Source organism: Argiope bruennichi, chromosome 9, assembly GCF_947563725.1.
Source record: "Argiope bruennichi chromosome 9, qqArgBrue1.1, whole genome shotgun sequence".
Classification (NCBI taxonomy): Eukaryota; Metazoa; Arthropoda; class Arachnida; order Araneae; family Araneidae; genus Argiope; species Argiope bruennichi.
Genome location: NC_079159.1, coordinates 2758481 through 2830569, shown reverse-complemented (window position 1 = coordinate 2830569; position 72089 = coordinate 2758481). Strand labels below are relative to the sequence as shown.

Below are 72089 nucleotides of genomic sequence, written 5' to 3'. Positions count from 1 at the left end.
TACAGTGGTGTCTGAGTAAGTTTAATTTAAAATTATATTGAAAGTGATACCTCAGTTTCCCTTAACTTCACATTATACAAACATTAATACAAAAATCCCATTCATCATTTTATATTATAAGTATAAAAAGAATTATATTTGTGAAAATATTATATAAAAAGTTTAATAATCAACAGTAATAACAAAATATTAACAAATAAACAGTATATTGCACAAAGTTATTTTGGCTAATTTTTCTGTAAAAACTGAAAATGAAGACAACCTATGATATATTTGCCTAAATTATTCTTAACTGCTAAGATTTCTGACTCAACAAAATTACTAAATTAGAAATAAAGTACTAAATTATTAAATATAATATCAATATTGATAAGATTTCACCCAAATGAAATATCAGTATAATTATGATTTCAAACCAAACACTTGTGAATGAATGTAACAAACGCAAGATTCAAAATACTCTTATAGTATTTGGCGGAAAAAATATGTAATATAAAAAATATTTGTATTTTGTAAAAAACAAGTATTTGGACACACTGATAATAGAGAGTAGCTTAATGTCCGTCAGAGGTGTAACAATTTCCCCTGAGGCATTTGCTACATTAGTCTAATCATCACGTGCCATTAATTATTAAGTGTATAAGAATCTTGGTATGTTACTTTTTTTCGTTCACAAGATCTGTATGCATAATCTTTAAATAATAAATATGAGCATTTTTCAAAAACTCAATATTTTAAACTAAGATTCATGATATTTTGAATAATAATATAAAAAGGTTATTTGCAATTATATTTTAATAGAAAAATGCAATTCAAAATAAAATCAAAAGTTCAAAATATAAATCTTGAATTTCATCCATTGAGCCAGGAAACACTAATCACTTATTAAGAAATATCAACAGGTAAATTTGAGCACTGATTAACCGGAACTTCTCTATAATGACAAGGAGCACAAAAACACCAGGGTATTGAGCCGGAGTGTAGGGTGAGATCACAGGTTACTAAAGCATCGTCATTCGTAGAATTTCAGCGACGTGGTCGGATCTGAAGATGCTATGCCATGGGAGGTAACCCGGCAGGGTCGGCAAGCAAGCGGCCAAGTCAGCACGGAACCATTTTCAGAGTAACGGCAAATCAAGGAGTCGTACCGTAACATCAAATTGCCTCTCATCCCGGGGATTTAATTCTTTTTAAATTTTTTCACAGAAAACTATCTTTGTCGACTAAATAATATGTAACATTATTTTGGTTGAAGCAGAATGCAGGTTGGACAGGCAGTGAAGAGACTGTATTTTTAATTTCGTTTTATTCTCTCCCGGGGGACAGGCATGATTATTTACAAGCAGAAACGCGGACAAGGCACGTACGCCACAGTGTACCACAAAAGCAGAAGTAAGTAAAGAGAAGGGCACGAAACAAATCATCACTAGTCTTATGTAACATGGGATTTCCGGCCACGTGTCAATTCAATACACGTGTTGACCTTTGTCAAGGGCTACGAAGGGATCACTTTCACTAGGCACGTGGAACTGATTGCGCATCATTTTTACAAAGCTTCAATTGAATTAATTAAACAGAAAGTGGAATTGGATCAGGATATAAGAGAATGAAATTATGGGCTAAATTAAGATAAAGCTTTGGAAATTAATTTGGTTTAAATTAAGAGTTTAAAATATTATTACATATATATATACAACATGGATCGGTGGAACATGGGTAACAATAACTCAAATGTCATAAATATTCCTAAGACAATCAAACTACAATGTTCCAAAATTTATACGAATTTTTATTTTTTTATTTGGGAAAAGGATGTCTTACTTAAAAAGAAATTCTTATTCTATCAAGATTAATGAAATAAATTTGATAAAATTGAATTAGACACTTTTATAAAAAAAAGTATATCTATCTATCAAATTTTAGTTGGTTGATAAAAATTGGATGGTCAATATAGTCATCTATTGAAACTTTTTTTGAAGATGACCAATCGTATTTTTCGTATTTTAAAAGATAGGGTATGATTCCTACAATTGTAGACCAATAAGAGAAACAGAATATTATTACCTATTATTTGTTAGTATCCCAATAATTACTTGCATATGCGAAAAGTAACTAGAAAACTCGATGACCAACAAAAATATTGTTATGAATTTATAATATTGTTACGAGATTTCCGGGGTTCATTTGGATAGTGGGAGTTATACGGTGTGGAGAACGCTCAATCAGCAGGCGGCAGTAGAAAAAAAAAAACGACGTTTATTTACACGAAGGCATACAGGACAGCACAAAGACGACAACTATATACAGCACAGAGAAGACAATTATCTTCAGCCGCGAGACGTGCAAACAGCAGCACACAACAAGACTCTACTGCAGAGTAGCGCACAGCTTAGTTCAGCCTAGCTTGACTCCGTCGCTGCTCTGTACAAATGACTGTAAAACGGTCTTTTTTGATGATGGAACCAACTATGCTGGGAAGCAGCATTACAAATTCGTAACAATATTGTTTTCATCCTCATTAAGTCTCTAGGTAAAAAAGAGATTTTTAGGTATTATAATGACCACTGGATGGGTGCCGAGTCAATGACGCTTGGTGCTTTGTCAAAAAAATGGAGGTCCTATAATATTCGAGAACCTTGACAATATCTTGGTAAGTTTTGAAGTTTTTCCTAAAAGATTTGATGTCTTGTCACAGAAGCTTTAAAAGCAGAAGCGCACGAAAAAGTCAAGAGAAGTGGGTAGGCGAGTAGATCCTATCTTAAAAGTATTGATCTGCAGTGAGTTCTCTCTGAGGGCTTGCTTAATAGCTTTTGATGTGTTATTGATTTCTACAGTAACACACTAGTTGCTTTGTGTTGTGCTGTTTTATGCACACTTATTCTGTGGTTTATTTTCGTGTTTTATCTACGCTTCGTGTCGAATGAAGCTTCGTTATCCTTATCGAGCCTGTGGGACTTTCCATTCTACACCCACTCGATGGATGTTTTCTTAATAATAAATTTGAATTATAATCATAAAAACATTACCAAGACTGATGGATAATTTTTTTGGTTCTTGATATTTTTTTATATTGTGATTTTATTATAAGTATTATTTTGTTCTTTTATTCTAATTAAAAGAATATTGTTACAAATCTGCAATGTTGCTTTCCAGCATGGTTAGTTCAATCACTGAAGAGATCGTTTTACCGTGAGCTCTGTTGGATACTGATCGGATGCCGAATCAGTGATCTCAGGACTTGGCTACATGCTTGGCGACCATTTGGCGACAAAATAGATGAATCTTCTTGTTTTTTGGCGGAAGAGGCAATAGGAACAGAAATATGCATGATTGTTCCAGAACTTTCTCAACCCGGCCCCGGGAACTATAAAAGTCCGGCAATCTAAGCTGAAGTCAGTCGTGTATAGAATCGTCGTGAGTTTTAGAGTCGCATAACGCAGCGATTCTCAACCTGTGGGGCGCGCCCCCCTAGGGGGGCCGAAGCACACTAGAAGGGGGGCGCGAGAATATCCAAGAGAGAATATGATTTTAAAAAATTGATTAACTGATCGAAAGGAAAGCACACATACGCATAGAAAGCAAAATACATTTCGACATATTTAATAACTTATTAAAGTAAAACAATTTATTAAATAAAAACTTAATTAATCAAAACATACAAAATTAAAAACAAATTTAATAATTATTAGTGACTTCCTTGGGCCTGTCTTGCAGAGCAAAGTTTTTCGAAGGAAGACTTAATATTAGAAATAGCCACTCTCAGTTCTGTTTATATATTTAGCCGAGATCTTTATTTTGTCTTCAAAGAAACCACAGCAGAAAATCCAGTTTCACAAAGGTAGGATGTTGAAAATGGTAATAGAATGCGAAATGCACTTGTTTTTAGTGCAGAAAAATCATCCTCTACTCCTTCCCAAAATTCAAATAGTGATTTATTACTAAATTGCCTTTTAGTTTCGCCACTTGTCGTGAAGTCTATGAATTTTTCTTACTCATCAATTGAGAGTCCTTCGGGAGTCTTATGAAGTGGATCCCTAACCCACTCGAAATTTTGTCAGTTTGTCGTCAGTTTGTCGTCAGCAAGAAAATATTTTTTTAAATTCTTTGTCAGCATGGCTAAATGATTTTCAATGGTTACAAAAACAACTTTCACATATTCTTCTTCAGAATTGTAAGTTTTAGTACAATCATTCACATTTGCAAATATTGTTAGTTTTTTTTTTTTTTTTTGCTTTAAATTTCTGCTCCACAATTGCAATTTTCTACAAAAAGCATTAACTTTATCACTCGTTTGCTCCTTGGAGTAGAAGATTCAAGTTATTTAATTTTTCGAATATATCGACCAAATAGCTCAATTTCATCACAAATAAAACATCGCGAAAATTCTCGGCCTCCGGTCTGTTTTCTTCTTCTAGGAAAATGGCGATTTCTTCTCTTAATTCATAAACATGTTGTAAAAATTTCCCGCGTGATAACGATCTTGCCTCGCAATAAAATAGTAAAGCTGAATGTACTGAACCCATGTCTTTACAAAGTGCGGAAAAGATTCTCGATTTCAGGGGTCTCCTTTTTATATAATTTACTACTGCTACAACCTTAGTTAACACAATATTCAGACCAGGACTCATTTCTTTCGAAGCCAAAGCTTCTCTGTGGATTAGGCAATGTGTCCAGACGCACAGAGGAGAGTTTTGTTTTACAAATGCTTGTATAGCTTGGAATCTTCCGGACATTGAACGAGCACCATCGATGCATATTCCGGCGCAGTTTTTCCATTCTATGTTTGCTTCATTCATGAAATCATTTAAAATAGCAAATAATGCGAGCGCTGTTGTTTTGAGTTCTATTGGTTTGCAGAAAAGTAGTTCTTTTACTACTGACATATTATCACAAAATCGGACATATGCAATTAAATGAGCATCTTTATTACTATCTATTGCTTCATCAAGCTATAATGAAAACAATTTGTCACGCAACTTCGAGAAAAGCTGACACTGTATCATATCATCGCTGTATCATTGTATCACGAACAACAGTATCATTTAAAAGAGGTATGGACTGCAATTGTTTTGAAAAATTATCTCCAAACACAGTTTCTAAAATCTCAATTGCTGCTGGCAAAATAAGCTCTCCACCAATGGTGTGAGGTTTTTCCACATCTGGCTATTTTATATGAAACTTTGTAAGATGCAATTAAAGCTTTTTTATTCACAGACAAAGTTTCTTTAAAAAATGATTTTTGCTTTTTATAAGATTTTAATTTTAATTCGAAGAATTCTCTGGGTTTGTTGACGTACTCACTATGAAGCGTTTCCAAATGTCGTTTAAGTTTATTAGGTTACATGCTGTCTGCAGACAACATTTTTGAGCAACTGATACATAGGGGTATTTCTTCTTCATTTTCTTCGGTTCTAGTAAATCTAAAATTTAAGTATTCTTCAGAATATTTTCTTGATTTTATTTTCGGAACCACGCTCGTCTGTGTACTTGTTGATGCTTGATTGTCGTCTAATGCTCGCTTACTTCCGCTTAAAAATTTATCCATGAGTCTGCATAAATCTGCTGCCTTGAATATTTAACATGGTGAATTGCAATTAACACGAAAACATATATAACATATACATTCACGATAGATTCGATAGCGATAAAAGGATCGACTTGAATGAGACTGGCTGGAATTGAAACTTATGTTATCGAACATTTTCTGTATTCATATGAGAAAATATTTGCTCTGCGCATGCTCGAGACGGCATCGGTCGTGTGGATCCCCTTCCACAAACATTTCTTATTTTTTTCTCTTTTGTTTAGTCATGCCTCTGTTTTATTTCTTTTATTATTCGAAAAAAATGTATTCACAGTTTCTAAACTTAGCTCACCCCGTCTAAGTTAACTTTCATTAACGAATTTTTCTACTTTCAGATTCTTTTAACGTTATCTCCCTGTTTGGCTTTCATTTCAAATATAATATTTAAATTTTCCCCGCTTTCATTCACTTCATCTGTTAACCGCCCGCATGGCAAAATGTCAAATGTGGTTTCTCGCCAACGTTGGCTCACTTTTACTCTTGTTTTGGCAGTTAGTTAAAAATAATTTTAAAAAAAGAATCCAAAATACTCAATATACATTATTGTTGTATACATTTTATTGTAGGCGAGGGGGGGCGATGAAAATTATGATTGAAAACTGGGCCGCGAATACTGAAAGGTGGAGAAACCCTGGCATAACGAGTCAGCAGCGAATTAGTTGGATTAGCCCAGGGAAGCGCAGGTGTTGAGTGGAGTTCGAGCCTTAATTGAATTGAGCTGTGTGCCGAGTCCTGGAATTTATTGTAGGAAGTCGTGTAGTAGTGAGTCGGCAATTAAATACAGCTAAAGCGAGGAGACCGTGGAGAATTGCAGGCGTTTGGAGAGACCGTGGAGTGTAGCTATTTAGATTCCCTGTTCCTACTGAATTCTGACTGGCCGCTTTATGTGTTGTGGTTGTTATTACTACCGATTAATACTTGTGGGCTACTGTTTGTTGTAGTATGATGCTGTGCGTTGCTTGTGTACGTCTCAAATGTGCCTTTGTTGCCTGCATATTCTTGTCTTTGTGTTAATAAAAGTCGTCGTTTGTTACTGATGCATGTTGATTATGTTTCTTCATCGACTAACAAATCGGAAGAACCCTGAATTCATAACAATATTTAGCAATTATTTATTGATGCCAAAAAAAGCTTAAATTACATTTTATACAACTCGTGTATTATTTGTCAGTTTTCAGTTTTGGTAAGTGCGGCAATAATATATCGTGCAATATATTAATTTCGATAATAATGCACCCAAGAATTTATTAAATATTTGTCATGTCTAAGACATTAAAATTAACTACTTTCAAATCTCTTTTTTGTAAGTATAGTATTAAGAAACGTTTTCGAAATAAGTTATTCGATGAATACATTTCAGCTAAAGCAATACAAATTGAAAAAATATGGGGTAGCATTCTACAGAAATTTTATTCAAAGTTTCTGAAACTTGTATGACAAATTTAAAGAAAATACGCCTACAAGTATTCATTTTTATTCTGAACCGCATGAGACAGTTTATCAATACGAACATCATTTTATCATGAAACAAATCATCATTATTGCACGGATTAAATATCAATAATTGGAATTTTTACTTGATTAATGCATTTTAGGTCAACATTGTTTTGAGATAGATTCCTGAGATTGCTATTATAACATGTACTCGAAATGGATAGCATCGACCTGTTATGCAACCAAATTACTTTGAGTTATTTCTATAAAAATATTGAAAATTACTTCCCCACTGTCAGCTTCAGACTTTTATTTAATGAGTTTTTAAATTTGAGGCTTTTTCTATCAATAACTTCGAAACTTTTATCATAAGAGAACTACCTCTTACCGATGACAAAATTAATAAAAACTTGTATTCAGTGAATTCTTTGTGATTTTTATTTTTATTTTTTTTATTTATTGCTTTGTGAGTGAGCATACAAATAAAAGCAGTTCATTTTCTCACTAAATTAAATGTTGCTTAGTTTAGTTATATTAGCGCCTCGTTTTTAAAGCAACACTAGGGCTGTTTTGGGACGGAACTAGTCATTTTGAACCGCAGGCAGACGACGAGGAGAACACTTGAGCTGACACCCCTTCTTCAAACTTCTACACCACACCAGCGATAGGACGTTTGACCCCGACGGATTTCACGTACACCAGACCCGCTTACTCGACGGTTTTTGATGAAATTGGATCTCAAACCAGAAACCCTCCGGTTTCGAAGCCGAGACATTACCACCAGGCCACCACGACCCTAAGATATTGCTCATGAAAATACACAATGCGAAATATGTTTCAATGTGTGGGATGAATAGTTTGAAAAATATTATAAAATGCTTATATTTCTGAATTTTTGCATGAAATAAATAGAAAAAAATACATATAAAACGAACCGATAGTAGTTTAAAAGCCAGAACTGTTTTGTAAATTGGAAAAAAAGAAAATGCTTTCATTGATTTACTTTTGGTTAAAAACCTGCATAAATCCCAAACCGTCTAGTTAAGAAGTTTATCAAATGACTTGTTCAAAACTTTGGATGTGAGAAACTTATTACCTGAACTAAAAAATAGGTAGTGATTTTATTTAATCTTTGAAAATGTAAGCTCGACTATAAATAACATGAAATGTTCTTTTTTTTGTGTGTGTGTGTGCATTGTGAAATATTGAAACGACTGTGAAATATTTTTAAACGAACAAGTTGCTTATTCTATTGTTCAGGAACAGCAAAATATATTGATAGGTCAACATACGCAATGTGAGTAGAATATGCTCTATATTTTAATTTAAGGGATTATTTTGTGAGAAGATTTTACCAAAATTTAGAAGTTTGATTTAGGCTGCAGTACCCCGTTCAACGTGCATTCTCTATGACCGTCAACCATTCACTTCACATGCAAATTGAACCTGGAAAAATCATGCTTTTGACATGGTTGGTTGTATTCTGGAGGCTCACGAATCGGACAGCCAAGAAATTTATTTGTTTTTGTTGAAGACGAAAAAACAAAAAAATATTGTCTACCCTAAAGCACTTGTATAATAAAGTAAAAGAAAAAAAAAGAATAAATATTATTTGTACTTCACCTTTATATGTCAAGTTTCAATGAATGTATTCATTATCGACAAGAAAATAAATATCCTTCTTTCTATCATTTTTAATTAAACGAGACAGCTATTTCAAATTCCAAACGATATTTCCAAAATTATTTCATCTACGGCAGCAATGTGCCGGGTACCAGCTAGCAAAATATAAAATGAGTGCAACTTCCCAAAGAAAAAGTTGCAACGAAATTCCAAAAACAGCTTTACAAAAACTCTGTTTAAAAATTAAGAACATTGAATGAAAAATAATTGATATTTTTGATAAAAATTGATTTTTTTAACTTGGTCGCACGCCTAAAACTAATAATTGTTCATAATATTTTCATTGATGAAAATGGCATCACACATGTTAAAAATAAATTTCAAGAAAATCGCTGTTATGCATTTTTTCTACTCTGATCATTTTCATGCGAATTCGACTATCCTAGAACGAAATCGTTCTCAGATATTTAAAGAAATGCTAGTCAAAAACACAGCTTGAAGATAAAATCGCGCCTTTTCGAATGCAGCTTTAAATCACTTTAAGCGACGAGGCTATTCTTAAAACACGATCCTTTAGATCCGGTGTAAATCTTTCACGAGAAACCATCCACTTCCCACAAAGTACGATATAATACATTTTATCTTGTCTTTGACTAGTTGCAGATCTCTGTTGAAATAAAGCATTTTTCTTTAGTCATATATTCTTTTAACTTATTGCATGTCATTTTCCTTCGTTTTTTTGCTTCCTTCTAATCCTATCGGGGACCTAATCGGGGACTTAAAGCTTATTCTCACGATCATGGGCTGTGAATGGATAATCAGTTACGATATGCCAAGCTGTACAAATTCACACTCACATTATGACTCAAAAACAAATGGAATGTTTTCCGATTTCGTTACTTAATAATTATGAGCTTAAGCAAATTCCAAGTAGGCTATTTTTTGACAAGATCTGTTATTTTATGTTTAACGTCGTGACAACTTCTTTACAAAATTAACTTTGTTTTGAAAATGATATTTCATTGCAAATGTGTGAGACAGAAGTTGCATTAAACAGGTTCCAGTCAACAGTCAGAAACATCCGGTTCCTAAGTTATAATATGTTAGGTTCTTACAAAAAAAAAAAAAAAAAGAAAGAAAGAAAGAAAGAAAAATATAAACAGTTTTGTTAAAAATTCAGTATTTAATCCGTAAAAATCCCTTTCTCTGTTTTATTTTATTTTTGGTGTTAATGTTCCTAAAACATGCGAAATGAAAAGATTAAAATTTAAATCTATACACACCTATAAGACTAAAATAACTTAATGATGGTAATAATAGCAGATGAAATAATAAATAATGGGAAATAATAGAAACTGATTCAAGATCCATTTCCAAGTATTAGCATCCATGACATGTAGAAAAAAGTAAATAAATAGCCATTCAAATGCGCTTTTTGAATTCTAAAATGAAAGATGTTCAATACATTTGCCATTGAAGAAATAGGCTCATTTTATACGAGAGAAATACACTTACATAGCACTATTATCTAAAGTTAAAGTTGAAAAAATAGAATGCTTAGAATTAAATATAGTTTGGAGCCAGATGTATATTTTCTCTTTTCAGGGATCTCTCTATGGATTGAAAGTTTTCTCTCTCTCGGAAAAAAAAAAGATTAATTAAAATGTTCCTGATTTTTAAGCATACTTCCATCTATAATTGGATGTGATATTTCGCAATATCTTAATTCTATGTAGTTTAATCTTCAGACTGCATTTCATCTACGATTCATTTGTTATGCAATTGCTTTTCGATTTTTAGATGAGTTTTCAATCTTCATGTTACTTTATAAAATCACTTTTTTTTTTACAATTATTTTAGCCCTTTGTGGATCATATTCGATCAAGGCCTGCATCATCACGATGTTCATGTCATTATTCCTATTATTGGGAGGCGAAAAAATGACGTATTTATTACGATCTTTCAGCGTCTCAACAATCATCGAATGCACCTGTGTGGTGGGGCTGCATTTGGCTTATTTCAAACACATCACAACCAAGCAAAGAACAACTGTAAGAAAGATAAACCAGGTAATATGCATGATACGGCTAAATTTACTTGCTAAATCTATGCCTAGGGCTGTGCCGATTTTCCAATTATGGAAAAAAAAATCGATATTTTTGGGGAAAAAAAAATCGATTTTTTGAATGCCAGTTTACGAAAAATATCGATCTATTGAAATCTTGATCATGATAAATCGCGATACAAGAAATCGACATTCACAATTCATTTGCATTTTCGATTTCGTTTTGGTAACTGGTTAGCGTTTATTTTTGTTGCTGTTCATTCTTATTAATCTTCATACAGAATGTTTGTTAATATTTCGATAAACACTGTCATTCTAATATGTAAAAATAGTTGTTTTTAGCGTGTCATTTTGGAATAAACTGTTTTCCGTTCCCTAACTGAATGGTATCATTATGGAAAAATAATAGCAATTATCAGAAGGTTACAGGGGGCCTTTTGTTTAATTGTTAAATATTCATCTTCAGAAATAAAAGCAAAAAAGATTCATTCAGATTAAATTCACAATTTTATTCGCAGCTCGCATTTTCACACTCAAATGTACTTGCATAAAAAAAAAAGTAATTCTCTTACACTTCCGCTTTTGCCTAGCGGCTCACGATAAATCGAGCTACAATCATAGAACTGAGATACTGATAGAGGGAGTGCAACCCTACTTTGGTGTAGGACAAGATAAAATCACGTGACTTGTGGACAGAATTTATGTTCACTGCAACCGCATTTTCCGTTCCCCATTATATTTCAATGGCAGATTTTTTCTCACTTTTAACTGTTGGATTTTAAAACTTATTTAAGCCTTGGTTAACTATTGCTGTGCAATTGGTTGCAAAGAAAAAACTTCTAAGGATAGTTCTGTATCATTTCACAGGTGCGTACAATAAACATATTCTGTTTATATCCATTTTAAGTCAATTTAAAATTTCGTAACCTCCATCACTCAGTGATTTTGGTGTTAAAACTGAATAATATTTCATAGTTTGGTTTAGTTATTGTATTAAATTTATTTAATTTGTTATAAAGCTTCATTTAAACTGATGTAACTGCATTATATTTTGTTACTTGCTTTATTTTAATCTCGAATGTATCGCAAGTGCTTGGCTGCAAGCCTTGGCGTGATTTTTTCTCGCCAATACAAATGTTTACATAAACACTATTGACCAATTAATAATTGTGTATTTATTTTAATGCAAACAAAGTTCCTTATTATCTCCAATATGTTGTTTCTTTTTTACCATAAATATTCAAATCGTATTATACCGTGAAAGATATTAAATCATCATTGTGATTGAAATAGTGAAACTAAAACATATGTTTTATTGAAAATGCAATATAGTAAAATTTCATAAATGTGCTAGCAGTCATTGCATGATTTTATAAATTTTAATTAAGATCTAAAAAGAAACTAGTGGATATTCTAAAGATAAACTATTAAAGAAAGAAATGCTATCGTTACAGATAAAAATTTTGTCTGAATGTTAACATTTATTAACAACTTGCGATATGCACATACCCTAAAATCACCGTTTTCGTAAAAATTTCGAATTTCTTTATTATTTTGTATTAAATCAACACATTTAAGATACCAAAAATGATTTGTTTTTGTTTCTGCGGTAGTTAGAAGCAAAGTTACCGCCAACATTATAAACCAGAAGCGAAATATTTAAAACTGATATTAACAAGGAGAAGCACTAGGTTTAAAATTGAGTTCGCAATGAGATTTTATATAATGATAGTATACATTAGAATGTTTATTAATGAAAATATTAAGACTCAATAGTCAACCATAAAACTTTCAAATTAGCTTATATACTAATAATGTGTTACCCGAATGAGCTCTCAAGTAGTGTATTGATTAGGGCACAGGCGTAGCATTTAGGAAACATGGGTTCGATTCTGAGCAAGTGTTTCTGTTTTTCTTTCTAAATTATTTCAAAATAATTTAACAGTTTTAATTAATATCTTTTTCATTTTTATGCAAAAATAAATATTATTCAGAATATTCAAGAGAAAAATAAGACTTGGGTCACTTTTATAATCTGCTTTTACTATAAAAAGTTTTTTTTTAAATCTGTATGAGATAATGATAAAAGAATTTGAACATGTAATGTAAAATTAAAAGATGTTTTTGGGTAAAGAAAAGAAATAAAATGTTTACTTAAAGAAGAAAAATAGTCACTTTTAATTAATGCACAAAAACAAAGTAAAAAACTAAACATAATTGAAATCAACAAACTCGGCTACTGATGTAAAAAAGAAAACATTATTTTCGAAACCAGTTTGCTTAGTTTTCAAAGAATGAATATATATATATATATATATATATATATATATAAATTAATTAATTAGGGAATGTTAACCGGAAATGAAAACCGACCGGACCCAATGCCGGGAAACAAAACGTTGCGCGGCAGTTTTTGAGTATGCCAAAATTTGCGATATGGCGCCAAAAAAGGCCAGATTTCTCACAAGTCACGTGGCTCATGTTGCGTACACTTGTTTAGACTAGAAACAAGGGACTAGCTTCCTCCATTTATATCAGCTCTATGGATACAATAAATCGATATTCATAATTCATTTAAGCTTTCGATTTCATTTTGGTTACCGGTTAGTGTTTATTTTTGTTGCTTTTCATTCTTATTGACTTTCACACAGAATTTTTGTTAATATTTTTATGTATGCCGTCATATTCTAATATATAAAAATACTTGTTTTAAACACAATGTTGTAAATTGTAACATGCAGACATTGCTTTGGCACTAACACACTTTATTAAAAGGGTTTTAACACAATTATTTTCTAACTATATTCAAAAGAAAACAGATATTTTTTTAATTATATAAATGGAAACTTCCTTTTATTTGGAATCGTTCTGATCGGGCAGTATGTTAAGAGATGCTATTCATTGTTGCTTCTAATGCCATGGACAAGCTCGCTGACGAAGACAGCGATTTTAAGACAAGGGAGCGTCTCGTATTTTTAGTAGCGCCAACTATGGCCAAGAGTACGTCTTAACTACTCACGCATCACATTCCCTTGCACAATCCCTTTTTACAGGGGGGCACATTCACACATATCACTGATAGAACAGATGAAGAACAACGATGCCCGAACCGGGACTCGAACCCAAGACGCCCAGATCATAAGAAAGACGCTCCACCCCTATGCCAGTACGCCGGCTAATGCTATTCATAATTTATAATATAGTGATATCACGATATATCGAAAAATATCGATATGTGTTGGGCGATATATCGCGATGATGAAAGTCCGTCATCGCCCAACCCTATTTATGGCTCTAAATAATATCATAGGAGAGTTTAATATCCTAAGTTATGCTCTTTTTAATAAGAATATTTATTTCCTAATGACGATATTATGCCTTCATCTGCAACTGATAAATCGATGATTTATCCGAATGAATCCTCATACATGGTTCAACTTTTGCAGGTTAGTCACCATAAATTCTGATCCAAAGTCCTATCGATCTGAATGCACCATTGACTTCCTCAGTTACGTCACCTGAGTCAAGTTCAGCGAAGAACAGGAAAGAGTAAAGAAAGATCTAAAACTCATTCAAAGATTATCCTAAGCAGTCCTGAAGAACCAATTAACTTCACAAGTGTTGAAATTAAATACCCCAAAACTTTAAAAACAACAATATAGAAAGGAATTTAAAAGAGATTCTGCTATTTTTATAACATAAAAAATGTTTAAGAAAATATAAATTCTGAAAGTAGAGATCATTTTTCCAAATTGTATGTAAAGCAGTGAATAGGGTTCAAAAGAAAGAAACCTTTTAACCTACAGTTTCTTGCAAATAACCTGTTTTTATGAATGAAATTTAATCGAAAATAACAATATTATCTTTTTATGCGGATGAAATTCATTTTTTTCATTGATGTTTGTTTTTTAAAAAGCACAGGTCAAAGATATAACAATTTGTACGATTGATTGCCATGAAATGTTGAAAAAATAATTGAAAATGTCAAAACTGAAAATGAAGTCTTTTAAAATATGCAAAATAAACAATGCAAACAATGTATTGAAAAATAAGCGATGTTAAGATTAGCATTTGCAACAGAGCTCTGAACTTACATACAAATAAAAAAATGAATATTGAAAATCGGTCAGAGATATAACACTCTCCCTACTGATTCAAAATCAGAAGAAAAAAAAATCCCTTTTCCAATGATGCGGAACAAGTGAAAAAAAAAAAAAAAAAAAAAACAAGACCCGCACTCGGCCTCAAACAATCGGTTGCTCACTGCCCGCAAAAACGCCGAGGCTACCACATGTTGCCCCGAGTAGTGGCACCACTGAGGGAGAAATGGTGCATGCCACTTCCTACACCTGTGCAGGCAGAAGATGATGGGTTGTAGAGGTACCCTGGACACCGTTTAGCGCTGGTAATTGACCGGTCAGACGACCGGAGTTAATTTAATAACTGCGATAACAGCCGGTCCGCACGCTCCATGCGTGCGCGCCAGTCAAAACAATCGCCCACTGGCAAAAAGAGAGAAAAAAAAAAGCATTCAGAAAATGCATTTGGTGATTCTAGCGCAGTTTTTCCTCTTCAAAAAATGTAGCTTTAACCTCCTTTCTTTCTTCTTTTCTTTTTTTTTAATGTTATTTTTCTTTCTTTCTCCTCCCCCCTTTCTTACAGACATCTAAAGCCTTTATTTTCCCTTATCAATTTTAAAAGCGTTTCCCTTCCAGTTACTTTCGGAACATTTCACACAGTACATTACACATTTAAACAATTTATGTCGAAATGCTTTTGTGTTGATTAAACATTTTTACCTGTCTTTGTATTGAAAAACCGTATTCTTTTAATTTTTTATTGGTACTATTTCGCTTCAAAATCTTCATTGATTTAAAATATTTCATTTCTTGTGCCTTTGTACAATCTCTATTCACGACGCACAATAACTCACGAATGTAAAGAGTTGGTGGATTACATTTAATATGTGTTTCTTACACCTACAGAAATATAGATACAGATTTCAGGAACGTAGATTTATAATGCATTTTGATGCACATTTTTAGTGAGAAGAAATACTTTTCTTTAAGAGCTTTTCTTCGTCGCGTTCGAAGGGAAGAGTAAAAATCATTATGTACATTTTTAATTTCTTGTGTACTAAGTATTCAAAAAAAAAAAAGAAAAAAAAGAAAAGAAAAGAAAAAAGCATTGCAGTCGCCAAAATAAATAAATAAATAAATAAAAATACCCTCGATCGAGATTTTTTTTTTTTTGGAATAAGGAAAATGACACATTTTTAGAATTATGTCTGTCTGCTTGCCTATGTACACTATTAAAAAGCTATTAAAAAAGCTATTACAGCTATTAAAAATCCTCGCGTTATATGGAGGAAATTGGGTCTGTAGTCTTTATGTCAAATCTGTAGATTTCCATAAAATATTGAACAAAATCCATACAAGGAATGTTCTTCTTTTCCTGTCTGTCCTAGTACAAGTGAAAATGATATTTAAAAAATATAAGAGAATGAAATTTGGTACATAATTTGAACCTTTAAACTCTAGACTGGTATCAAATTTTAAACCAAATTCATCAACAGGTTGCCGACTATCGGTCTATTCATTCGCATTATCAAATGCATTGATAGATCAAAAATGTTACGATTCCAGGTAGCACAGCCTGTCGCTCACTATTGTTCAATACTGAGCAATTTTATATGATATTAAACAATATATTGTACAATATTAAACCATATTACGAATACAGATCAGACATTGTACAATATTTGTGTGCAACTAGGGATTTAGATAAATGAGATGTGATATGCGATTTTTAAAAAAAAATAAAATCGCAATTTTGTGTTAAATTTGGTTTCGATTAATCGAAAAAAAGGTGTCCAAAAGGCATACCTATTTCTCTTCGTTATATCACAAAGCACTAAGTGCTCACGTGCGGTACTTTGGTTTTTAAAAAAAATAATCTAAAATTTGTCAAATATTAAACTTAGATTTTAAGGTATAAAATCATTGTTAAACCCACTATTTATTTATTTCAAGCACTAAAGCCACAACTTCAAGACATGAATACTTCTTACCTACGTTTAAAAAGAAAACTGTAGAAAATTATTTATTATGAAATATAGTTAGCTGGTGTGTGACGAAAATATAATCACGTTCTACTTAATTAGATAAATATATTAATAAAATTGCAGCGAATGAATGAAATGGGCATGTTACGTTTTCGCACTCCAGTTGAGGACATCCTATAAAAGATCTTCCTTGCAGAAACAGTGGGTGAAAGTCATAAACAAAGGCCCACAATTGACTGGATTGTCTAATTTGATGAACATTTTACTACTGTTAGTTCAATTATTTGGAGAAGTGTTGCTCGAAACAGATGAAGACGGAATAAACTCATTGAGAAGGCAGAAAACATTCTGATTTATTGAACTAGTTATTTCATGCCCACTTTTATTAATGATCATAGAATCGAAGAATAAATTCTAAGAAATAAATGTGTGCTCGAATGCATGTGCTATGTTCAAAAAGATGATATTCACATATTTAAAAACCAATAACTACGTTACTACGATGTTATTTGCCACTTTGATCAAGAAATAACAAAATATGGAACTACAATTGCAATGTCTTTGGTGAATTATATACGTTATTCGGAAGATGAGGGAAGAAAATAATGAGGAAATCTGAAAAAGTTCAAACTGCAGATCAAGAATCATCTGATAAGACTTCAAACAGAAGATACCTGTCCCAAAATAGCTCTCGTATGGCTTCATAATAGGATGTTAATATAACTAAAATTTAAACAAAACAAAACAAAAAAAAACCTTGTCGAGTTATAAGGAATTGCATTTTACAGGAGTCTACCATCTCAAATACAATTTTTTTTTTTTATTATTAGCAGCTGTTGAATAATCATGATACAGCTGCTCAGTAATTTCATTTTGAAATGGCTCAATAGGCGAAGCCATAACTTTATTGAAATTCCTCTAAATGAAATTACAAAGCACAATTGCGCTATTTTTAATTCCATTAAAATAATAAAAAGCAATTAATTAATTAAACTATTTGCTTCAGCAAATTTAAGTTAATTAAGAATCATATTTAATTACAAAGTAGTATATGTATACTCCAAACATCGGACTGCTAAAATCTAAAGAAAATTCTGAAAAAAATCACAGAATTTTTAGAATATTAGGATAAGTTAGAGAAACATTTGAGAATAATATCGAGATGGGACAAAAACAAATTCGTTTTCCATGTATCATAAAAGTACAAAAATTTTTTTGAAATAAAGCTGTTCTCTGTAGAGCTGAGACGGAACACTTGGTAGGAAAAGCTGCATTATATTTTGGTCAATTTTTTTTTAAGTAATAGATTGTAAACTATAAACACAATTACTAATATTTACCATAATTCCATATTAGATATCCTATTAAAATATTTTCTTCAATCATTTTGCAAACTTGGCCAAGGTCGATTATAGAAGATATCTGCTTATCCATGAACAATAGGGGATAAAAAGAACATTTTCTCATTTAAATGTTGCCCTTTAACCCACGAAAAGATAGCCATAACTGTTTCCTTGTTGGCGTAAATTGAAATCACAGCAGGCAAATCTCCAAATAAAAATAACTATATCCAAGTAAAAATAATTATTTGAATAGTTTACAATAATTGTGCAATGTTTAATGGGTTTGAGATTTGTTTTCTAATAAAAGTTTACATTTATTTTGATGGAGTTTGATGAAGCTTCATTCAAAAGGATATGCGATGTTGACAAAAACAACATGAAAGGCTGAACTATTATTTATAAAGAAATGAGCCCCAAAAAAATCTTTTGTAAATAGAAAATAAATATTTAAAAATTGTTTTGTTTTCGAATCGGAAACTAGTTTTATTACAAAGGTTAGATTGAATGCATTCTTAATGGATAAAAATGTTATTCAGAATTATTTTTAAAGAAATAATGCTGCTAAATATTCATATTGTGATTATTTTGCTTGATTCAATGAAAATGACCCAAAGAAAATATTATGATTTATTTTTGTTTTCTAAGTATTTTAAAATCACGAAGAAGATAATAGTCTTTATTTTTTTTTAAAGAAAAGCTCTGAATTTATCAACAATGATGGTGCTTATGAAATCACTTCACAAATCCTAAAAAGAACAAAAAATAATTTTAATTCCATTTCATTCTAAATACAAATATGACAAATAAACATACATGTTCCGCCAGAAGCGGCTTAGTAAATAGGCAATTGCCTAGAGGCACCTAGATTTTATTGCAACATTTTCAAATTAAAATCAGGTATCATTTCAGTTTTAGAGCATCATTCTAAGGATATATTTTTATATTTTCACATTCACCAACCAAACAGTTATTATTTCTTTTTCAGTTGGTTGAATGATTTGCAAGTTAATAAACATCGGCGACAAACTTTGTATTTAAGCGTTGAGGATGTGTTAAAAATGTTTTGGATTTTTAAAAATCATTTTGTTTAGAAAATGACATTTATTTTTTTTTTTCATTTTTAATGTAATTCATTTTTTTTCATTTTTAATGTAATTCATTTTTTTTTCATTTTTAATGTAATTCATTTTTTTTCATTTTTAATGTAATTCATTTTTTCAAAATTAATAACGTTCATTTTTTAATGCAAGCTACTAAACCTTTTTTTAAAGTAACCAATAACTGAACGTTTTATTATTTTAATTTGTATTAATATTTGTTCCTTAAAAACGCTTATTTAGATTACAAAATAAAATAATTTCTAGTTTTGTCAGTTTGCGAAAAGAAAGAGCGAGCTTAGTAACGCATCTGGCCTCCTCCAGGGTCCTGATTATATTAAAGTGATTTCATTCGTGAAGAAGATTCAGACATTATTCCTGAAGATCGCCGCTGCCATTTTTGGTGTGAAAAAGTATTGTAACCATCGAAAAAAATCCCTCCAGAGATTTTGATGAATCTCTGGGTGAATGAAGCTTCGGCAAATTCAAAAAATTATTTGTCGAATTATGTCTTTTCGTAAGTAGGTGAGTACAGTAGCTTGCAAATGTAGATAAAAGGAATTCGACATATGATCTTGACACCAAAGAAATCTCATTTTACTAAAGGTACACTGCCTATAACAAATGCCGTTTACAATTTGAAGGACTTAAAGGATTCTACCGATTATTCTCTCTCTCTCTCTCTCTCTCTCTCTCTCTGTGTGTGTGTGTGTGTGTGTGTGTGTGTGTGTGTGTGTGTGTGTGTGTGTGTGTGTGTGTGTGTGTGTGTGTGTGTGTGTGTGTGTGTGCACAGGGTTTCCTAAAATAGACTGACGATTTTTCAAAAATGCATAATAGGAAAATGGTTAAGATTAAAAAAACATTTCTTGCAACACATTTATGTGATAGGGCATACATTTTTACTCCCTCCCTTTTTGATGTTAGTTCAAAAAGGTGTCGATGGATGACGCTGCAGATTATCAACAATGTAAATAAAGAAAGAATTGAAAATCGCATCACAATTTTTTGAAATCTTTTAATAAATGAAAATCACAGTCAAATATTTTCGAAATGCCCACCACCAGCCGCAATCATATGTCGTCATCGGAGGACCAAATGGGTAGCCATTTCTGGAATGACTGCACTTGCGTCACTGATTATTTCTTCAAGTTGATCATTTCTTCGAGGATGTTTCTTGTACACTGCATCCTGCAAGTGACTTCACAAGAAGAAATCCCTAGAATTCAAGCTTGATAAATAGTGTGGTCAGTGTATTCCCTTTCCTGTGAGGCATGAGTAATTTAAAGTAATTACACAGGTAACAAAATATTCCTCTAAGAAACTGTCAATGTCAGCAGTATGGTGCGGCCTCGCTCCATCCTGCATAAAGCAGATGGTTCAACTAAAGCACTTTCAAAGCAAGCCATAAAATCATACAAAATTTGAATATATCGTTTTGAAGTCTTGCAGAAGAAAGGGTGACTTCAACTCGAAACAGCTGCCATATAGTCACTCTTTGAGAATGAAGTGATTTTGGAACAGGCATATAAAAGCTCTCGTTTCCCCATATTCGCCAGTTTTGCTTATTGGCGATTCCATTGGGATGGAAATGTGCTTCATCTGAAAACCATATAGAGTTCTCATCAATATTACCTCCTTCAATCATGTGCAGCAATTCATTCGCAAACACGTTCCTTTTCTTTTAGGATACGGTATGAAGCAGTTGCTGTGTTTGAATTTTTTAAATAAAAATATATTATCAGAAGATTATTTTTGTTTCAGTCTTTCTGTAAGTTATGCTCAAAGTTTTGCACCATCAAACGTTTCTGCCTTGAATGAAAAGAAAGGTTCAAAAGTTATTAAAAATGTAATTTAGGTTTATTTTTATTAAAATTTAAAAAAAAATTTTAAAGTCTAGCTGATGCATATTCTAATAAATGTTCCATTTTCTGTTCATTATGTTTATAGGAAGCTTCAAATTAAATCAATTTTTAAAACAAAATTATTTTAAATTTGTCCTACAGAGTTTTCCAAAAACCCAAGTAAGAAAAGTTGGGAAAGTTTTTAGAAACAGCAAAATTCAGTTGTGTTTCCATATATCAGGCCTTTATTAGGGCTGTGATACCATATTCATTTAATTTAATCATATGTAATAAACTGAAGAATCGTAATTAAGAAATGAGGGTTGTAAGAAGAACATTTTTATAAAAAACGAAATGAATATTTTGTGTATTTGTATATCAACTCAACAGATGAAAAACGTGACAAATTGTTATCCCTTTCTCCTAATCCAAACGTGAAGGGCTGCCATCTATCGGCTAATAATCTAAGCAATTCTCAATACCGCTAAACCAAATATTTTTTTTTATTGAATTTATCAGTTTTGCTTAGTGGAAGACAAAGAATGAAATAACGTACTATAAAAATCTTGAGACTTACTCATAGGGATAATTTACCTTATTAAAACATTCAATCAAATGTTCATCCTTTTAGATTAAGCTATTTTATTGATATACTGAGTTCTTTTTTTGTATTTCACTTTTAATCCTTAACATTCGACATGAATGTTTAGCCCGAAAAAAAGAAGCATTTGCTGTAGTAAGAAAGCGTTTTCTTAAATGGCAAGAAATCCTTCTTTTCTTTCGTCTTAAATTTAAACGAATTATCATGAAAACCGGATTGTGCTTTTATTAGATATTTTTAGGGCTATATTACTCATTTTTTACATATTAAAATAAAAGTCAAATATAGATTAAATGCAAGATCATAATTCTTCGAACTTTACTCATATTTTCCAATTTACTTGCAAAACAATGCAGTCCATTTCTTTCTTTTTTTTCATTTTTTAGCTATCTAACTGGTTAAGAATTCTAAATTATTTTGCATCTTAGTTACAAGAATGGTTTCAAAAAGTTCTGTCATTTTTATGTTTACCGTCTTTCTTATAATTACTTTTTACGCAGATAATATTACTTATTACATTTTTATATGCAGGACAATTCTGTTGAAGAGAACGCTCAATGAAATGTTTTGTTGTTTCAGTTCGTCGCAATATTTATGACTTGAAAACTGCTTGTATTCATATTCAATTCATGTCAATAAAAAAGATTTGCTTTCGAAAGTTCGGAAAGGGAAAGGAGACCCTCGTTACTTACATTGCCGAAAAGACCCTAGACCCTACTGAGTTTAATTTAGCCTATTAAGCGAGGTAGGTGACTGAAAAAGGAGAGGAGAGATGAAGCCTCGAGATTTTTGCTATTGTTGTTGCATTACAGAATATTACCATTGTCATTTATTTTATGCTCCTATTTAATTTATAAGAAATAGACCCTCAAAATGAGAGAAGTTAAAATCGAATAGTGTTCATTTCAGTGTGCTAATTTTGGGATTTTTTCAAGATTCTAAACACGCTAGCAGATTAATGCGGTGCCATTTGATCTGCGATTGACTCATAAGGCGACAACTCTCGTAAGATCTGCATTCATGCATTTAACAAATGATTACCCACCTCACTGGAAGCAGTTCATTTCGTTTGGTTTAGAGTAGAACTCGCAAAATTTCTATCAGAGCATTTAAACTACGTTAAAAAATTCTTTTATTTTTTTCTAACAATCATCAAAATTACTTTTAAGTTCCTAATTTAACTTTTAAGCATCGTATGCTGAAGCAACATTTTTTGAAAATGACTCGCAACTAAATGTTTCAAATAGTTTGTTCATTTCATTTTTTTTTTTTTTAAATATTTGTTAAACAGTTTACATGGAGCTTAAAAAGAGATCAACAAATGACATTTTTTTTTTTAATGTCGGGAAGTAACGACTTTCTTTGCCTCATGGGCGGGGTTCCGATCGACCCTGGCATTGTTAGATTCACATACAGATTTGATGATTGAGATGAGATTGGATGCTTCAGAATGAGCATTTTGTCAGGGCTCTGACGGATGTATTTTTCATCGCTATTGCTATCATCAAAGCCTTCACATGTTTTTACTCTACATTTCAAGAAAATAAGAAAAAATGATGCTTAACAAAATAGATCAATAAAAGTGTTCTACATCAGCGATAGTAAATTTATATTAAATAAAGAAAGCCAGTATTTTCCAGCTGATAGTAAAATATTAAAATGTAGAAAGTTTTCGCTATACAATGAAAGCAATTCTGTTGCTTCAAAATGTGCGATTCATTTATCATCTTTATCTTTAATTTATATTGATCTGTATAATAATTCACTAGAAACGTAAAAAGTTAGCATATTTAAAACACAGATCACAGTTCACTTTCGCTTTCCATATTTTTCAAAAAAATTGTCAGATTATCTTTCATTTGTTTGTTTTAAAACATGTATTATTCTGACTTTTTTTTTTTTGTTATTGTTTTTCATTTCGCTTTACTAATTTATCGATGTGCTGCATCCACATTCCCACCACTCTTCTAGAATATTGAACAATATATATTTAATTTTATTTATAGCCTACAAACGGCAGCACGTAATTATTTCATTAAAAGAAAACAAATGATGAATACTGGATTATTTTGGGGGGGGGAGGGAAGTAAAGACCATACAAATGCCTTCAGTAATAATATTGTCTATTTTAAAATAATCCATAATATCTAATTTGCAAACGTCCTTTTACAATGATGAATTTCATTTTTGACTGACTTTGTTTTTTTATTGAAAACTGGAAATTATACTGCGTACAAATAATGATGGATTTAGATATTTTGCAGGCTTAGGTTGTGCAGATTATGAGGCCCCTTTTTTAATACCTAGTCAATAAATAATAGAAAATGTTTATCTGGAAATATCATAAAAAAATGGCTAAAACAATAAAATTCTTAAAATTGTAACTATAATTATTCGTTTATGTTTTCTTACTTACAATTAAAAGCATTTTTTTTTATCAAGATAAATGATAAAGCTTTAATATACTTTAAACAAATATAAAATTCAAAATTATTATTTTACATGACATACCAAGTTGAAAACAACTTACACAAATGAATAATAAATATTTCAACATATTATAAATGTGTAATTATTAGGATTTTAATAATTCAGCCAAAACACAAATTGGAAACCTAATTTTTTACAATTTATTAAATTTATATTTTTTTAAACATTTTTTTCTTATTTGGCTTCAAAGCTAATAACGTAGATTTAACCTGATGATCTGTCATTAAAACGCTACTATTATGTTAAAGATAACGTTAATAATTAAAACTAAAACGTAAAACATTGCATAAACTAGAAAACGCATACACGTAAACTAATAAACGTAGACTCATTTTTTGTGAAATATGAAATTTTCTTTCATTTAATATTCTCAATGAGAGTTTTCTTTATAAAACAATTTGAATTTTGTTTTTACGTTTATTCTGGAGAATTTACACAGATTTTTATATTTGCATTTATGTTTGTTTAAATAGTATTTTACATCTTTAAATGTGTTTTTACAAATTCTAATCTTTGGTAGAATTTTCTGACAAAAAAGAAAAAAAATCCTCACAAGTTAAAATATTTTCATATTTATATTCATATTTTTAATTCTAACTTGATATAACCATTTCTCAATATGCTCTGCAGTTTCTGAAGTATATAATAAGTAATTTATTCTCTTAGAAATGTTCTATAGTTTTAATGCTTCATAATGCAAAAAAAAAAAAAAAAAAAAAAAATCATGTTATTTATAAATCGAAACCAAATCGTGAAAGATTGTATAGAAATACAGCTTATTTTTTTAATTCAGGAACTAGGAAATGTATTTCTTAAGCTATCTACGAAATTTTAAGCAAATCGTTTGATATTTCTCTAAACTAAAGGATTTTTGCTTTATAGCTCTTTTTAGCAAAAGAAGTCATTTAACTGGTATATTTTGTGTGACAGATATTATTTCAATATTTTATCCTAAAATTCGAAAATATAATTAGTTAGAGCATTTTCTTAAAAAAAAAAAATGACCTCAAATGTAGGTACATCTGCTATTATATCGCGAGACGAAGATGTACGAGTCTCTCCAATACATATCCTCGAAATGTTGAGGCTTCTGGTTGATACTTGTTCTGAATTCGGATATCTGAATAAAATGGTGAAGTAATATATAATAACCCCATATTCGCAATTACCAATTCAAACTGCAAAATTCGATTTTCTTCATTCCAGCAAATAATGATTATTTAAAATGAATTACTTTTTAGCTTACCTCTTCCAATTTTTCCGATATAATGAATAAGCGTAGTTTTTTTTCCCGCTCAAAATTTTTTTTCTTCCATAAAAAGTTATTGCAAAAAATAAAATATTTCTATTTAATGTTTGAAAATTTTAAATTTCATCCAGAATGTAGACAAAACTTTTGCACTGAGGATATAAGAATGGAGGATTTTGTTTCTGTTTTTGTTGAATGACAACATTCCATTTTTAAATATAACTGCAAATGAAAGATCTGTTGCATCTTAAAAAATGCTAATTAACTATTTATTTCAATATTTTGGAGAACTGACCAAAAAAAAACTTTCATTCACCAAAAAGGAAAATAAAGTTTGTTTCAAAATTTTTATTTCTTTAAGTGGTTATGTACAATGCAAAGCAATGAAATATATACAATGATTGTTGACACACACAAGAAAAAAAAGTCTAGAACAGATGATGAATTTTATAAAAGAAAAAAGGGAAAGAAAGAGAGTCACCTTAGTTACATACTCAGATCAGTTAATGTTGAAAAAGAACTTTTTATATAATGAATTCTCAAAGCAAATAGGGTTTTCCGCCCTCATCCAATGCCTCTTTGAAATCAGGTGCTGAAATGCACCTCCGGAGTGGTATTAAAAGATAAAAATCGCCAAACCACATTTTTTTCAATTTTTAACTCTGAAGAGAAGCTGCTTTTCTTTCTTTCCATCTGAACGTAAAAGTAAAGCTGCACATGTTTTGGACAAAGATAAATAAAATAAATAAAAATGTATCGACTCGTGAATAAATATCTTAAGCACGAAAAATAGGTATCTAATAGAGAGATGAAGGACTAGACGTAAACGGTGTCTTCAAAATAATAATTTATATATTCTCTCATTATTTTTTCATCATCGTTACTCAGTAAAGAAAATTTTCTTTGCCAAACGTTTTTATGTCTTATTTCCTTTTGTTCCAACCGTAGACCTTTTTAGAGATGAAAAAGAATATTACAAACATCTCCAACTTGGCTTCCCGAAAAAAATGATAAAACAATTTTACATTATCTATATGCTTTCACATTATGAGCGGTTTATATTGCAAGCATAAGTTTGATATAAATGTTACCTCATAAGTGTTAGCTCTTAGTAGAAAATTAAATGTGCTATCTAAATTTTTTCAAGCAAGAGCAAAAGCAGGTTTTTCTTCAATGAGATAATGACCCATCGCGATTAGATTATGGAAACTCAAATGATAAAATAACACCAAATGAAAGCCAAAGCAGAGTCAAATGAAATGTACACTTCCGTTACAGTTGTAGACAAACACATTTTGACAGCATGATCGAGATAATGGAGTGACCGCGGGAAAGGGAGGGACACAGTTTTAAGTTTAGACTCTAGTTTTAAGGGCATGGAAACAATGTGCATTTTACCTTCTTGTATACGAAATACAGAGAAAGTATTGTAATCGGAAAAAAAAAAAAATCGAACGAATCTCCATGTTTCAAACCTTTCAGAGTTCGTAAAACACATTTTTGGCATTCTATTTGTTATAACTCAAAAGCTAAGCGCTTTGACTTGCATGAAATTCGGTATACTATCGTTGCACTAAATCTGTAGATTTCTATTAAATTCTAAGCAAAATCTATTCAGAGGAAGTCTGTCTCTCCGGTTATTCGAATATAACACGATAACTTCAAAACAAAGAGAACTAGATGGATAAAATTCTGCACACAGATTCAATATCTATTGTGTAGACACTTATCAAATGTTGAGCTCATTTTAACGAGAGGTAGACTGTCGGAAGGCTTGCACTTTCAGAAGTATGTAAACGCAGTGACTTAAATGTATGAAATTCGTTATGTGATTTTGTGACTACGATTGTAGTTCTGGGCCAAATTTTGGTTTCAGTCAGTTGGTAAAAAACGTGTCTAAAACACAAATTCAATTTTCGGACACTATTAACCGCATGACAGAGATGAATCGCCAAAAAACTCGCTGTTTATAGAATAAATCCAATAAAAATGCTAAATTCCCACCAAGGTTAATATTTCGTGACTACTGTGCGCCAATGCCATGCCGGGCACTCTCTGAAATAACATTTTTATTAGAGAGTATATGGGAAACCTTTGAAGAAGCCACTTCTGTAGGTTAAAATCAAATGCTATAGACAGGCGATAAGAAAAAAAAAAAATCATGTTCTGGGCGCCTTAAAAAAGCACTGATGACAAGTGGTGTTAAATATTAAAATATCATTCTGGGTTCGTTTACCATCTCTACGCCAATGAAAGGATGGGAATGTGCACGAAGTATATCATCAAGCACAAAAAAGTAAGCTTGAATGTGATCCTAATGTATTGATCAGAAATGCATATTCGAATTGAAACAAGTTTCAAACATTTTTAAATGAATGTTTTGTGTAATGAAATACTATATTTACAATAAAACATAACTAAGAGTGGAACTGAAGAATCAGTAGCTTTAAGATATGCATGTCACATCACCAGCAATGTGTCCGTTTGTAGCTTTTATACTACTGTCGTATTTATACTACCATTGTTGTATTATGCATTGCCAGAATATATATTGTCAGCTGCAATAGTCAACAAGTACATCTTTCTTCAAACATTGGCAACCGTATGCATGGGGAACCAGGGACTCTGCAAGTTGCCATTTCTCACATATATTGGTGGTGGCACTCGGGGGGAGAATTTGCGTTGCCTGTGAAATGTTTTCCTCTGGGTCTCCACCCTGTTGGACCTCATTGGGATGGGATGCACTCTCTCTAGACCGTACACAGCAGCGTCGTAGTCCGAAGGAGGGGTGGCCACCATGACGACGTCAGCGGGGTTGGGCATGTCCATGCCGGGCTCGTTTGTCTTGATTTTGGCCCTGAACCCACCGTCATCAGCGATGTATTGCACTTCCCGGTGCATCCCGTCATTGTCCACGAAGCCGTAGGATCCGTGCACATGGCCGAAACCGTCACTCACTTCGGATCTCCACTGGTCACCATGGTGATTGTGCACTTCGTAGCCGAAAGTGTAAGGTTGCGGTGGCTGCCGAGGAACAAAACATTTGTATCGAATATAATATAGAAATGAAACAAGTATTATTTTTAAAAAAATGCACAGGTTCGTAATTTTTGAAATGTGATTCACAGGATCCACAGGCGCTTTTATCCTCTTTTTAGAGATTCTGTTTTTCTTAGAGAGAGAGAGAAAAAAACCGTAGCACATGGTATCTTCAACTGTGTTAATTTAAAGTAAGAAAAATATTTTTTTCTTTATGTAAAGAGCTGCGATATTAATATTTAGATAGTACTTTTTTCTTCTTTCTGTTTAGCTTAGTGTGATGTAGTTATACTGACATCCCACTTTGCAGCAGTACAATGGCTATTTGGGATGAACCGCATCATCTGAATCATGATCAGATGATGAGGATGGATCTCTCTCTCTCAGCAAAACGTCAATGGACTGATTTTCCATACCCAAGTTTAGTAAAAAACCGATGTAAAAAATTTAATGTTGAAAAAAGTTTTTTTTTTCTTTGTCAATAAATAAATAAATTTACTGCAACCTATCCAAAATTTTGATTCATTTCTAATTCAAGAATAAGAATAAAAGATATCTTTTTCACTTTTCATTATTTCCTTGCACAAAAAAAATTATTTTTGATAACATGTTATCTAAACTTGAAATATTTAGATAAATAATCATTTAAATTTAAAAAAAAATCTTACATTCAAAATCTTACAGCAATTAGTAAGCGATATTAAGTATTTCTTAAAAAAAACTGTATGAGTTAGAGCACGTTATGAGTTAGCAGCACGTGTACAGTTTTTTTTTATTCACAACAAAATAAGAGGACTTACTCCTTCATCCAGTGCTGACTCTAATCGAAGAAGTTCGGCTAAGCAACAGGGGAGGACCGCTATCAAAAGCAAAATCTAACAAAAAAGAAGCAAAAAAAAGGAATAAAAACCAAAATGAATAACGATGTAAATGCAAAATTAAAATTATTATACATGTTAACCCTATCTCCTTATAGACAGTTCAGAGGCCATGCCATCAGAATATTCCTCAAATTGCGGAAAAGGACAAAGTATCCTGTATGTGCGAGAGAGTGCAGAAATATGAATCATCAGATAATTACTCGGCATATGAGATAGTACAGATGTCATGACAAAAAAACATTCCGCTGCTGCATTTGGCTTTAAAAAGCGACTTAAACATAGTTTTCTGCCTCTATAAGTTATGCCAAACACTCTTCGTTATTACGAAATGCCGCGGCGGCCTGGTGGTAAGATCTCGGTTTCGGAACAGGAGGACTTCAGGTTCGAGACTCGATTCCACCGAAGAACCGTCGCGTAAGCGGGTCTGATACACGTTAAGTCCGGCGTGGCCAAACGTCCTCCCGCTAGTGTTGTGTGGAAGCTTGGAGAGGGGGTACCAGCTCAGGTGTCGTCCTCGTTGTCTGACCACGGCTCAAAATTATGATATTTTTGCATCCCAAAATAGCCCTAGCTTTAAAATCGGAGCTAATACAATGAAACTAAACTAAACTAAATCCGTTGTTACGAATGTCTTTGTATTAAGCAACTCCTTCTAGTTCCTATAATACTTTTAAAGGAAATCATTCAATATCTTTATAGGATAAAATAATTAATTATTCAAAATAGGAATCATTTTAAAACAATGCAATTCTTGTTAGCAGCTCCAAATATTTTTGCAACGAGACGAAATGCTTTTTATACACAATGCTATAACAGAATAGTTTAATTTCATTGAATCAATCTGAGAGAAAATACCTCATAAAATTGCCTAGAATAATTGAGATGCGCTTTCTACTTTGCCCGACCAAAGGGTTAAACATTTTATAACCGATAATGTGAGCTTGTCGAATTTCTTTCCATATTTACAAAAGAAATAATGTGAAGTCTGTTTGTTACTTGTTGATGCATTTACGCCACGCAAAAAAAAAAAAAAAAAAAAAAAAAAAAAAAAAAAAAAAAAACCCTGCCAAATTCTACAAACGTATGCGCAGTAAGAGGAAAAAATACAATATAGAGCATGTTATTGTCCCGTCGGGACTAGTACTTGCCATGGACCGAACTGCATTTTTTAGCCTTTCTACGCATGTGCTGCCTACTGGCCGTCTTAAAACTGACCGAGCGTAAACCTAGCATTACTGTTGTGATCAAAAAGGCTTCGGAATGGTGTTATAAAACGAATGGCATCAATTTATTGGTCAAAATTTATTTTATCTTCTTCATAATAATCTCCACCAACTACAAATATGCAAGGCAATCATCAATCATGCTTTAAAATCATTTTTGGGTTTAGTTTAGTTGAATTACATCAACGTCCCGTTTTAAAGCAACACTAGGGCTGTTTTGGGACAGATCTCGTCATTTTAAACCGAGATCAGATGATGAGGAAGACACCTAAGCTGACACCCCTCTCCAAACTTCCACGCCACATTAGCGTTATGACGTTCGGCCCCAACGGATTTAACGTGCACCAGATCCGCTTGCACGACGGTACTTCTGTGGAATTGGATCTCAAACCTGAAATCCTCCGGTTCCGAAGCCGAGACCTTATCACCAGGCCATCGAAGCCCTTAAAATCATTTTTGGGAAATCTCTCCAGAGTTCCTAGCGAATGATCTTTTACCGAATTAATAAGTTCAAAACAGTGGTCCGGAAGAGGCAATTTCAGCCCTGGAAATAAAAAAAGAGACAAATATGACTCCTAACGCATGCGAAAAGGCGTGAAGGATTTTAGAATCCATTGGCAAACAATATCCAAATTTTATCATCGGTAATAATGCGTTTTAGAAAGGAATCGTTATGAGAAAGCATCTCTAGGATGAATTGAACACGTCGCTGTTTTTCGAACAAATTTAAAGTTCTGGAAAAACTCGAAAGGCAATGCGTCGCAATCCTAAATAATCTTTTAAAATTGCTTGACAGGAAAACATATGATATAGAAACTTGTTTAATAATGTCTTCTATTATCAAACGATCATTAATCAAAATGAATGGTTTATCAAATCGCGAATCATTTAAGACGGATTCTCTACAATCTTTAAACTTTTTATACTAATCGAAGTACTGTTGTTTTTGACAAACAGTCATTCTTAAAAACTTTTTGGAAAATTTCGAACATTTTCGTAGCAGAAATTTCACTGCGGAAACAAAATATAATGCATGTTTTTTTTGTTTTTTTTATTACACAAATTTGCCATTTCAAAAAAATTAACAAAGTAGAAATTCGTATCTCATTAAAAGCAAATTTATTATCAGACGATGAATTCTTCGTTATTGCCAGATGTTTATAGAAATCATGAAAAGAATTAATAAAATTTGCAGACGATATCTATAACTATAGGGTGTATTTTAAATGAAGTATTTCAGATACTTTTTAATCACAGTACCATATACTTATTTTATTATGTTAATAATTTTATGTTTTTACTGTTAAAATTGTATTTCTTCGCTGTGTTTGTGTTGGATTATATCCAATCTTCTTTCACTCTTTCGGAATTGAATCAATTTTGATTCCTATTAAATATGACAAATGAATAATAAACTACGATGAGTCTAGAAAACACAATTTAATTTAAAAAAGTTTTTGTGAGTAGGGTTACAAGATTTTAAATATTAATTAAAAAAACTAGAAGTAAATGAAAACGTCAACAACAGATCTCCATTTTGTGAAAAATCGACATTTTATTGCTAATCCAGATAACTAAATTTTACGTGGAACATATATAGTTATTTTTTTACTGTTATTAATATTCTAAATTTCATATTTTTATACTTGAAAACAAAAATTTGCCTTTTATTGGTATTTTTTAAAAATTAAAAATCAATGTTAAAAATCAATAAAAAAAAATCAAACTTTAGACCCGTTCTGAAAAACCTACATATTTTTTTTTTAATTTCACTAAAAAATTTTTTTATAAAATAATAACAGCAATAACAACGTTTTATAGTATTCAAATTTTGAATTTTAAAAATAAATGTTTTCTTGATAGGCCTCAATGTGTGCTATTCTTGGCATATTAAATACTAGCCGCCTTTGGCGACCAGCCGGTTCGCCAATCTTAATGTTCGTTTAAATTTTAATAATTAAATAGGTTGAACCGGAGTTTAACCCCCTTCTTCGCCAAGTTGCGATAACGCTCCAAAGCTGGCAATCTTTATTATGCACTATAATTGAACATCTGCTCCTTTGCTTTTGAACATTTCGCAAGGTCGTTGTTGGCGATTTTTAAAAATTGCTCCAAGCAGGAGGTTAAACTCCGGTCGTACCATTAAATATTTTACGCAATTCCAACTTTAATAGATTCTTCGGCAAAATATTTTAAAACTTCAAATTTTGATAGTCATATAATTCACTCATAATATTATAAGGGCCTTCAGTCATAGCCTGATATGTATCTCTCTAATTTTCTGTTACCCCTCGTAGAAATTATGCTTTAAATTAAAGTGTAAATGATTAATCTGCAATTAATATAATAATATTTTTTACTGAAACAAAGCATTTTTTTAATACTATGATTACTGATAATAGAGTCACTGAGCGTTTAGACTTTATGGGCACTAAAGAATATCTTTCTTAATTTATGTAATATCTCAAGAATTTGTCAACAAAAATTTCTCAGATTCATCATGAACAGATCGATTCATTAACAATATTTAATTTTAAATGCATCAAACACTAAAAAAATAAAATGAATCGTTTAAAATAATCGGTCGAAAACAGGTTTAAAAAAATACTTAAAAAACGATGTACTTAAAACTATAAGCATATACAAAAATATATATAACTAACATAAATACAATTTACTTAAAAAAGCATGCAATTAACCTAAAAATAATTTAAATCATCCGTTGGTTGCTATGTCAACAGTCAGAAAACAATGCGCATGCGTGAATTTTCTTCGCCAGTTACGTTAACGCAAGTGCGTGAATTTTTCTACGCCAGTTGGGGTAACGCTATGCAGATTATACATTTTTAATTTCCTTTATTCTGTGTTATTTTAATTCAAAAGTACTCCAGAATGAATGTGAAACATGGATTAATTAACAATGTTTAATTTTAAATGCATAAAACATTAAGAAAATAAACAGAATCGTTTGAAATAATCCGCCGAAAAATGTGAACCCTAGCCTCAATTCTGTTGGGAGAAAAAAATAACTGAAAGTTGGCGGTGGGGAAAATGGAAGATTTTTTTTGGCGGGAAAGTTAGTTTTAACTAATAATTAAAATTCTAATTAAAATTTCAAAAAAAGGGACCCCAGGTGCACATTCCCGACCTCTAAGGTATACATGTACCAAATTTGATAGCTGTATGTCAAATGACCTGACCTGTAGAGCGCCAACACACACACACACACATTGAGCTTTATTATAAGTATAGATTATGAACACTCAAGTATTAGCTTTGTATTGGGTTTGCATTTACGGGGGGAAAAAAAGAAAAAGTGTTTCCATTCGAAATCGAAAACAGTTTTAACTTTTATTTGTCGGGGGGGGGGTGAAAAAAATCGGTGCTTTTTTTCCCAGTCTTCTAACACTAAACATAAAAAAATACAGTAGTCCAATGAAAGTAAAATTACGCAATGGTGTTTTTCTAAAATTTAATATTGTCGTTTTTTTTTAATAGTAAGTGGCACGCTGGAAACTTTTTCTGAATTCATTTTTCTGTAAATTTATGTACTACTACGCTTTGATTGAAATTCTGAAAGTACTAATTCTTAAAAACTTACTTAGTTTGTCAATAAATTGGATAATTTACAAGAATTTTTAGAGCAATTAAAAAAATTCTAAATAATATTTACTTAAAAAGCTTTTCCAACTAAATACATTATTAATCAAACATTTTCTTGCATTTTATGGAAGTTTTAATCAATGAATTTCAGTTAATATCATATATTTAAAAAGAAATTGCAAATAAGTTATCTATTGAAAAATATCGTGCATTTCCACAATTTAAAAATGCAAACGTACAAATTAGGTGAGTGAGTAAATGAGATCTTTTATTTATTCTCTGTAACTATTCCCAAAATTTTGGGAATTGCTTCAATGTTCTATACGATCAAATGAATCTTTGGAAATAATTTTCATCATATTTCCATTCAAATTTTTTACCTATTTAAAGAAAAATAACATCAATATTCGGTATAAAAATAAAGCATATTCAAACGTTTGCCCTAAATTTAAAAAAAAAAAAATTGCAAAATTTGCAAAAGGCTTTCAAAAGTGTGTTAAAACTTTTAGAACGAACTATATCTACAATCTAACAATTTCGACATTTCCTTATTTATTTCATAAAATCAGGTGGTAATTTGCCTTTCTTAATAATATTAAATGAAAGAAAAAAATTGTTTTAGATCTTAATATATACAACATGTATACACAAATTTCTTAAAAATATACTAATTAATTTTTTAAATTTGGTGCACGAAATTTTTTTTTACAAATGTATAAAATGTTAAACCAACAATAATTGGTATAACGGATTAATAAGCGATAATAAAATAACTAATGTAACTAACTAACTAAAATAAAATAGTTAATGACAATAAATCTTTTTTTCCCAGAAAATGTTAAAAGTAGATAAACTAAAAATATAATTTAAAAGTAAGTAAGTAAATCTATAAATACAAAAAAAAACACAACTATATAGAATATTTTATTGGTTATTTTAATATAATTTCAAGTATTGGAACTTGGTGATTTTGATTAATAGATACTTCTTAATAATAAAATACGATGCAGTTAAAATTATTTCTAAAAAAAGAAAGTAATACAAAAAAAAAAAAAAAAAGAGAGAGAGAATTGGAACTGAATAATTTCTTGACAACTAAAAGAAAAAAAAAAATCAAATTTACATTCTAATTCAAAATTTCTTTAAAGATGGCTTTATTTTTAATTTGCGAGTTTGAATCTACAAGACTTAAATAAACTATAAATGCTTTCAAACAGCTTACCTGTATTTCCATGTCTTTACCAGAAGGTAGAACAGTAACAACTATTCCAATTTTCTCAACTGAAATCTGAGGTTCTTGATTTTCTTTTCCTTCTGCTTTATATACGTCTAGTATCCCACGAATGACCACACATGAAAATCGTTTGATCGCTCTCTGATTGGCTGCGGCAACATCCCTTTCACTGTTATTCCAAAGAGGAAATGGATTTGTTCTGGAGAGGTTCACTTCTGCGTTCACAGGTGAGTGAACAATTCGAAAAATCCCCCAAAGCGATCTTGAAAGTGAGAAGATAAGCCGACAGGCATTTCATTTTTCTGTACACACTGAGTTAAATCATAAGAGAAAAGTGAAAGCTTCTTCCTGGCGTCATTTTCTTGGAAATGTCGAGTCCGTAGAATCAGACTCGCGCTGATTCTAACAACACAAGCAATTGTTTGCTGTGTTGTTGCTGCTGGAATCGGAAAATAATTGATTTATTATATACTGACTCCTTTTTTGTGACCATAATGGAACATATGGTAACGAAAAGGTGGATCAATGTGCAAAATTGGCGGCACAGAAAGAGAGTGTCGATACAATTGTCCCCAAATCAAATAGTGTCTTAAAATGGGAATTTAGAGAAGAAATGAAGTTAAAATGGTTTGACAGATGGTACATGTCTAAAAAAAGGAATAGTAAATTACGACTTTATTCCTAACCCAGAAATAAAAATAAGAAGATACCATCCACTGGTAATCCAAATTATATCAGGACATGTGAGATTTCCCTGCATGCTTCCAAAAATTTCGAAGAATCTTCAGAAAAATAAATGCCTTTGTGGAAGAATCGGTGCTGTTTACCACTATTTAAAGGAATGCCTAGAAGTCTCGGAATCAAGAAACAATCCGAAAGTTGAAAAGGATGACTTAAGCTCAGTACTGTTGATACCAGATAATCTTAAAATACTAAACGACATGATGTTGAAAATTGTCAGTTTTCTTACCAACTGTTTGAAAGCATTTGGATTTTTATTGTTGTGAAGCGAGAATTTGGAGGAATGTTGAGAACTTCAAGGAGATTTTCTCTAAGTGATGGCCTGTACCTTGTTTATTAGGAAGATAGGAAAACGAAAAGGAAGGTCAGTGACTGGCCGTTTTGCGGATGAAGACCAACTGCCACGAAGATAAGATCGGTTTGGTCAGTGTTATGGAAGAACTGTGCTGAAGATAGCAGTCGGCCACAACAAATCCTGCCGATACTGCTACGTTCCGTGGTGGCGGGGTGGTCGGCTGTACACAAGAAGAAGAAGGTGAGCAGCTAGTTTGCCGAGGATAGTGGTTGAGTTTACTTTCAATTAAAACTAATGCATAACTTCATGTTCATAGTTATCCCAAGAAATATTTTTTAAGCATCAAATTGTGAAAGGTATCGAAGTTGCGTTATTTTAATGAACTTACAATCGTTTCTGTTCATTGTGCGTGTATTTGCAATTAAGTTATATGAAACCAAAACCAAAACTCACCCCAATAGCTACCGAGGGAAGAACGGGAAACAGCAGTTCCGTTAACGGTTTTATTTAAGTCACACACATACTCAATGATATATTCCTAAAAGTCGCGTTTATATTTGGGAGGTGGCGCAGCGCCCTCTTTCAGAAAAAGAATAATTCTTTGCGTATGAACCATCCAAATAGAGTCAAATACCATGACACCATAATGTTAAAAATATAACTATTCTGATAATTTTGGAATTTTCGCGGTACTGTAACTCACGCAACCTGGTAATTCCTCGAGTAGGCTGCACAGGCATTAAACAGAATCCTTCTTGCTCAGCTTTCAACGAAGGAAAAAAAAAATAACACAATTAAACATTTGATGGAATAGTAAAGACAATTCGAATTTTAGATCGACAATGAAAGCTATTGATGAAAATTAGGCACAGAAAAAATGTTCAAAAAATTACAAAGATTTAGAAAAAAAATTGCATGATTTCCAAAATTATTTTCATCAAAAAGATTAATTTTTTAAATTTTAAAATGGTCTAAAAATTTATTTTATTCTGTAATAATATTTTCGGTATTTATTTCAAGAAAATGTCAAAATATAGCTTTTTTTTTTTTTTTAACTAAGCAGAATCTAAATTAAAATTCCAAAAACTCGCTTCGAAGTGCTCATGTTCCATCCTCCAAAGTATACATGCACCACATTTGTCAGTCCAACTGCCACACACACATTCATCTTTATTGTAAATAGAGATAGAGGTCCCAAATCATAGAAATATTGACATAATAACTATTAACAAAATTTTTTTTTGGCAAAAGCTGTCAGAAATAATGTTTTTTGGATATGAAGCAAATGTGTCTCGAGCGGTTTTCTAACGAAACTTCCTTGATTCAGAAGTCGAAAGTTCTTATTGTTTAATCGCAATTGTATTCTTTTAGCAAGACAGTAAGAGTTTAAAAGAGAGTAGGAAAAGACAGAGAGAGTAGGGACATAACGTTATTAGAAAATATTCGATAATGTTCCAAGGAGACTACTCAAGCCAATTTTACTTATTTGCAATTCAAATAATCATCTTATTTTCAGGTTAAAAGAAAAGGTAAGGAAATGTTATAAACAATGAAGATTTTAAAATATTTGAAGAAGATTGTGCGACTTTAAATGACGAACCATCGATGATATACTTTTTAATTTAATAATGTAGTAGTAGCTGTTGTTGCTGCTTATCCCCCTTGGAGTGAACACCCATTCAAACCAAGTCCAAGAGATCGGGGAAAGAGGGGTGCAGTAGCTTCTGAGGGTAAAAACCCCTGAGCTTCCGAGGGCAGAAGTCTGACTTCTAGCTCATATGAAAATGACACTCACACACTAGCTTGCACAGTCCCTTTTTACAGGGGGGGGGGGGGCTCTCTCAATAATATAGCAATGATTCAAATTATTGGTAACCCATAACATTTATATACAAAAGCCTAAAAATTAATAAACACTAGATATAGAGAAATATACTGTTTTTTTTTGGAAGAAATTTTTTTTTTTTTTATATTAAGGTTGTTGAACAACAAATAGTTCCACAAAAATATATTTTGTGCTACAGAACTACAAATATAAAAATTAATGTGAGAAAAACGAAAGATTAAAATACACACACAAGAAAAATGCGTTTAAAATCCGACACATGAATTACTGAAAATTACTTTTTTACGATTTTATTTTCCCTGGTCCTTGAACCGAAATAAGCCGTTAAAACGATTCTAAAATCATTTGTGTATTTAATTTTCTGTAAATACTACAAGAAACGACTGTTCACTCCCGCATGAGGCATGACCTTCAAAGCAAGCAAAGCGTGTCAGAAGACTTTCTCATCGCCAAATTTGCTATTTTAAGAATGGCAGCAGCGGCGATATGGAAAAAGGACCACTGAATTAAGACATAGCACTATACAAATTGTCACTTGATGATGGAGGAAAGTCGGTGGGCACAACTGAATGGAATCGGAAGGATTAAATCTAGTCGAGGGATTATAGTCCAGCGTTCTTTTCTTCCTTTAAAGTTTCAGTGACATGGAGAAATATATAAATAATGATAGTATCAACAAAAAGTAAAGCGAGCTCTTTTCAGTTGTTTTCGATGGTTGTTTGAAACAGCGAGGGATTTCTTTGCAATAGAATAGCTTTCAACTGCCTTTCAATTGAGACATTAAGGAAACTTGCGTGCCGTAAATTTGCAGAAGTAAAAAAGAGATTCGATGAAACAATGTCAACATTTTGTCAAGAAAGGGTAAACAACAGTTGAATGGTTTATCAATAGACTGAGGGAATTGTTTTTACCAATTATTTTGTTACTGCTTTTAGTAAAGGGGCAAAAAAAAAAAAAAAAAAAAAAAAAAAAAATGTTCATTTGAGGAAGCATATTTGTTGTCCGTTTATGTTCAGACTTCAAATCGTTTGATAATTCTTTTTCTCAATAATTACCATTTCGTATAAAGGGGTAGAAAAAAAAATGTTCATTTGAAGAAGCATACCTGTTGTCCGTTTGTTATCTTCTGACTTCAAATCGTTTGATAATTCTTCCTCTCAATAATTTTTCATTTCGTATCCTCATTCATTAATTCGCAACTATTCTTAAAAGATTAACCACTTTCTTCTCAATAGCAGTTAGGGCATAATATAAACAGTTTTGAAAAAATAACACAGTTCAAAGCTATTAAATGAGTAAACTATATTTAAGAAAAGGAATTCTTCAAAACTACTTACTCGAATTAAAATTAGCAACATTCTGATATCTTCATTTTTCCAATGTTTTGAAGCAACATTTTAGGTATTAATAAAACGGTGCATGTGACACTGATAGGATTAAATAACCAACGGGCAGAACACAGTAGTTTTATTTTTTAGCTTTCCTACGCACATTTCCTTTAAATCAGGTATATTAAGCCCCATTCGGATGTCTCCTCTCATTCAGCATTCAGACGGTACATCATTTTGACATTTTATTTATTTATTTGTTAATTTTGATTATTAAAAATACCTACAGAATAACAAAACGACGTAGATTAATTTTTCGGAGAAATTCAACTTTAAAACAATTAAATATATTTATTTTTCGGAGCAATAAACAATTCCTTGTAATAACTGAATTAACCTGAATAACTAATTATACAACGAATTATTTTTCCGAGTGCTTTAACACGTAGAGTGTCAGGCTTTGTATTCTTCTATTCCAAATCATGCCTAGCCTTTTGGTTTCAATTGTCTCTGTAGCAATGGAATCAACATGCGACCAGGGCTGAAGAGAGCATTGATACACTGAGTGCCATCGGAACAGAACATTCGTCCGTTTATTTCGTTTTTGAAATAAAATATAATATATATAGGGTGAAAAAAATGCCATATCTCGGGCTCTATCTGTATCTGCAAAACCACTGATGAAAAAATATAACGCCCCGGACGTTTGTTACCTTCGATACGCCACGGCTGCTCCGACCTTTTAAAGCCATATTTTCTTTCTACCATTTCCATAGATGTAACTTTCAAAAATAAATTAAAATACTTTATATTTTCCCCACTTATAATGTAATCATCAATGTAAAAAAAATGTTCATAAGTTTTTGAGCAATATCTTGGAGATATGACGACATTCCCTCTTCGATTTCTCGTGAAACTGTTTTAAGTGATACTTAATGTTGAATTAGTAGGATATAGTCTACACGATACTCATATAACTAGACAATGGTGATAATGCTTTAACTCACCATTAACAGACTTCCATAAATATCGAAGGTAATCTCTATCATTGGGAGAAAGACTTATGCAGAAAAGGTTTTATGAATATCTCCAATAAGTTATATTTTCTCAGCACGAAATTGATTTAAAATTATTGATATCGATTCAATTAGATTCGCGCTCTTCTTTTAAGCAATCGTTTAGACTCAACGGGCCTTTCACTTTACTTGAAGCACCAAATAATTATTTTATTTCATAGAGGTGTTCTCTTTTAGATGATGCTATCATTAATATGATGGAACATTTTGATTATCTGGGACCTCTTCAATAATTCTTTCTCTTAACCGTTCTCCAGAGACATTCTCTTTCGCCTCGAGTAAAAATCGTACCTAATGCTTTGCAGTAATATTTAATCTCCTTAATACTAGATCGCAGTTATCTGGGAATTGTTGGTGATCTTCCCTCTAAGATAATATAGCAGTTGTCCTCAGGAAATGACCCTCCGATGCTTTTTGTAATTCACTTTCTTTTTTCCGCTGAGGGCTCAATAATATCGAGAATGCCCAGGTACCGTGAGTCTGTTATCAATTTAATTGGAGACAGCATAGAAGTGATTGAGAAGAAACCTTTCCATGGAGGAAATTTGGTTTCGAACAGATTCTTCGACGCCGTTTATCATCGCAAACAGTTTGGAATATTGTAGAACTGCTTCGAAACACTGCTAATCATGAAAGAGACCACATTTTCTTCACTTTAAAATATTCTAGATATTGTGAAAGTCTCGAGTTGAGCGAAATTAAGCCTTGTGGAATTTTCGAGCCCCTCCTCCACCCAACTTTCGAAATCAAACATCTTTGTATCCATTTTAATATGATCTCTTTAGAAGTAGCTTTAAGTAGCAATTTTATCATATTGAAATAGCAAAACATTTCATCCCGGATCATTTTTAAAAGAGTTGATTTTACTACACCGTGTCAAAAAAATACACAGCAAAAAATTGAATGTACTTTAAAACAAAATATGAAAAAATGACAAAGCTTTTTTATAAAAACTAATAATAATATTTTAATTAAAAAATAAAACATTTTTTAATCATAAAAAAGTATATTTTTTGGGAATATAGAGATAGAATTGTTTTTAGAATAATGTTCAAACGCTTAACCAATATTTGATTTTACAATTTGAATAAATGCGATCATACGCTTTTATAATTAAATGAAAGCACAAAATGAAATAACTCCAAAAAATCTTAAGTCTTGTCCCACAACTTTGATTTCGTTAAACCATTACTTTAAAACAAAGAAAACGTAATCAAGATATTTATTAAATAAAAGAGAAATTAAGAAACAATAGTGTCAGAGAAATTTGAAATTTAAGGTTGCCCAATAAAGGAATAACCTTTAGTTACAGTGTTTAGTTTAGGGCAGATAGTTACAACAGTTACGAATATTAGCCTTTGGCAATAGTAATGAAATATTAACATTTGGCGTGAATTTAGCATTTTTACTGAATCTATCGTGTCATCTTTGGCGAATCTTTTTAGCCATTCATCCCTGACTTGCGGTTAAGAGTATTTGAAAATCGAATTTGCGTTTTTTCCAACCGATTCAAATAAAAATTTGGCGCAAAATTACACATATAGTTACAAAATCCTATAATGAATTTGATATATTTAAGTCATTGCCTTTTACGTTTCTGAAAGTACAGACCAACAGATGGTCAACCAACCCCTTTGGATTTGGTTCAAAATTTCATAGGTGTCTTCACTATAGACATTAAATATGTGTGCTGAATTTTAATAAAATTTGTACGACAATTTTAGCTGTATATTTTGAAGTTCTGGATCAATCTACTATTTGTGACAATATTAGACCCAGATTTTTAAAAGTTTTTTTTTTTTTTTCTCCCATTCTCTGGATAAAAAAATTAAAGAAAATGAGATCAATGTAACTGACATTAGCGATAGTTGGGAAGTCATCGAGATTCTCAATGGAATTGACGTCACAGGGAAAATTGTCTGGTCTTTAGGTCGTATCACCGCCATCATACGATCAAGATGAACAAGTGCGACTTGTTAAAGTGCAAACTTGTCCGGTGACACTCAATGATTTGACATCCTCAAAACTTGAGATTGGACTTCTGGCCAGTCATAAAGCTTAGTAAATCCAGAAAAAAAGGAAAGTGCCAGAAAAACTGAACTCGTAACTTATATGGGTTCATTGAACATTTCACTGAAAAATCTGTGCAACGTTGTCCTCACTTGAATCTTTTAATTGTGTTTAATCAGTAGTTTTATGTTTTGATTATTAATTATAATCAGAAAGTGGGAGGCACCTAAAATGACCAGATATATAATTATTTACCAGCTATAGACTTCTGACAGCAACGTCTTAACTGGCAAATGTCAAACCGATCCTCTTGAAGGCAATACAGGCAGCTGTACGGTGGCAACTGTAGTGCTTCTGTTGAAGAACTTTTACAAGCAGGAAAGAAATTATGAATGAATACCACGTTGAAATGACATTAAAAAAATATCTCTTTCTATTTAGAAGAAGTGTATGTGTGTGAGTGTGATTTTTCAGAAAAAGGAACAGTCTTCCAAATTTCGTAATAAAAGGCGTTCGTCTGTATAATCTTACTGAAGAAGACTTCATTCCTTTATATACTTATCTTTCTGCATTGCAAATAAAGTTAAAACTTTATTTGCAATGTAGTGACTCATAAAATTAATGTCAGTGGAATACGAATTGATTTTTGAAATGTCAAACTCTGTAGCTAAAGAATATTTGCTCGACATCGTTAAAATGTTTGCAGCAAGTTTCAAAATTTTTAAATTTATTTTGATAGACAGTGAAAGTCTTCCATTTAAAAAATAAACTATAAGTATTGAAAAAATAATAAGGGCAAGATTCTAGATTCACATATTACAGGTATATGCTACACATATCAAAAAACAGAAGAGCACAGTCAAAAAATTATGTCTGTTTTGATTCATATATATTTAAATAATTACTCCAAACTCAAGACATTTAATGCAAAATTAAGTAGAGGCAAAAAAGAAAACTGGATATTATCAGTGCATTTTAACTGTATTAATAAGAACAGAGTATGAATATTAATAATAGAATTTCAATTGTTGGAGAGTAAAAAAAAAATCTGTTGAAAAGTGCAAAGACGCTTCCTCATGGTACTGCTTGGGGAAAACTGACTTTTAAAGAATCAGATGGACGACGTGACTCAGGCAATAAGTTCAATAATCTTTATACGTTTTTTACCTTCAAATAGTGTTCAAAAATTACCCATAAAATATATTAAAAAAAGAAAAATATTGTCTGAAATAATTTTATAATTATCTCCTGAAATTAGTTTTTTTTAAATGTCAAATGCAAGTGCTTCAAATCGATTACGATTCTATATACATACACACAAATTTCAAACATCTTATAAGTTTATTACATTTTATGTTTGATTATTTTAATATCTCTATATAAAATTATCAACAACTTAAAGCAGGTAAATGACGTTGGAATTACCTGTTAATTTAAATTTATTTTTCATAATTCATTCAAGGAAAAGAGGAAAAAACAGAATGGAAAAAGATGTAAACAATACATTTAAGCGAAAAGCAACCATTGCCAAGTCACTTCCCCTTTTCTGCTGTTGTAGATCCATAGAAGAGAACGTACCCTTCTCGGAGGCTCCGACTTGACGAAGGAAATTCACTTCAAAATTGAGAACAGATTTCAAATTCCTTTTCCACATACATGGCAAAATTAAAACTCACCTATTCTCCTGGATCATTGCGTCCTTTTCTGTGGATGGATCAGGCCCATTGTTTTCCAAATTCAACTGTTATTTTCGCCTTATTACTAATCCCCCAATACGTGCCTCCTCAACCGACCGGTACTAGTATCACAAACAAATTCTGTCTACGATCTACCGACATTAACTACTGCTGTTTGGTACTGACTTATAGTCGTTCGGGAGAAAGAATTATTGAAGAACTTGGCATGAAGCAAAAAGCTCTGATATGAGGGACTTCAGAAAGGAAAATATGAACACTAGCGTTCCAGGTCAATTTTATGCAGGTTGAGGATAATACTTTTATTAGAATACGAAAGAGGAAATCATTAACTTTCATTTTTAACATCATATATAAGTGATTTCACAAAAGTAGTCACAGAAAGTAGTGAAGAAATTTTATTAAAAAAAATATTAAATACACAATTATTTACTCGAATTCATCATCACTTTTTCTTTTTGTACTTTGAGGGAGTTTTAACCAGTTTTTCACTCAATCTAATAATTGCATACAATGATGACTAAACTCTTTCTTTCTTTTTTTTAAATTCGATTCATAGCTCTAAAGAATATTATTTCACTATAGCCAAAGTTTAGGCTTAAGTTATTCTAAATCAAATATATATGCAATTAGAAAAGAAATGAATGTTGTATATAGAAGTACAGTCACCACATTCAAAATGTGCTCTTAACACAATGTATGCCAAGATTTTACACCAAGTTTCTTTTCATATTTCTATTGTAAGTTATCTAGTAATAAATTTCAATCAAAATCTAGAGATTTTATTCCTTTTGAGATAAAAGAAGACAAACTTTCAAGATTCATGTTGCTAATTTTAAAGAGATATAGTTCAAATTTTGATTAAAAGTAACTGTTATAACAAATGCTGCTTCAATTTGAAACAAAGCAATATAAAATCCCTCAGATTTCATTTCATTAGAATTTATAGCTATGTTAATATTTGAAATAAAAATATAAAATAGGAAAGTAAACTACTTCAAGCTTTTTAAATCTGTTTTTCTTATTTCCATAACACATATTTATTTTTTGAAACAATAATAATATGAATCGTAGATGATATCAAAACACACAATTAATTATCATGTTTGTTTTAATTTTTTATTAAAAACTTTTTTTTTAAATGTTACTAATAAATATATAAAAGTGAAACTATACTTATATATAAAAGACAAAACAGTGATGTATTTTAATGTCACATCAAAAGTAAATACATAATGCAATTGTGTATGTACTCCAATAAAACAAATGATATGTTACAAGATTTTAAAAAATAATGTACAAATGATTTACATTGAACAATTTAGGTAAACGTCAATATCGTAGACACATCAGAAGCTATAATCATGTCATTCAGAATATCATATGTCCTGTTTTTGTTAGATATAGAGCTAAATTCCTGTAATTAGAAGGAGAGAAAATGCATTTTTTCATTCATCAAAAACTTTTATGCTTAGATCTAAAAAATAAAAACATGTAAAAATACAATTTCATAATTTTTTTGTACAATGTAGTGATTTGAAAGCATAAGTAGGCAAAACAATATAACTTTAACAGAAATCCAAACAAATCCCTAATTATTGTAGACAAATTATTATAGTATTAATGCCTCTTAATGACATTTTTTAATGGCATCAATCATAATTATTAAAAAGTAGATTAAAAACAATGGAAAAGAAGAATAGCAATTCAATATATATGTTTTTTAAATACGAGAATGCAAACCGTAACAAAATTTGTTTAGAAATTTTACTCTGAAACCGAATTCTTAAATAGTTAATATCATTCAATTAATATCCATTTATTTTACAATTATCTTTTGAATATAATTTTTTGAAGAATTTTATTTAGTGTCCCTATTTGAAGAGTATATAACACAAAGAAAAAAAATAACAAATATATCAGCCAATCATAACCCAACTTTTCTAGTGTATTAATAATTCATAATTAAAAACACTCTGAAGGGGAAAGGAGAAAGATTTAAAACTTTAAAAGAAAACTGTATAGAAGCACAGGAAAAAAAAAACAAAGAAAACTTTTAAACTATTATTTCAATAACATTAAATAAATTAGTTCTATTAATAGAATTCTCATGCATTATTTTGGAGGTCCTGAAGTGAAAAAGAAAAAAGAATTGGAAATAACTCCTAGTAATAAATGAATCTGACTTAATGCATACAGCATAATTATACAAAAAGTATGCAAGTAAGACAAAGGATAAGCATGTGCAGCATAAACAAACTTCTTGGAGGGGTATGCTACTTACAGATAAATAGGAATCATTGCAAAACAATAACATAAATGATATAAACAAAAATTTTTAGAAACAAAAACTCTTAGAAAAATAAAGCAATTCTTCTTTTTTTCAGCATTTTTTATTTTCTGCTTTCACAAATGAATCGGTATTTCTGCTTTCAAAGGAGCAACCAGGTTAGTTGCACAAAAGATGTAAAACTGTTAATATCCTTGAAACAAAATATTGTTCAGTGTAATGTTCTTATTAGATAATTTTAAGTTCATACATTGTTGGGGTAATCCTGCTTTGTCTATATATTACAAATCGGGATAGTTTTATCTTATCTTGTCTGTTTGATGGATGTGGTTGGTTTGCCTCTTTTTTGTAAAGAACACTGTTGTTCTTCAACGTTGCCATTGTCGCCAGTAATCGTTTCTGATACACAAGTATTTTTTGTCCCTTCTTGATTAAACTTAATTATTTTCTGTAGTTCTTTACTCTTTCTTGCTTCTTTCTTCCTCAAAGCGCTTGTGGTAGCAATATCAATATTATTTATAACCATTTTCCTGTTAAAGCGTTGATCGTTTAAAAACATTTTTTCTATAACTGGCACTTTTTTTCTTTTATTACAAGTCAGCAATATCAAATAAACGTTTAGCTTCTTCTCTAAATTCTGTGAGGTTGGAATTAAATTTATTTGAACATTTTCTGCATTTAGACTTTAATAAATTCCTGTATTTAGCATGATAGCTTTTATTAATTGTGAAATTCTTTTGCTAGAAGGAATGGGAATAGAAGCTCTTCACCATATTTGTTCTATTATGGGAACTAAAGTGTCACATATTTCACTTATAGAAGGATCCCTCTCTGAAACAATTTTGAAGTTATGCTGAATATAACAGATTCGTAAGTAAGTTCAACTTCAAGCAAATCACTGAATTTCCCAAAAATATAACGCTCCGACATTTGTCTTGTTTCACTAATTTAGACTGAATTATTTTTACTCACAATAAAGCACACAAACTAACAATTCAGTTATGTTAATCAGTAACACAATAGAAGGAGCAGAGATGCAAACTCAACTGAGCAAAGCTACTGATTTGAAAGCAGGCCTGGTCTTGTCACCGGATGCAGACAAATATCCGCCTTACCTCAATAACAATCGCTCCGGCGACGACTCATTGCCATGCCAGTGTAACAGTAAAACTTTTTTTTATATTTCTATTCATACAACAATGTCTATTTAAAGCTTTTTATTTCATAATCGGGGCATGTAGAAATCCTTAAAAAGTTACAAAAAAGTATGTTTTGATGAAACTTTAACATCCTTGCGGCATCTCAAGACGTACTCTAATATTTTTCATAGTTAATTATTTATTGTATCTACACCAAAAGGCAACTTTTCCGCACTATAACAAATTAAAAATCAAAAATTGGTTTTTTCGTTCCACCGTAGTGTACAGTAGGAACCAAATTCTTTGTCAAAATAACTCACTGCCATGATTTTAAAAGATGGTGACTCCCATACAGTGTTTTTACCAAATAAGCTTTCCTGCTGAGAAGTGTCCTGACATTTCACATCTCACCTGAGGAAATTACGCCATGCGCCCCCACCTCTTTGCTATGACCCCTCGTATCTTTGTTACACTTCTGCCCATTGGAAAACATTCAAGTTAGTTGTCATCTCAGAACCTAACTATGCTGTATTCTTGATATTCTTTGGTCTAGTAATTAAACTTCATTTCTGATGGTCCTTAGTACTAACAAATTTACTACGAAACCTGTGTCAGTTGATACGAATACAGTGTGCAAGTATTCCCACTGGCACAATACATATTATAAATTCTTTCACATTTATTTACATGTTGTGGAATCTTATAATTTAAAGTTTAGGGAAGGATATAAATTTTCATATTTCTTATTTGAAGAATGAATAAGTTTTATATTCCTACCTTACAAAAATGTATCTGCATAGTATTATAAATTTTTATTTTCATACATGAGTAGTTGCTTTGAGTGTGAAGTATCAGGTTTTGTTTAATGTATCAATGGAATTGGATCTACAAATATTTTAAGAAAACTGCACAAGTAATATTTCCGGTGATTTTTTGATGATGAAGTCATTCAGATCTGGTTACATTGTGTAATTAATATAATCCTGTGATAAGTAAACTATGAAATTTTTATAATCCTGTGATAAGTAAACTATGAAATTTTTATCTATATTATGTGTTTCAGTAGAATATCATTATGTCATCTGCATACTCGAATTTCAAAGTGTGGCCCCTTGTCTTTCTTCAAGACGAATTGAGTTTATTAATATTTTGATATATGGTATTGTGCATTATTACTATTATGTTTTGAATCTGATATTGGTGAAGAGTTTAATTATACTAAAAGATTAAACTAATTGTGCTCTTACACTAATATTTACTACTTATATATATATGAGCCGTTTATTTTGAAAGTGGGGCAAGTCCATTTTTGAAAAAAATGCAGATAATGACAGTTATACATAAAACTTGTTATGACCTTTTTATGAATAAAAAATTTATAGCAAAATAAAATTTAGATTCTAGTATTTGGGAGATGGAAGTTTTAGCTCTTAACAGTATTGAAAATCTGTTTATTTTGAAAGTGGTGCAAGTCCATCTTAGATTGAAATTATATTTGACCGAATATATTATGGCAAAATTTAGCTCTGGTTGCTGTATGGTGAAGCAAATGTGGCTGTTTGACATCATGCCTGAAATCTAGGGTGTTTCTATTTATCTATTTTTGATATTGAAAACCAGTGATTGTATAGTATTTCTTAAATAATAAAAAGTATATTTTAATTTTGTGTGTCGATAGTAATATATTTACTTCCATCACCGATTACTCAGTCCAGTGACAATGAAATAATATAACTGATCACAAATTTTTAATGTCAGGACATTTATTTCTACCGAATGATCGTGATTTTGGAGTGGAACTTTCCCGTAACTATTTAATCCAGAAACCAGTTCCTTGAATATTCCCTAGGATTGCTATAAAATAATACAAAATTATCGAAAGCATATTACATTTTTAGTACATGAAATGAAACGTGGAAATTTATTTTCAACACAAACTCTGGAAAAAGCTGTTTTAAAAAGAAAGAAAAATACCAATGGAGAAACCATGAATTGATTAACTACATGCTAAATCAGATTTACAAGGGATGCACCATACAAAATGTTTAACAAAACTTCGATAGAACGATATTTTGAATTTAAAATGATCGATTTGTTAACACAACGAGGAAGGTGAATAATTCCAAGTAATTTCAGAAATATAAAATTCTCTTTTATGTATGAAAAAAGGAGATTTATTACATCTGAAAAATACGAGGATATGATGGATTTATTATCGTATCGTTCCATCTGTCATGAACATTTTAATAAGTTAAATCTTGAATAAAATTCAATTGAATTATACCTGGGTATAAACTGAAAATGTATAATTTCATTGAAATTTTTAATAAAACTGAATTACTGTTATGTTATATTTTCTACAAAAAATATTCTTTGCTTTGTTTCACTTTTTATCAAATGATTAAATATTTATAAAAATTTGAATAGTATTTTATTTTTATTATTAAAAAAAAAGGCTGATGCAATTGAAATATTTCCCAATTAAACATACATTTACAATAATTCATTAATTTTGAAAGTGAGGCAAATCCATTTAGTTATAATAAAGCTTTTATTTTTTTAGTCAGCACTGTAAACATTATTGGATTATAAACCTACATTATCTGGTACCACAAAATACAAAAAATATATCTATTAATACTTACCAATATTTTTAAATTTATTGAAATGCAAACCTTTAAATATCTTGCAATAACCAAAAATGGACTCACCCCATTTTCAAAATAAACGGCTCATATACATTATAAATAACTATTTGTAAATAAACATCAGTCTTATTAAACCTTATGAAATGTTTTTCCAATCAATTCCCACTACGACAGTCTTACAGTATTACTTCCATACTGATTCCCAAGATGCCATTCTGAATTTGGAAATTTATAAAGAGGTAAATGAAGAAATTGTTTAAGACACACAATGCAAAATCATTTTTCCAATGTTGGTGCACTTAATGTTTGATTTGTGTGAGTTTTAAATTTGTTTAAATAATTGTTGATCAGTGGGTGTTTAGGTATAATTACAAATTAATCAATTAAATAGTCATTTCACTACAGCTTTAAAAAAAATTCAAACTCAATTTCATTTTTACAAACTTCTTTAAAAAAATAACTTCTATCCCTCCCATACCATATATATATATATACTTATATAAAGAAATATATACTGAAACTTGATTTTGATACATGAACAGATACTTTGAGTGTGAAATGCCAAGTTTTGCTTAATGTATCAATGGAATTAGACCCACAAATATTTTAATAAAATCGCACAAGTAATACTGCTGATGATTTTTTTATGCTGAAGTCACATAGATTCGATTAAACTCCGTAATCAACATATCCAGTGATGAGTAAACTAAAATTTTTATTACTAAACAACAAGCTTTCTACAACAACAAATGTTACATTATTTCAGGTCAGAGTTTAAAAATCATGGTAAATCAACTCCTAGAGCATAAGTTAATAAATAATAGCAGAAAGAATATTTCATGTACTTTTAAAACTTTTCACAAATATCAATAGTTATAATACTTACTCCCATTAAAATATAATGAATAGAGGAAGTAACACCACCATGAAATAGGTCAACAAACTGAAGACAGGCAGTAGCAATTTCAACAGCATCAAAATCTATACATCTATATGAAGAATAAATCAAAATATATTCTGTTATTTCTAAAATAAAATTACCATAAACTGAAGCAGAAAAGTATTATCAAAAATATTTACCCTTCACACAAATAGTATGTAGACAGAAGTTTCATGACTGTAGTGGATATAGTTGAAATTGCAGTCTCACTTACATCAGGTAATGACTGAAGTTGGGCCAGAAACTTGAACACATACTGAAAAATATTAAATTCAAAACACATTCTACTTCAATTGTTCAAAAATAAGCAATTTCTAAATTTAATAAAATTTTGAAATTCATTCATATATAATAAACAACTCAGCCTTCATTCATTAAACTTTTTTCAAAGTCCATCTTGGATTTTCAATAGAAAAACAGATTCTTTAATTTGAATAAAATTTCAAATCAGAACAAAAGTTTTCTTTTATATTATGGATACCTACTGCAGTCAGAAAGTGGAGTTTACTTCACTTTCAGTTTAACTTGGGATATCTTAAAAAGGACATGGTTTCTAATTAGAAACTTAAACATCAAATAAAAGACCAGACTAATAAAAGATATAGAAAGCACGATAAAAATAAAATGTGGCAAAAAATATTAAATTTTGACAATTAAAAAATAACACTATTGAAAAATTATGAATTGGTTATTAAAGTGTTTGAAAATATTGGAGAAGATTTGAAATGATTTCAATCCTACAAAATTGACAAGATAAGAGAAACAGGTAAAAATACTACTCTTTCAGCCTTAAAAATGCTATTATACGTATTACTTTAAGTAAAACATTGAAGTTTTGTTTTTTTTTAATCTAAAAAAATTGCAATGTGAATTTTTGTACATAATGTTTTTCTAGAAATCTTCAAACTTAACTATTAATTGCAAACTTATCAAATTAAATTTAACTTGGATTATAAAATATGGAAGTCATTGAAAGCTAACAATAGAAGTTATTAAGAACTTAAGAAGACCGTGATCAGTGATCATTGGTCATGCTTCAAATATAGTGAATATTGTTTTTTAATTTTATATTCTAAAATTCAAAATTTCTAGTAATAATAAAAGGGAATGTGTGCCTGTTAGTGTTTACCAATCCACACCATTTGACCTAGAACCATCAAATTTAGTACAAAATAAAGAAACTATGCACCACAAAGAGATTTTAATTTTTTTTTTTATTTTTATTTATTTAGACAAGATTTCAGTATTTTCTTCACAACAACCAAAAATATTCTAGCACAAAAAAAATCACTAATTTAATTGCCATGCAAATTTTCCTTGAATTTTTAGAACTTCTTAAACTTTTTTTTTTGTTGTTGAATTTCAACAATAAATTTCATTATGAAGAATTTAATTACATTTTTTTTTCCTTTTTTAAACTTAAAGAAAGATTCTGTTTATTATTGCTGCAAGTTACATAAGGAATTAAAAAAAAAGTTACAGAATAATAAACGATGACATTTAATCACAAGACAAATTGTCTAGAATTTGATGGCATATTGAGCTTAGCTTTTATGAAACTTGATTTAAAAAATAAAGAGATTATAACAAATGTATGGTTACTAAAATAACAAGGTTCTAATATGTATTTCAAATTGATGATTGAACATATTTTTGAAGCAATTAAGAGCAAAATGAAAGTTATGAAAAAGATTTAATTGGGATTAAATAAAACAGTACATCCAATAAACCAAAGACAGCTAGTTTATAATATGCATATTCAATTTAAGTGGCTTATATCTTTCATTATAAAATATTCTTCTGTTTCGTATCAATTATGTTGAATTTTTGGAGTTGTTATAGAACATATATATGTGATTGCACAACTTCTGATTGATTACAAATTGAAATATGTAATATAACTGAATATGTAATACAATTATGTATTTGTATCTGTAAAGCTTCTATTGAAAATATTGCATTCATTATATTGATTAAAATTCGATTGCTTCAGTTCATTTTAGAACCACTACAGCATTCTTGAAAATAATTTTAGAGCAAATATAATATTGAGAGATTAATTATATGGTAATATTATGACAAAAAAAAGAGAACTATCTTTAATATAGATTCTTATCTAACAAAATTATAAGCAAAATTTTTAGATTCTAAAAAGTCTAATGGTAAAAATTTCAGGGATAATTTATTGAATACCTAATAGTATAGTTTATCTCTATATTATAGAACTATTCTCTTTCTGCTACTGGATGATTCAAATATTTATTGAACTGATTTTTTAAAAAAAGAAAGAAAGAAAGCAAGAAAGCAAAGAAAACTGTAATTGCCAAACACTTTCAATTTTCTCTGAAAGTATCCTAATGCCTTTTTAAAACACAATGTTTGGTTGATGAAGTATCCACTTATGAGCAATTTGGATGATTGTATTATTGTCTGCAAATTACATGCCTGGCAAATATGAAAGTCTCTCTGACTTCTTTCAAACAATCACATCACTTAAATGCATGGACCAGTAAGAGACACTAGTACTTATACTAATGTTTAAGTTTGCAAGGAATTTTTGAGGACAAGATATGAAAAATTTTATTGCAATGAATTTTTCTTGCTCTGTGATATCTAGGGCACACTCATCGTTCTAAACTCGGAAATAAAACTGTATAGGTTCTAACCAGAGAGGAATGAGTAGGAGCACTGCCGAATATATACATTATGCGGCCCAGCACAATAACACACTTTTTCTATTAAATTTTTAATTAAAGTGGATACTGAAAAAAAAAAACTGAATTATTTTTGGAATTTGAATATTTTGCTGATAAGTATTTTATTTCAATATGATTTTTAATATAATTTACAGAATTAGGATCTAAGAAAACAAAACTGAAAAACATGAGCCATTTTCCCTTTAATTATATACTGGCATTTACGAAAAATTAGTAAGTAAGAATGCAGATTTTATGACATCCATTAAAAGCAAATTAAAATATTATTAGAAAAGTAACTACAATAAGATCTTCCTTAATGCGATGGTTCAAGACCTTCAATTAAGAGTGAATGAGTATCACTTTAAAATAATGGTATTAAAGGAAAAGTTTGAAATAACCATTTTGAATTCAGTTTTTAAAAAAAATATTCTAGCAGATCTTATATGTAAATTTTAAAAATATGAAAACAATTCTTAAAATAATAATAATCTCTTAAATTCCTATTTTTTAAAAATTTTATATGATTTAATTTAATATGCCATGATTCAAAATTGTTTTTACTTATAAGCTCCCCTTTACAATATTTCTAAATGTCTTGAATCTTAACTTAAAGCTAAATTAATTAAAAATAAAAATTCGTATAAATTATTCTTATCTTAATTATTCAATGAAGTGTTGAACAGAACACACACAGATCATTAAAAGGATATTATGCAGAAAGCAGCTCCATCAACTATCTTCACTGACAAAGACAATAAGGTTATATATTTGAAATTCTATACAATATAAAGACTTATAAATTTTTCCTTTAAAAAAAGGGGGGAGGACTGAAAACAGCCATTAAAAACTGAATACAATTTATAGAATCAGATTAGTATTAATAGAGCCTTACCGAATGAGCTATTCTAAAGTTTTTGAAACCCAGTACTTTGCATACAGTGTATTCAATTGAACATAATTTTCTTTTCATATCTTGAAGCTCTTCCGATGAAGGATCACGTCTTATAGGCATTGGGACAGTGTTTAAATCTTGTGCCATACTGAAAAGAACAAAAATTAATGAAATGAAGAAATATAGAAAAAAAAAAGATATATTAACTGACAACTTTTTAAAAATTTATTAATTATCCATGATGCTAGAGGTATTTTAAAAAAGAAATATCTTTTCTTTTTCTTTTTTTTTTCTCCCAAGAAATTCAAAATTAGCATTGCTTCAACATTTTCTACTAGCTTTTGTTTGTTACTCAATATTTCAATTCTTTTCCTGCATAAAAATGTAAGATTTTTTGAAGGGTTTTTTTTAAAGGCTATTTCTTTATGTATAAGGCATTTTGGAATATATTGATTTGACATACTATTAACAATTAATTTTAGAAATCTGTTGCAAAAATAGTTCTACACGAAATCTAATTCATGACACAATGTTTTAATACTCAACTTTTCTGAGATAAAAAATGTCATAAAATGACTTACTGAATAAATTTTATGATGACTTCCTCAATAGTTACATCCTCTTGATTGAATTTGATACTCAAAATTAAGCAGGCAGCTGCAACTTCCTGAAAAATGACATTTAGAGATATTTAAAACACACATACAAAGTAAAAATATAAAAATAAATATACTGGAGCAAAAGCTAAATAAATCCCCAAAATAAAATGTATAGCAACAGAGAAACATAAAAACTATGGTAATGTTTACTCATAATAAAAATGAATGTGTAAGTCTGTGTATTAGCACAACACCAGCTATATTGTTTGACTTAGAGCTGCCGAATTTAATACATGTATACTTTGGAGAAGGAAATGTGCACCTCAAAGTATTTTTTTAAAATTTTAATCAAGCAAAATTTGGGCCTCTCTCTATGATGACTTCCCTAAATGTTCTTCTTCAGCATTAAGCCTAGAAGAAACCATGACCATCCAAGTCAACTTACTCTATTGTTGCCTATATTCACAGATATCAGTTTCTGATAATTAGTAGGTTGAGGTCTTTTCCAATGTTGTGAAGCCACTTAAAGAGTGCCAACCTCTTTTCCTTACACCTGTAGGCTTGCTAAATTAAAACTTTCTTGCTGGGTTGAAGTCCTTTAATTTTTGTGTCTCCAAGTCATCTGATACTACAAGCTTAAATGGTTTTAATTATGTTTGGCACTTTGAAATTTTGTATAATTCATGATTATAAAGTATTCACTACTTATAGTTTTTGTTTAGAGCACCAATGCTTTTTCTTAAAATGTTCCTTTCAAATACCAGCAGTTTACCTTCTACTACCTTAGTTAGTATCCAACACTCGCAGCTACACAAAATAAATGGTCAAATCTGGGTCTTATAATTACCAATTTTTGTTATTAATTTTAAAAATTTTGATTTAATAATTCTTTTTAGCCTATAAAAATTTGTTTGCCAGCCAAAAATGTTACAATATAAAAATAATTTTTAAATTATCTTAGAATTCCAAATATTATCTTCCCAATGGTGCCAATTTTTTTTCCATACATAATTTTTTTCTATATTTAATCATTTTTTTAAAATTGTAAGCATACTTTCCAGCAAGAATTCAAAGGCATATAAAAATTATTATAAAATTCACTATTGAAGTTACAAACAAAAATCTTTCTTACAATCCAAATTATTATTGCAATTAATACAAATAATAATAAAATATGCAAAAAAGTGGATCTAATCATTTGTCCTTCATACAAATCATTACTGGGAAAGCAGATTTCTGGAAATAAATGCTACATTCTGAAACGAATTGGCAAAATATGTATGTTTATATTTAAAATATTATTAACATGAAGACAAATGTTAAATTTTATATCGTTTTTGGTTAATTTAGATTACATTGTTAAAAGTCTAGAAATAGCAGTGTATCCCTTTTTTTACGAATTTTAGGGGAATTTATAGAAAGTAAAGGAAACACACAGTAAAATAAATAGAACAGTGCAAGGCTTCAAAAATAATATTAATTTTATAACAATCAAAATTTGAAGCTTAAAAATATTCCACTAAAGGAGATATTAAGATATATTAAGTTACATAAAATTTTTAATAGATAGTTTTAATGGCCAATAATTCTGACATACCAACTGGTCTCTCAAAGGCAACTAGTATAAAATAAGTAACTTAAACATAAAGTTATAATTTAAAATTTTAAGAATTTTAAAAATTATTGTAGATGAGAAAAATTAAAGGACAAATAATAATAATAAAAAAGATCAATCTAACTATATACATTTTTATTAAAAATTAAAGTAAATAAAGGGAATTGTGACTAAAAAAATATAAATTCCATAAGTATTCATACATTTTTTTCCCCAATTTTTATTATTTAGTTGAAAAAAAAACTAATATTATTAAAACCCTATTATGAAGTTTTAAAATTAAAGTAAGATGAGTTCTATTCTAATAAAATAAAAAGAGTACAAAAAAATCTATAAAAGACTTTACAGCATTCTTTCCAAATTACTAGATTAAAACAATGTAAAAAGTATTAGTCTTTATAATTTCATTTAGTAAAATAATTCCTACCAATCATTTTAAAGCAAAATTTTAATATCAGTAATGCAACTAGAAACTTCACTAAGAGAAGTAATAACTAGATGTTCATCTAAAATAATTAATGTTTCTTATTAAATTAAAATATAGATATTGAGCTGACAACAATAATTTTCAATTTATACAATAAAACTTTCTTAAAGATTTGTAAAACCAATTCAGAAATGTTGAAAAAATGAAAAAAAAAATTAAATTTACTTTTTCTTACTACTATGTTATTAATTTCATTAAATGTATTGATACATATTACCTTAAAATCTAAAAATTAGTAGAAAAACAAAAAAATATTATATTTAAAAAAAAAAAACTATACAAGAGTTTTATGTGCTCCCTTCCTTTCCCCCCCCCCTATTGAAATACTATATTTCTATAGAGTATTAAATTTAAAGTTTGTCATTGAAAAGCAACTATTGCATCCAAGTGGAATAATAAATTGCCTGTGAAATGTGACTGCAAATGAAATGTTTAGGTCCATTTTGTACATTTGAATGTGTGACTATTTTGGCCTAAATCTTATATGGAAATGAGACTGAAATCCAGTTTATTAATATTGAAGCCAATGCTTTCTTTCTAGGCTCTAACAAAATAATGGTTACATAAATTTAAAGTAAACAGTGCAAGTGAGAATTAGGCTAATTTTTAAGAGCAGGATTGGACATGCAACACGTTCTTAATTATAATTTAAAAGAGAAAAATTAATCAGTTAATACTGTTTCTTGTTGTTGTTGTTTTTGCTGCAGTAAAAATAATAGTTAGAAACATACTGAAAAGTGTTGAAGCAAACTTTTAATTTCATATCAACATCAACTTAAGCTCTAAAACATTAGTCAAGTTATACTGGCATCAAAGGCAATGTTCTTCATTTTCAGTTACAAATCATGTACTTCTGGTTTACTTTATATATCTGGGTTTCTGAGTGTTGCTTCACATTTCAATTTTTCATAGTAAAATTTTAATAAATCACCTCCATTTATCAAATTAGATTTTGAATATCAAGAATATTATTTTCCTTTTAAAATGTTAATTAAAAGATCATTGAAAGAAAGATTAATAAATGGATTTAGACTGAGATTAATATTTAGACATTTAAAAGAACATATTTACAAAAAGTGCATTAAGTAATTAAATATTTTAATCCCCAACAATTTCACATTTTTAATGAAGTTGTGTAAAAGCTAATATAAATCATATCAAAACACACAAATTTTATAAAATATTTTTGATTTTATAATAAGTAATGCATAAATTCACAATCGATTACTCATAATTTAAAACCAAATTAAGCCTCTTTTCAAAAATTATTTTTATAAAGAATTTCTAATCAAAAAGAGAAAATTCTGGCTTTCAGATTTTCTTCTCAATTTTTTATTTATTTATTGAATAATCATACTTTGTATGTTGATACAAAGAATCATTAAAATTAACAAAAATAATAGCATAAAATCATTATACCAACCAATGTTTTAAGGTCAGAATTCTTCTTCAGTCTCTGGAATTGATGGTATAAAACCTGGGCCTTCGCAATAGTAATAATGGAACAATGTAGCTGATTTCCTATAATATATTCATATTGAAAATGTATCACACAGTACATGTATCTCCAGCTATACACATCATAGAACTGGTGACTAAATAACATTAAAAGTAAAAAAAAAAAAGAACTATTTAAAAGATTAGATTACACAGGAAATTCCAGATATTCATATTATATATATATATATATAAAACATTATTTTGGTTAAAGCAGAATGACGTTGTATTTTTAATTTCGTTTTATTCAGTATTTAATATCCATCTCGGGAAAGCAATTTATTTACAAGAAGCCGCAGTGTGTCACAAAAGCAGAAGCAAGAAAGAACGGAAGAAGTGGCCGAAACAAATGATCACTAGTCTTATATAACATGGGATTTCCGACCATGTGCCGATGGAATACATTTGGTGACCTTTGAGAAGGGCAACGGAAGTCTCACTTTCACATGATACGTAGTACTGATGGCACACTATTTTTTTACAAAAGAATTAATTAAACAGAAAGTGGAATTAGATCATGAAATAAGAGAATATTTTTGGAACGGAATTACAAATACAACGTCTCGTCTATGTCTTCAAACCTGCATTCTGCTTCAACCAAAATAATGCTCCACACACACTTACACACACACACACACACACACACACACACACACATATATATATATATAAGCAATAGATTTTATTTATAATTCAAAACAGAGCATTAAACATAGAACATTAAATAATTTTTTTATTGCAAAAATCTAATACATCTTCCTCAAAATTAAAATTTAATTTAAATATAACTATGAAGTTATGTGAATTATAAATGGAGATATGTAAGACAGCATTATTATTTAAAGTGGTATTTCCTCATATGCATATTTGATGATGCTAATAGATGTAAAAAAATACACACGCACACACACAAAATATTTGTAACACTGGGACTTTAATTAGTAATACAATGAAAATATGCAATTAAAATAAATAAAAACATCTAAGCTGTGAACCAAAATGCTTAGTTAGAAACGAGGATTATGGAAAAAAAATTTGTTTGAAAATGATTTGAAAAAACTTTTGTTTGAAATTATGAGTTTTTGAAAATGATCACATTGTATACAAAGCAAGCAAATGGAGAAGGGAGGGAATAGCTTAAGCTTGCTTCAGTTTTAAAACAAAATAAAAATACAGAATAAAGTTTCTGGTGTTTTCTGCGCATGTAATAGAAAATCTAAAATGGAAACAGAAGATAACTATTAAAATTTTGTTCTTTCCTATTTTTATTAAGAGAATGATTCAACAGATGAATACATGAAATATAAAAATAAGGCAACACAGAGATTTTTAGGTAATCTCCAAAGTATAATCTGAATGAAAGAAACTCGGAAGGATTTTTCAGCAAAGGAAAATTTAATTTGTATTCTTTGAGTTCTTTTCAAATTAATTCAGTAACTTTTGTTTATACTCAAAGATATGTTAAATTAATAATAAAAAAATAGATAATTTTCCTTACTTAAAAATTGAATTTACACTCAAATTTAAAAGATTACAATACGCATTTATATCCTTTAGGAAATAAATGTTAACATTTCCCCTCCTTTTTTTTTTTTTTTTTTTTTTTTTTTGTAAAATAAAATATGTGCATATGTAACGGTGGGAGATGATACTGACATCTTCTCTGTTTGTCTTACCTCTGATTCCATAAAAAGAAAATAGTAATAGCAGTAAACTTTATGGATACCATTTTGAAAAAGAGCATTATTGTAACGATAGTTTGTGATTACAACTGTATTTAGAGAAATACCATAAAGTTGTTAACATGGGAATGTGCTTGATCTAGTTTTTCAACTTTATTTTTGATTTTAAAATAGCTTTTCTATGTGTGCATGTATGGAATTCATGTCTTTAAACTAGTTTTCTGCTGTATGAGTCACATGGTCTTTACATTCAACATCAAATTGAATTGTGCCTTTCACTTCATATGTTTCCAAAGGTTTTCTTCTATCAATGTAGATACAGTCTTTTAATATTTCTATGAGCACTTGGTGCTATGTACTTTTTCCAAATCTTTGTTTTTTAATGACTGAGTTTCCAGATACATAAAAAAATTTAGAAATAATGCTCTTAATTAAATTCTCACAAATTTTCTTTCTAATTTCATTATAACTAAAGCCTTGTTCAACAAAAGTACAAGTTATTTTTGGGAGATTACCAATCAATTCTTTTATTTTTTATGTTTTCACAACTTGTGAAAAGAAAAGAAAAAAAAAATCCTTGTGCCAAGCTGAAAGGCAAAGGTAATCTATCTTTTCCATCTAAGTTAATATTTTCAAATTCCTTACAATCTTTAGACTAAAAAACTAATCCTCCCTTCAGACAAAACAAAAATAGTTGTCCCAAAACATTCTCACATATTTTCCAATTGATCCCCCCCCCCTTCCCATAAAAAATTGTGGATCTTAGATAAAGCCCGAAATACCTTGAAGGGAATTTGCCAAAGCCATGCAAAGTAGTTTAAAAATACAGATCTGGAGATAGTTACAAAGTACAGATCTTTGGCATAAATCTACCATTTTGACTGAATCTATTTTGAGAATATGTCTTTTAGTTTATTTGACATAATGATGATCATTATTAAGTTTGTATGTATGTATTTATACAATAATAATCAATATCATAACAGAAGAATCAGTTTCAAGATAAGTAAAGCATGTTTTTTTTGTTGTTGTTGTTGTTTTTTCATTTACATAAAAACTTAAAATATTATATTTCAGATTTTAATTTTTCATCTACGAGGCATTTGTAAATGATATTAAGCATATTCTTCAAAGATAATCTTTTTTTCTATCAATCTGAGTAAATCAATATATTAATGTATAAAATGAAATAAAAATAAATTACAAATTTAATGTGCAAAAACGTCATGCTTAAATACAAAGAAATGAAACCAGAAAATAAAGTAATACAGTTTAGCTTTTATTTTTATTATTTCTTTTTACTGTTCGCAATGATTTAAGTTACAATGAGTATTAAAATATAGTATATTTTAAATTATATTTATAAAATACTTTACTATCTTTACAACAAAATGAATTATTTACATAAAATTTTAATTCTTAAAAGAGTAATATATTATATATAATACATCTATAGGGGAAAGGAAAAAAGCAATTTCTTTAAATGTGCCTATTTCATCATGTACAAATTGACACAAAACTGATATTTTAAAAAAGTTCTTTGTGAAATCCATAACCAGTAAGCAATACATTCTGACAAAGAAAGCCGAAGGTAGGAGAAAAAAAAAAACACACACACACAGAAATTCATTGCAAACTTACATAGCTTTTACAGAGAATTTTTCACAAAATAAACTATAAAAGATAACATTTATTTTACATATGCAAAGACATAAGATCATGGGAAAGTTATGTTTAACTCAGAAGTTAAAGTAAACCTTGATTTCATATAATTAGAAAATAATTAGTGTTTGCGTGTTATCCATATCTTACAGGAAAACTTTGGACTAAACTCTATATCATAGGTGAAATTTAGTCTTAACTGCAAATCATTAAATAATGTAATCAAATTTCAGGTATGACCAGTGTAACATCTTTGTTTATCCCAATAAACATATTTTTTGACATTATATATATATATATATATATTGCTATTAAGTACTGGAATATAATTAATATACAAATGCAAAATAATTATTTTAAAAATACACATAAACTGAATTATACATTTTTAATATATAAATACTAGTCTAAATACAATTCTCCAAAAGACTATGTAAATTTACAGAATTTAAAATAATTAAGACCTAAGTGTTATAGAAGAAGTTTCAGAGAAGATTTCTTCCCCCATTTTTAGTCGAACTGTATATTTCAACCTGCAACTCTCTCTGAAATACAAACATTATCCATAAAAATATTCTAACATGTAAAGCAAAAGAAAATAAACTGCAAAACAAAACAACAAAATTTACCGATTTCCTGAATTAATTGAGCCATTTTTACAAGTCGAAGACGTGGACCAAAATCTTTTTCATGTTCTTTTTCAACTTTACTATCATCAATACATAAACGTAGTACTCTTTCTTGGATATTTTTGTACACTTTTTCAACTTCTTCCATGTTAATCTACATAAATAAAATAACATTAAATTTTAGATATTTAATCAACTTAAACATTAAAATTACTAAAAAAGAAACTTGCTACTGCTACGAAAACTCATGTTAATAAAAAAAACAGAAATAAGCATAATAACAAATTGTGCATGCTTAATCAACTTCCACATTAAAAAAAAAATCCAGGAATTCCAAAGACGAGACGAACAAATCAAAAAGTTGGATGATCATCTTGATTAGCTAATTTTACAAGAAAATTCATGCTATGCCGATAATCCTTAAATGTAGAATAAAGATAAAAATGTAACACATCACAACAGCTAAACTGTAGTTGAAGAATGTGATTGCTAACTTTTGCTATATGAAAATTTTGTTTTTTGCTAGTTAATGTGGCATTTGTGACCTTTAACTGCTTGTTATATTTAAAACAAAAATCTTTACTCCCAAAATGATGATGATATTAATTAAAATTGGAGATGAGCGATTCATGAACGACAGATGAATAAACTAAATTAGTCACAACATTAGTTCACAAACATTCTAAATCCAGCCATCTTCTTGTACTCAAATACAAACCAGTGTATGGTATAGAGTCCCTAAAACATTGATAAGTGGTTTATATTATTGAAGCAAAAAAATATCAAGTTTTAGAACTGTAGACTGAACATTTGTTACTATCAAAAATAATTGACAGTTTGCTATTGGTCTATGTTGCTATTATCCAAAGAAGAAATTTCATTTGATAGCGGCAAAACTTTGGATTGTTTATAAACTATCACTTTCAACTATGGAATGATTTCTTTTCAGTACACCATGTATTGTGATGAGAGGTGCTATAACTCATAACATTATAATAAATTATTAATACATTTTTCTACAATTATGCATTTATTTCATGGTTCAATTGTAGTCAATAGTTTTTAAATTACAATAGTTTTTTCTTCAAAGTAGGTTGTGCTAGAGGCTAAAGTTATTGATTGAATTGATACTTTCATAATTCAAATATCTATAATTATATTTATATCTCACATACATATGCAAGGATATGTAAAAAGTATTACTTGTATAACATAAACTGAGAATCTAAAATATCTACTTAAATCACATTACACAAATTTGGTCCTTACTGTCATAAATACTCCTTCACTCTTAATTGCTTACATTTTAATGAAAAACTTATCTTGAAACACCTTCAATGGAGTTCTTAAGAGTTCCATGTCATCTTTTACTTTGTTTTCCAGTGAGATACTATTAATGTAACCAAAATCAATACCACTATTAGAATTGTATTGTTGGAAGGGAAAACTTCGGTGAGTTTTGCAAATGGATGAAGAAAAAAAATTAGTTTACTATTCGAAATAATGAATTTGCTCTTATTTCAATATATAGATGGCACCTCATGGCATTTTTAATTAATCTTTAACAATATGTTAATTCCTTTTGGTAATACCTTTACGATTGTATGAGGAATGAAACTGGACAGTGCAGTTGTTTTTTTTAGTGACTGTATATATGTATGTTTGTAGCTTTTGTATGTACATATATTCCTAAATGCCAATAAATATTTGTATTTATTTGTATATACTTACGTATTCAAAGTATGTAATTAACTATATATATGTTTAGAATGTTACAATCGTAACAAACTTCTCAGCTTGAAAGATATAACAGACACCAGCTAATTTTTGTCAACAATTCTTTTAATCAAACACATTGTAAATAGATATTCTTATTACATTAGAGATTGCAAATCACAATTGTAATTATATTGGATAATATTTATGAGAAATCTAAATTTAAATGGCACAAAGTGAACATTTAACAATGCTTTCATAGTAATTAATTAACTTGGGAAGAATATAAAGACACTTAGGAATTCTGAATGAATATTAAAAACATCACGAACAAGAATTAAAAAAGTAATTCGCTTAAAATCCTTGACAGTTAATATATTTTTCAGGCCTCCGATATTCTTCGTCATGAGTTATGCATCACCGATGACATATCTTTGCTTTATTGAAAAATTTTTGTTGAATGGACAAAACTGAAAATTTTTACTTTGGATGGCTTATTAACATCTGGAATTTTTTGGCTTGTGAATCCAATTTTCATCAAATCTGGTAAGAAGATTCTAAGAATGATAAAAAGATCTGCGAAATTTATCGCCTCATTTTGTTTTAAAAATGGATGTATTTCGGTAATTTCTAAATCATACATTAGATTTGCTAAATACCTCTGTTATTTCTTCAAGCTGCAATTTGGCGGTGATAATAAACAAAAGTAAGCAAAACGCTTCGGTGTTCCATATTATGCTCAATGTGAAAGATGTATTTATAACTTGTTCTATGTCCAACAATTGTGCAGAATAAACTGTATTATGCGTCAAAAAGATATCTTGCCCAAGTAGATAAATTTCCTCTCTGAGTATCGTTAATGCTCTCCTTAATATATAATTACATTAAAAATAAAGGATCTTATACTTTTTTTTAATCAGAAATAGCTGCTAATATTTATTTTCTTCTATTGTTATCACCCAATCTCAGAACAAATTCATTTCTGCCTTCACCACATTTTAAAAACTTTTCAATAATTCATAAACCTATTTTAAAGTCTTTTTTAACTGAATTCAATGAGACTAAGTAATTATCAAGATCTTTAACAAATATTCCAAATAATGTAGAAAGAATGAAGAAAATGAGGAAAAGAAAATATATATATATATACAAACTTCTTTTGTTTCTAGAAACGAATAGGACACACACCCGCAGCCAGGAGGCAAAACAGAAATTACCTGATTTGTACAAATATTAATTCGAAAACTACATTGGTAAGAAACGAAATTTCACTCGCTGCAATACCATGAATAATGTTTCGTTCTATTTGAAATTTCACTCTCGATTGATTGATTGAAATGTAGTGAGAACGGGAGTTTTGGCAACATAGACCGTTATCCCAAAAAAAGTGCATTCAATAAATATTAAAAAAAAAAAAACTTCAGGCTTATGAAAAGGATCCGGAGATAGGGCTTATTAGAATCAACTTTTAAATAAAAGCTTTAAATGAAGAACAAGAATGAAGATGGAAATTAAGTTTTGCAAAAAGGTTTGGTATATGAGTTGCATATTTAGAACAAAACAAGATGATATGCTCACTGTTATTTTCAAGATTATAAACATGACAGTGAGGATAATTGTGTCGATCAAATTTATTCAACAACGCTGAAGTAATAAATCATGCAGGTTAAAAGAAGTGCAGTTACGATATTGTGGTGAATCCCTGGCTCCCCTTATCACACTGCCAAATTCCGTCTACACTTTCGTGGACAAACGCGCAAGGAAAAATGTGTGCAGTGACGTCACGTGGGGATTTGCTGTATGGTACACCTAAAACATGGTGCACTTTATGGCTAATTTGTCGCTCTTTATTCGCTTTTTCTGTTTGGTAAATATCTGTAGTTTATTCATTTCGTTAGTGGGATTCTTATTCATACATTCCGTACTTTATATCCTGGGATATATTACTGTTCCATCAATTTTGTTAATTTTTCGGTAATAATGACAGGTTTACGTACAAAAAAAATCTAATAATTGCATAATGTATCTGTATTGGTATTTTATAGATAAAATTTTGAAATCAAATTTAACACAGAAATATGCTAAAAAAGCGATTGTGTGAGTTGGATGTGCAATTAATTTTAAAAATAAAAACTTCACAATTATTTATTAATTAAAACATTAAACAATAACAGAATCATTCATATTCTGCAATTCCCTTAAATATACTATATAATGTGCTGAACAATATTTCAGTGGTAAGAAAATGAATTCATCCTTATTAACTTTCACAACAGCATAGGAATTAAATCATTTTTTAACTGTATGGCAGATGTTAATTACATATTGGTGCGAACTTTCCGGGGTTCGTTTGGATAGTGGAAGTTATATGGTAGGGAGAACGCTCAATCACCAGGCGGCAGTAGAAAATAAAACAACGACGTTTATTTACACGAAAACACACAGGACAGCAAAAAGACGACAACTATATACAGCACAGAAGACGATTATCTTCAGCCGAAACGTGCAGCAACAACAGCATACACAGCAGCATATAACAAAACTCTACTGCAGACAGTAGCGCACAGCTTAGTTCAGCACTAGCTTTACTCCGTCGCTGCTCCGCTTATCCCTGGAAGGCCAGTTCTTTACCTTCTATTCCGACTACTCTCGACTACTACTGGTTCACGACCACTCTTCTCTCTCGCTTCCGTCTACTCAATGGGGTCAATTCACGGTCACGTGTCAGGTACCAAACAAACCGCTTCTGTTCAATTTTCAACCGTTCTGCGCATATCGTGATGTCTGCCGATAACGTTGACACTGTTTAGTAAATATTAAGCTAGCCGATCAATTATTAAAAACTTCTGATTTTATTTTAAAGATATTAGTTTGAATTATTTTCTCCAAATTTTCTTAGTTATATATTTTTATTTCTTATATTAAAATTTTAATTAGTATTTTCAATGGAGTTATTGTTTTGCATAATTAATTAACATCGCTTTTTAATTCATTTGGTGCCACTTTATTCTTTCCTTTCCCCCCTTTTTTTATCCGAAGGATACATTTTGACAAATGACTATGGCACTGTATTTGAAAAATTACATATGTTCTTTTTTACATATTATTTAAATAGTATTGAATGGTGAATTTTATGAATATAGTTCCCCCAGTTAGTTCTTTTTAAAAATAATAAAATAATTATTACTCTGAGATAAGTTAATATTTTAAAACTTACTAATAAAATTATTATATTTTTTTTCTTATGTAATTACTTTTATAAATATTGAGACTTTGATGTTTTCAGTTCGCTCAGAGGAAAGAAAATGAATCTCAAATTAGTATATATTGAATAAATTATGTTTACAATTTCAAATTATGAAATATAAAAGGTATGAATACCTTTTTTTAAATCTATGCAAATTATGAATAAATAATTTCATTTTAATTTATAGAAATCATTAAAGGAAAACAAACAACATCAAGCTTTCATAATTTTTATTTACACATTACAAACACACACACACACACACACACACATATATATATATATATATATATAGAGAGAGAGAGAGAGAGAGAGAGAGAGATAAAATATACGTGATAATTATTTGAAAAAATATGATCAAATGCATTTTTCAATGTACTCACTAATTCAAAAAACTAAAAAAAAAAAAAAAACTATTTACTATTTATCAACATTTATTTTTCTAGATACTAAAGAACAGTTTTTTTTATCACTAATAAAAACATAATGTTGAACAATATACTTTTAAAGCAGAACATTTATGAGTTTTTTTAAATGCTAAAGTTACATTGAATGAATATCATAAAATAAAAACATACAATGCAGTAAATTAAATAAACAAGAATACGGTCATGATATATATATATATATATCTTCAAATATAAAGAGGAGTTAAAAGACACACTTTTATGCTTTCACAGAATTTTATAATTCAAAATTGATATGTTAAAGAAATAGAAAAAAAAAAAAGTGAAACATGCATGTAGCAATGAAGTTGGGAATAAAAATTATATAATAAATGCTGATATAGAAATTGGTTTTCAATGATAAGACCTTTATTTATTAAAACAGAAATCACTGAGGTGCACAGTGTTATAACAGGATATTATGATAACAGTCAATTTCAGTTTAAATACAATAAACTATTGACATTTCATTTTTAACAATAGAAAAGTTGTTTGATATAAATTCATTTTGAATCCATCACAAATCTGCAAATGTAATTAGAAAACTAGTAATATTCACTTCCACCCAAGTTTAGCATTATAGCAATTATTATTTTTGCAACAGGAGTTTGTTTACTTGCATTAATTAAATTTAGATAAGATTTTGTAAAAAAAAATGCCATGTAATATTTATGAAAACATTTTAAAACCTTCTAAGCATATTCAAAATTATCAGAAATGTCATCGAATGTGAATAAAGTAAATTAGAAATGCACTCACTATTTTGTTTGATAGTTTTTGACGGCAAATCGCTTACCGATTTCTTTTTCTTCGAAGAGTTTTTCCAACAAATTACTGGAACAGCTATATTTAATAAATGGACACACACTGAATGAATTCTTCAAAATGATCGTAGCATATCACCGACTTCGAAGGTTTGAAAAAATCTATACCAAAGCTATCAACCCAAGTCAGGATTGTTGAAAGGAAAATAAGAAAACATTTTATCATGACAGTCACTCTTGTGTTTCGCATTAAAGCATACATCCATCAGCACACCAGCATTTCCTCTGTTAACACATAATAAGAGGAAAGAAAATGACTCAAAAATTATAACTTCAAATGTAAACAAAAAATCCGCTTCATACTTGGCGGAGAATGTTAATGGCAGACTGATCGACGAAAGCGGTGCAGATGAAACCTAAATGCCATGCGCAAGAAGTACATGACATGTGACTTTTACGTGTGGTGACCATGAGGTACTGAATTCAGATAGAACTGGTACAAACTATTACTTCTGCTGAATTTTCTATTATCAAGAAGTGAACTTATGAACAGTATATTCAAACTATTTTTGTTTTCCTTATCCAAGACTGAACTTTAGTGAAGTTTTACAGGTTACAAAAGAGTAACTTTTTTCTCTGATATCATGAAAAGTTTTCCCAGGAGGGGAGGAATAGACTTTAAAGTACTGAAGGACTAGGCACTTTTGTGAGATGGAGACAGAAATGAAATTTAGTTGGTGCCGAGTGGCAACGTGGAAAAAAGAAGCGTGGAGCGGAATGATGTGGTGTGCGTGAAAAAGGAACACCGGAAGGAATGGTTTATTAAAAATTTAAAATGTTTCATGTTTGAATGTAAAGTTGTGTAATGTAGTGATCGTCCCTATGTGTCAAAAAAGAAATGAATCAATTCGGTTTAAAAATCGGCCTGTTTCTTTCGAATAATCCACGCTACCATATTGCAATGTTCATGGTTTAATTTTTTTATTTCACTAACATTTGAATATTTATATGTTTCTAATTATCTATTATGATTCCGATTTGCGAGATTTGTCACAGAATTCTTGAATTCAAGGTTCTTTACCTTTGGACTAAACAGATGATATGGATATTAACATGGCATTGAGATTATTCAGCAAGTGGTTGTGCTTTATTAAGTAAATATTTTTTATAGAACAGTAAACTAATTATGACTTTTATTTCAGAAAAAAAAAAAAAGATAAAGAAGGCAGAATTTTGTTTTAATGTGTTTTTCTGCAAAATCGATCCAGAGTCAAGTCGATATAGTAAGGCTGATCTAAAATTTAGGCATGAAGGAGATGGTGAGGTCTCTCGGCGTTCTTAGGAAGTATTGGATCGTAAGTTCTGGTTTCTTTGATGGCAATGCTGTCTCTTCTATTTTGTCGAAGAATATGGGTAAAAGTTTCTTGTAGAATTCTTACAGTGGTGCAAAGCTGAGATTATTACGGATGTCATTGTTTTTAACAGACTACGGAGCATGTTATTGATTTTCGAAACCGTTACATCTTGTAGTCTTTCTAGTGCTGTGATGTAGGTTTTTCCAATAGTCGCCCAAATAGGTGATGTGTATGAGATTAGAGGCCGGAACATGATCTTGTAGATTAAAGACTTGTTCTGAGAAAGTTTTGACTTGTAATTTAGGATGAGATAAAATTTGGCTTTAGCTCCTTTTTAGTTGTTTTTAATTTTGTCGATATGTTTTTTTAAAAGTTAAGTGTTTATTCAGGACGACACCAAGGTAAATTTGTTATTACTTCATCGTATAGCTTTTCGAAACAACTTTGGTATTGTTGGGAGGTTTCTTTTCTAAAAAAAGCATACGGCTTGCTATTTGCTGATTTAATCTGGATAAGCCACATTTCAATTAAGGTCTTTGTTGTTACAGTGCAGAGCCGTGTCACAAGCAAATAAGCTGATTTTAGTTTCCTGGAATATAGGGATGCCATTGTTAAATAATATGTTAAAGCACATGGGACCGAGTTTGAAGCCTTGAACTGCTCCTGCGCAGGTTTTTCTTCCAGGCTGATGTTATTGTACATAATATTTTTTACATACATCCATTTGTACATAATATTATTTGAGCAGATGTTCCGGTTTATAAGTATTCTAACAATTATTTGAACTTGATGAAATATATAGAAATTTTATTAATTGTACTTGATATAGTAAAAAATGTATTCTAAAATTTCATCATTTATAGAATCTGTTTTTTTATTACAGCCTTGTTTATTTGGCTTTTAAGAAAATAAAGTTTTTAATATTCCTTCTTATTCCTCCCTCTATGTTTAGCGGCCCGGCCGGTAGCTGCCTAGTTGAAAATCTGCTTTTGGTCATATGATTTTCTATATTGATAGCATAACTTTATTCGCTAATATGTTGTCCAAGAATGACGGCTGATAGTGTCAATCAATGAAATTCAAAATCACATTTCAACTTCAGAGAGCCAATAGCCAGATGCATGGCAACTACATCATAACACGGCTTTTTTACTCCCAATAGTCATTAGTAACATAAGAATGCATCCATCTCGAGATATATCTTTTCGATCTCTCGTAAAATTTTGCTAGAAACATTTATATTTCCATGACAATGCACAGCATTTCTATCATTTCTAATAGTTCAAAATGGTCAACAGTATTATTACATATTCATGATATTGTACGGTATTTGGAATATTCAGCAACACCTAAAGGTAAACTAGAAATCAGACATACTATATTCTTTCGATTGCTAAATTTTTTTCTCAACAATAAAGTCA

General features: G+C 30.0%; 2 protein-coding genes across 4 annotated transcripts; both read right to left on the bottom strand.

Moving 5' to 3' along the window:
• Nucleotides 1-27784: 27784 nt before the first annotated feature.
• LOC129983935 (uncharacterized) lies at nt 27785-44360 on the bottom strand. The gene is made up of 4 exons (XM_056093660.1): nt 44344-44360; nt 35360-35633; nt 29231-29305; nt 27785-28415 (listed from the first exon to the last, which is right to left on the bottom strand). Exons 1-4 carry the CDS (start codon nt 44358-44360, stop codon nt 27978-27980), a joined length of 804 nt encoding a protein of 267 aa, XP_055949635.1. The 3' UTR covers nt 27785-27977.
• A 1184-nt stretch (nt 44361-45544) lies between these two features.
• Nucleotides 45545-66173, bottom strand: LOC129983551 (uncharacterized). Of its 3 annotated transcripts, none has more exons than XM_056093078.1 (8): nt 66074-66173; nt 63141-63294; nt 59094-59191; nt 55551-55636; nt 54970-55117; nt 51519-51634; nt 51325-51427; nt 45545-45778 (listed from the first exon to the last, which is right to left on the bottom strand). In XM_056093078.1, the coding sequence occupies exons 2-8, from the start codon at nt 63286-63288 to the stop codon at nt 45683-45685; spliced, it is 795 nt and encodes a 264-aa protein (XP_055949053.1). In that variant the 5' UTR covers nt 63289-63294; nt 66074-66173; the 3' UTR covers nt 45545-45682. The 3 variants fall into 3 exon arrangements, with proteins under 3 accessions (XP_055949053.1, XP_055949051.1, XP_055949052.1); XM_056093076.1 differs by having other exon boundaries at nt 66011-66167; XM_056093077.1 differs by lacking the exon at nt 66074-66173 and adding an exon at nt 65516-65930.
• Nucleotides 66174-72089: the final 5916 nt, after the last annotated feature.

Bases quoted from the DNA above. Each gene is read 5' to 3' on its own strand.
- LOC129983935 (XM_056093660.1), bottom strand. The intron at 29,306-35,359 runs GTAAGCTGTTTG...CTTTTTTGTTAG, and splicing joins GTAAAGACATGGAAATACAG to ATTTTGCTTTTGATAGCGGT. The intron at 28,416-29,230 runs GTAAGTCCTCTT...GTTCCTCGGCAG, and splicing joins AGTCAGCACTGGATGAAGGA to CCACCGCAACCTTACACTTT.
- LOC129983551 (XM_056093078.1), bottom strand. From the start codon at position 63,288: ATGGAAGAAGTTGAAAAAGTGTACAAAAATATCCAAGAAAGAGTACTA. The intron at 55,637-59,093 runs GTTGGTATAATG...GTCATTTTTCAG, and splicing joins ATTCTGACCTTAAAACATTG to GAAGTTGCAGCTGCCTGCTT. The intron at 51,428-51,518 runs GTAAATATTTTT...TTCTTCATATAG, and splicing joins ACATACTATTTGTGTGAAGG to ATGTATAGATTTTGATGCTG.